This window comes from Helianthus annuus, chromosome 1 (assembly GCF_002127325.2).
Source record: "Helianthus annuus cultivar XRQ/B chromosome 1, HanXRQr2.0-SUNRISE, whole genome shotgun sequence".
NCBI classification, from domain to species: domain Eukaryota; kingdom Viridiplantae; phylum Streptophyta; class Magnoliopsida; order Asterales; family Asteraceae; genus Helianthus; species Helianthus annuus.
Genome location: NC_035433.2, coordinates 137053627 through 137124763, shown reverse-complemented (window position 1 = coordinate 137124763; position 71137 = coordinate 137053627). Strand labels below are relative to the sequence as shown.

The 71137-nt window shown below is 34.8% G+C and overlaps 6 protein-coding genes and 3 long non-coding RNA genes across 10 annotated transcripts; 5 read left to right on the top strand and 4 right to left on the bottom strand.

Moving 5' to 3' along the window:
- The first annotated feature begins 420 nt into the window (after window positions 1–420).
- Window positions 421–14394, top strand: LOC110880029 (ALBINO3-like protein 2, chloroplastic). 2 transcript variants are annotated; one of them, XM_022128590.2, is made up of 15 exons: window positions 421–558; window positions 3053–3689; window positions 5174–5280; window positions 6359–6486; window positions 6580–6651; window positions 6741–6842; window positions 7664–7723; window positions 8581–8646; window positions 10495–10542; window positions 10683–10850; window positions 10951–11006; window positions 12747–12864; window positions 12971–13060; window positions 13739–13848; window positions 14007–14394. In XM_022128590.2, the coding sequence occupies exons 2-15, from the start codon at window positions 3253–3255 to the stop codon at window positions 14158–14160; spliced, it is 1716 nt and encodes a 571-aa protein (XP_021984282.1). In that variant the 5' UTR covers window positions 421–558; window positions 3053–3252; the 3' UTR covers window positions 14161–14394. The 2 variants fall into 2 exon arrangements, with proteins under 2 accessions (XP_021984282.1, XP_021984274.1); XM_022128582.2 differs by lacking the exon at window positions 421–558 and adding an exon at window positions 1216–1390.
- Window positions 14395–20360: 5966 nt separating this feature from the next.
- LOC110880021 (protein CHROMOSOME TRANSMISSION FIDELITY 7) lies at window positions 20361–24859 on the top strand. Its single transcript, XM_022128575.2, has 6 exons — window positions 20361–20618; window positions 20713–20935; window positions 22976–23071; window positions 23161–23229; window positions 23330–23679; window positions 24595–24859. Exons 1-6 carry the CDS (start codon window positions 20455–20457, stop codon window positions 24728–24730), a joined length of 1038 nt encoding a protein of 345 aa, XP_021984267.1. The 5' UTR covers window positions 20361–20454; the 3' UTR covers window positions 24731–24859.
- Window positions 24860–27382: 2523 nt separating this feature from the next.
- On the bottom strand, window positions 27383–29353 carry LOC110879940 (probable protein phosphatase 2C 47). The gene is made up of 2 exons (XM_022128491.2): window positions 29128–29353; window positions 27383–28838 (listed from the first exon to the last, which is right to left on the bottom strand). Exons 1-2 carry the CDS (start codon window positions 29242–29244, stop codon window positions 27843–27845), a joined length of 1113 nt encoding a protein of 370 aa, XP_021984183.1. The 5' UTR covers window positions 29245–29353; the 3' UTR covers window positions 27383–27842.
- A 6139-nt stretch (window positions 29354–35492) lies between these two features.
- LOC110879945 (probable protein phosphatase 2C 47) lies at window positions 35493–37172 on the bottom strand. The gene is made up of 2 exons (XM_022128499.2): window positions 36970–37172; window positions 35493–36619 (listed from the first exon to the last, which is right to left on the bottom strand). The coding sequence occupies exons 1-2, from the start codon at window positions 37087–37089 to the stop codon at window positions 35633–35635; spliced, it is 1107 nt and encodes a 368-aa protein (XP_021984191.1). The 5' UTR covers window positions 37090–37172; the 3' UTR covers window positions 35493–35632.
- A 6231-nt stretch (window positions 37173–43403) lies between these two features.
- On the top strand, window positions 43404–48084 carry LOC110879962 (ATP-dependent Clp protease ATP-binding subunit ClpA homolog CD4B, chloroplastic-like). The gene is made up of 7 exons (XM_035975201.1): window positions 43404–43557; window positions 44453–44509; window positions 45842–46269; window positions 46370–46485; window positions 46853–46960; window positions 47174–47294; window positions 47542–48084. Exons 1-4 carry the CDS (start codon window positions 43474–43476, stop codon window positions 46446–46448), a joined length of 648 nt encoding a protein of 215 aa, XP_035831094.1. The 5' UTR covers window positions 43404–43473; the 3' UTR covers window positions 46449–46485; window positions 46853–46960; window positions 47174–47294; window positions 47542–48084.
- LOC110880016 lies at window positions 44572–45747 on the top strand. The gene is made up of 3 exons (XR_002559158.2): window positions 44572–45063; window positions 45166–45549; window positions 45631–45747. It is a non-coding gene; the product is annotated as an uncharacterized LOC110880016 (long non-coding RNA).
- Window positions 48085–51533: 3449 nt separating the features above from the next.
- On the top strand, window positions 51534–53298 carry LOC118480396. The gene is made up of 3 exons (XR_004862426.1): window positions 51534–51612; window positions 52043–52427; window positions 52511–53298. It is a non-coding gene; the product is annotated as an uncharacterized LOC118480396 (long non-coding RNA).
- A 5994-nt stretch (window positions 53299–59292) lies between these two features.
- LOC110879956 (probable protein phosphatase 2C 47) lies at window positions 59293–61479 on the bottom strand. Its single transcript, XM_022128507.2, has 2 exons — window positions 61216–61479; window positions 59293–60421 (listed from the first exon to the last, which is right to left on the bottom strand). The coding sequence occupies exons 1-2, from the start codon at window positions 61327–61329 to the stop codon at window positions 59435–59437; spliced, it is 1101 nt and encodes a 366-aa protein (XP_021984199.1). The 5' UTR covers window positions 61330–61479; the 3' UTR covers window positions 59293–59434.
- Window positions 61480–65993: 4514 nt separating this feature from the next.
- On the bottom strand, window positions 65994–67869 carry LOC110880010. Its single transcript, XR_002559154.2, has 3 exons — window positions 67612–67869; window positions 66373–66540; window positions 65994–66188 (listed from the first exon to the last, which is right to left on the bottom strand). It is a non-coding gene; the product is annotated as an uncharacterized LOC110880010 (long non-coding RNA).
- Between the last annotated feature and the right edge of the window lie 3268 nt (window positions 67870–71137).

Genomic DNA, 71137 nt, shown 5'->3' with positions numbered 1-71137 from the left:
ACCTGGTTGTGAGCGAAGGTTTGCTTGGAATCTGCAATTGACGTGCTTGTATGGTGGTCGCCAGAGAAGAGAAGTATAGATGGAAGGAACTGTGTTACGTACATGGGGGTATTTGTGGGTATTTAGGTTTTGCTTCTCATTCAGCGATGTTTCAAAAACTGAATCGGTCAGAGCCCATGGAACCATTAAGAGGTGTCCGCTTAACAAACCAAACACACTTAACTCTATCCCATTCAGATGTAGCCTTTAATGGAATCATTCTACCAAACAGCCCCTAACTCTGTACCGTTCCTCTAAAAGAACACGCTGGTCTCCCTCAACCTCTCATATCACGCCGTCACTCCCTCCCTCCTTTTGCGCTGCCACCACAACCACCGTCCTCCTCCTATTGCGTCGCTCACTCACTTCCTCTTTATCCCTCCTTTTGCGCTACCACCAATCGATGACCTTCAGCCATCCTAGCCACCAGCCTCCTCCAATTGACGACCTTCAGCCACACCAGTCACCGCTCTCCTCCTCCATTCGACGACCATTAGCCACCGGCCTCCTCCTCCACAGGTAACAATCAATTGTTTTTACCTTTATACAATTCGTGAATCTTTATGTGTTCAATCCGTGATTTTTTAAACACTGTGAAATATGATAGGAAGTTTGATATTGATTTTTCTGTGTGCAATCAACAGTCAATTTTTTATTAGCAAGTATGATATTGGTTTTTCTGTGCAAGTTTGATGTACTACTGATGGATATATGAACTGTGATATAGAAGTTATGATTAGGAAGTATGATATTGATTTTTAATCCATTACACTGGTTTTTGTTAAACCTGGTTTTGAATTTAAGTAGTTTTTTGGGTGTGTGTTTTGAATTGTTTAAAGAAATGGCATAAAATGGGTAAGATTAACCGGAAGCAAGAGGGGTAAAAAAGTCATTATACACACTCATTCAGAGGTCTAACCAAACAGTACATTACTGGTTTAGCATTTACTGGTTCAGAGTCTCTTACCCATTCAGACCTTTTAATGGTTCAGCACTTAACCAGCCAGAGGTTGCCAAACAGCCCCTTAACATTTTTTCTACCTGGTACAAAAAACATACAATTGTGTTATAGTAGTTAAACAAGTTGTATTCATGTTTAATACTTATGTTATTCGCGTCGTCAGAGACATATTAAATAATTAAACCCAACCCGATAAAACACGTTTGTTGGCCTTAGGTTTACCCTTGCTCTAATTATCAGAACCCATTTATCCAAAACCCTTCTACATCTTCCGTGAAACACCGTCTCCGGTGACACACCTGAAATCGATTCGGAACACTGCCACAAATATACAACTTTTTCGGTGAATTCATAATAACTTCAAACCACGTTTATTCTTTCTCCGATCAGGTTTCTTTTATATTTAATTTACAGTTGCTATTAATATATTTAATTTGATACATGAATGTTTGCATCATCTTTATTTCCTTTGGCCCATTTGCCGTTATTGTTATTATGAATTTAGGTTTTAGGGCAAAAAATTACAGAATTAGTAGCTAATTTTTTTATTCTATTACTAATCTGTGTATCCATTTGATTATTACTGCAAGGATGTATATATATATATGTATGTATGTATCTATGAAACGGTGAAAAACTGATTTAGGAATTGATGTATATGCTTTTGTTTTGTGACACTATCAAATGGTAATCTAGACACCTTAGGGGACATACCGAATGTTCGGTCGATATACATTTGCACGGATTCATTAGAGTCATCAGATAAGCAGATAAGCGATACATTTCATTAAGCACAAAATTGTTCAGAGGGTAAAATAGTCATTCGGCACAGTCATTCAGAGGTCCAACCAAACAACACTTATTGACTAAGCACTTATCGGTTTAGAGTCTCTTACCCATTTAGACCTTAGACCTCTCACTGGTTTCAGCACTTAATGGTGCTAAGGTTTGTTTTAAATAAGCGCGCCTTAAGTGCAAAGCGACCCTAGGCGCAAAGAGCTGCGCCACTGTGACATAAGGCAAGCTCTGTACAAAAAGCGCACAAAAGCGAGCTTTTTTGGAAAAAATATCCCACAGAGGCACGTGCTTTTTGTACAAAAGGTGTTTTTGTGCTTTAAAGTGTTATACACGTTGCTAAAATGGTTGTACATTTAATTGATCTAAATATTAAATCATATATAAACCTTATTTATAACTATATTTTGGGTAAGGGATGCTAAAAGCCTATAGGATATAGATAAGTACCTTGCGCCTCGCGTACGAAAAGCCCTCCACTTTTGCGATTTGCGCTTTGATTTTAGATCTTATCGCTTTTGTGTGCTTCGCGCTTTTTTTAACCAAGTGCTGGTAGTCTCTTAATGAAACCATTAAAAGGCTACCTCTACGACTGTAGTTCTCTCCGGCGGTCGTTCAGACCAATCACGCCGGCTACTTGTGAGGAGGTATATCCATATGTCTCTTCTTCTACTCTTCGCCTTTCACTTGAAGTTATCAATATATTGTTCTTCATATGTATTTTCTTCTAGGTTAAACAACAACTAGTTTGATTTAAGCAAGTTATTAGAGTATGGTTTCCTGGAATGGAAGGGTGGCAAGTATTGTTTAGTTGAAAACTTTGATGACTGCTTTATGGTGATAGAACACGAACACAAACACGAACACGGTGAATCTTGTTATTATAAAAAAATGGCAAATTGCATAAAGAATTATTAACCGTATGTATTTTTTCATTAAGATTATTGTTAAATAATGTAAGATGAGATTTTTTTGTTCTTAAGGGCCTTTTGGTAAAAGTGTGTGCGTTTGTTCCCTTTGCCGGTGGTTAGTACTATTCAAATTCATAATGTTTTTGACTTTATTCACCTTGCATGTGTTCCATTGAGATTGATTTTGTTGTTTCTACACAATATAGGTCTCCGTTATTGATTTCTAGTTGTAATTTGTCGAATGTGATGTGTATTAAGTTGCATATTGAATCCGGTTGATAAATCGAGAAATGAGATCTGAAGTAGGTTGATTGTTAACTGGTGGTGAAATTGATCGGTTTTGCAGGAAACGATCGGGATTTACGTATAGTTATTAGCAGTAGTTCAGAGGGGTAAAAAAGTCATTCTTCACAGTCTTTCAGAGGTGCAACCAAACAACACCTTACTGGCTACCCAGAGCCTCTTACCATTCAGACCTTTTATTAGTTCAACACTTACCCAGTCAGAGGTTGCCAAACAGCCTAGTCAGTTGAATAATAGACCGCTATGGCTATGAGGAAGCTTTCGCTGTCGAAGCTTCTCCGCTTCCGCCACCACACACCTCGTATAATCGCTTCTTCAATTTCTTCGTCATCTGATCCCTTTTCCCCTTCCTCTTCAATCGAATCTCAACATTTCGCTAATACATCCAGTCCGTATATATCTACACTCGGCTTTTATAGGCACGTTGACAGTGCTAGATTTGTAAACAACTTCTCATTACCATCATCTTGTCGTTCCTTTTCCACTCATGGAAGAAAAACCACCGAGGGTGAACAACTGTCGGAGCCAGGGTTCTTTGATTACGATTATGCTATCAGCGACGATGTGGGGTTTTCCGGTGAGGTTAGTGGTGCAGTTGGCAGTGGCGAAGAAGCGATTCTTCCGATTCGTTGCCTAATCCGGTTTCTGGATACAGTGCATGATCTTACTGGCATGCCTTGGTAAGCTTATATCGATTTGCATATACTTAATGAAAGTTATTATTGACTTTTGAGTTTACTTGACTGCATATTTACTGAGCATTTTAAATCGGAGTTAAAAATGGCGTACATTTGTTGGTTATGGTACTAACTTTGTTATAGATTCGCGTTATCATGATGAAACCGATGTGCATTGGTAAGGTAAAACGGAAGTTGTAGCGAAGTATTCTAATGAAATGCACAAATTGCTAGCTGCATTCAAGTTTTTGGTAATCGGAAATATTGAATTTGCAAATTGCTAACTGCTTTAAATTTTGGTGTTAAGTTGGTAACACTCTTGGTTTAAAAAAGCGCGAGGCGCTCCGAAGCGTTTTGGTTCCAAAAGCTTTAAGCGAAACTTCAAGCGCGAAGCGAGAGCTTCACGTATACGAAGCGCTCAATATAAAAAAAACTAAAAAAATATTTGTACACATCAATATGACATTCTACTTGTTAATCAATAATAAACACAAAAACATGAACAAAAACACACTTAACACATAAAAAACATAAATTAAAGTCGATTATTGGAGAAGGTATGAAGAATCGATGGAGAAGAGGGAGGGAGCGGCTGAAGATGTTTACTAACGTTTTTTTAGGGTAAAGAAGTAGCGGGCCTCAGTTAAACCCTATTAGAGACTATTGGGCCTAAATTAGAAACCTAAATCTGACCTGATTGGGCTGAAGCGTCGCTTCAAACCAATGGCGCTTCGGGCTTAAAGCGCGCTTCAAAACGCTTCACGTGATTTGTCGCCTCAGAGCAAAAAAAGCGACAACCCTAGCGCTTCATCGCTTCATGCTTTAAGCTCGCTTTTTTAAACCAAGGTAACACTATCAGTATGAATCTGTGGTTCAGCTTATGGAGGGGAACGTGCAATTGAAATTGTTGATTATCATTTTTAATCGTAGTGGTTCCAAAGTGATATATTGAACTTTGAGGACAAAATAGTTAATTAGAAGTATAATATTGATGTAAATCAATTCTAGTATATGTTGTTGGTGTTAAGTTAGTGACATAAAATGTTATATGAATCTTTTATTCAACTAGATGTTGATTTATAAAATTAATCACAAGCAGTATTTTCTGTTGTCTTTTCGCTTTCCCAAAATTTTAATCTAGAATATGTAAACGATGTTTGTTAATCTAGAATATGTAAACGATGTTCGTCGCTAAAGGTTTCAAACTTTGTATTTAGTAGAATTGGTTTTTCTATTCAAAAGGGGGTGGCGGCGCAACTTGTTGCCCGACTACCTGCCATTGCTTTGTAATTGCCCTTTTTCGTGTGGAATGATATTGATTAAACTCTTATTCAAAAAAAAAATGTTTGTTAATTGTGTGTGAACGTGTGAAGACCCTAGTTTCTCAGACTACCTATAATTGCTACAGTTTCATCTTTCTTTTGCTAATTATTATCAGTAATATAGATTGACCTTAACCTTGTTTAATTTGAGGCTTAACTTTGAAGGTGGATGGTTATCATAATCTCGACACTAGCTCTTAGAGTTGCCATACTTCCTGTGCTTCTTGTACAGCTTCGCATATTGAAGAGGAATGCTGAGTTGGCACCGCAATGTCAGTCACATCTTGCTCTGATCTTTTACTTAACTTACCATTGTATGGGGGAAGTAGGCGTCTCGTAAGATCTAAGAACACCGAAACAGTAGAGAATAAAGCAAGTAATTATACATAATTATCTACTCAGGAATCAGGATACGTCAATAGTCTTTTTCTTTATTTTCAGTCAACTAATAAAAGTGAGAATATCTTATCTGGTGAACGATTCTGCTTACAATCTTCTATACTATATAATAAAAGAAACCAATAAATGGACACTTGTCATTATTCTAGACCATCATTAATTGTAGATAATTATTATTTAATTTAAATAATTTAATATATGTTTCAAATATTTAAGAAATTACGAATAAAGTTCTATAAAATATTTATTTATTTATTCTTATTTATCTCTGCTTAATTTTTAAAATTTAAATAAATATGATAAGTATCTCTCATTCTGTACTTAATTTTTAAAAATTAAATAAATATGATAAGTATCCATTTTAAAATTTTGATTATTTTAAAATAAAATGTATTTTTTCCTATCTTAGTTTACCAAAATTTATTTTCAAACCTGATATGAAGGTAAATATGGTATCTTTGATTCAAAAGTTTGTTGCCACGCGTATTAATTTTCGGATAAAATGTGTTTTTTTTTTCAAATATTGTTTTTTTTTAAACATATCTTAACGATACACGGGTTTATTTAACCCATGCAATGCATTATTAATTTTGTGATTAAAATAGGATTCTAATACGTCTTAATCCTCTCATATTTTAGTAAATAAACAGTACATCAAAGTTTATTTTTTTTAAACATATCTTAACGATACACGGGTTTATTTAACCCATGCAATGCATTATTAATTTTGTGATTAAAAAAGGATTCCAATAGGTCTTAATCCTCTCATATTTTAGTAAATAAATAGTACATCAAAGTTTATTTTTTTAAAACATATCTTAATGATACACGGGTTTATTTAACCCATGCAATGCAATACACGAGGTTTTTAAATATAAGTGATTCAAGAAGATATTGACTTGTTAAACCTAAAAATGTTTTTTTTTTTTGACTTGTATATGTTTCTTATAGTGCCTCCACCATTTCCACCACCTTTCTCAGGAAAGAGTTGGATAGAACAGTACAAACGCTTTCGGGACAAAAGGAAAAAAATTGGTTGCCCATCGTTTCTATGGATATTAGCATATCCGTCTGTTCAGGTTAATCATCCGCAAATGTTTATCGATGTTAAATTTAGAGATTTACCGTATATTAACACCCCATCTGCCTCTTTCGTTGATTTTCATTTGCAGATTCCCTGTTTTATCTTAGGGACTGCAAGTGTCCGACAAATGGCGCTGGACCATCATCCTGGTTTCGAATCTGTAATTGTTCATTTTTGGTTTTAGCTTTAATTTTATGTACTTTGATATGTGGAAATCATCGATGATTTCTGACGTCGGTATTCTATCAGGGGGGCATTCTTTGGTTCCAGAATCTGATTGAATTGCCGCATGGTGCGACAGGCTACATTTTTCCCCTGTTGTTAGCTTCACTGCATCTTCTCAATGTTCAGGTAATTTGCTTCACTTTGACTAATTGACTTGATGATTAATATGATGGCAAAAGATCAAATACAAATAATCTTAACATACTAAACATACAAATTGAAGGAAAACCCAAAAAAGACAAGGTGGCATTTTTGTAATTACCACCAACTATCAAAGTTACAACCAAAAATACCTAAAAAAACACAAATTTTTTTTTTTAACATTTTTTATTAAAAAATTGCTACATTTCGTTAGCAAAAAAAAAAAAAAAATTTTTTTTTTTTGGCTGCTACTAAAAGTAGCGATTTTTTAATAAAAAATGTTAATAAAATAAAATAATTTGTGTGTTTTTTTTTTATTTTTTTAGATTTTTTTTAGGTTTTTTGGGGGGTTTAGTTTTTAGCATTTTAGCTGGGGGTGGGGGGGGGTTAGGTTTTTGGGGGTGGGGGGTGGGGGGTTAGGTTTTTTTAGGGTTTTGGGGGGTGTGTGGGGGGGGGGGGTAGGTTTTTTTTAGGTTTTTGGGGGGTGGGGGGGGGGTTTAGGTTTTTTTTGGGGGTGGGGGAGTGGTTAGGTTTTTTTAGGTATATTTGTAGAGTAACTTTGATAGTTATTGATAATTACAAAAATGCCACCTTTTCTTTTTGAGTTTTCCTTCAATTTGTATGTTTAGTATGTTAAGATTATTTGTACAAGAACTTTACCCTTAATGTGATAATTAAGCATATGAATACATTATAGCAATCATATCAAGCATATGTGATATGACTACTATCTTATAGACTCTCAGTCTGGTTTACTTAGTTTATATTCTATGATTCTGAATTTATGGATCATGTTTTTCAATCAGGTTTCATTTGACAAGTCTTCTTTGACAAAGCTGCCAAATTTAATTGGTGTTTTAGCAAAGGTGAGTAAAATTATTCATGTACCAAAGCCTGTTATGTAAACTTGGCTGATTTTATTATAGATCTCTTGTAATCAAAATTCATGGTAGCGTTACAATGGTGGTTAAGCCGTAAGTGTGGGAGCTTTTATCATGTTCCTATGTGACAGTTAAGTTTTTAGGTTATTCTGGAGGGTATTTTATAAATGATTTGTATCACTTAAGCATAAAAGGGAATATGCATTATGTTAGCTTATTTATGTTAAACTAGTCGGATATGCAGTTAATGTGGTAAAATATCGGATATCGGTTAAGGACCGATATTTGAGATATAGGTTATCTCGGTGAGATATCGGTAATTTTAATATGATGCAGAATTTATATATATAGCAATTTAACACCAATAATTCAGTGATATATCTGTGATATATCGGTCAAATATCGTCAATAATATCGGTACCGATATTTGACATCGATATTTTACTAGGGGACTGATATAACCGATATATCACTGATATTAACTGCATAGCTAGTGGGTTACCGCAGCGGGTTCGATACGTAGATAAAAATAAGCAAAGCACGAGAGTTAAAGTTGTTTGATGTTTTAGTTAAGGGGCTAAACATGTCATAATTAAAGTTGAGGGGCTAAAGTTGTTTGCTATTAAAATTGAGGGGCTAAAGTTGTTTTAGTTAAGGGGCTAAACATGTCATTGTTAAAGTTGAGGGGCTAAAGATGTCAATATTAAAGTTGAGGGGCTGAAGTTGTTTATTATTGAAGTTGAGGGGCTAAAGTTGTTTGATGTGACAAAATAGCATATTTATAGTATATATAATAACCCAAGACATGTATTCTAACATCTGTGTGCGCGCGCGCTTTGCAGTATTATAGGTACTACTTGCAGTTTCTCACTTTTCCTATGCTTTTTGCTGGATTTTATCTTCCACAGGTAAACTAAATTTCTCATATTTGGCAGCTAATGCGATTGCAGTTTAGATCAGTCAAATTTAAACTATATACCAGCAAAACCAATAGTTTCATTCTTGTTTTTTACTGTAAAAGTGGTATATGTACTAAGAGCCACTATTGATCAATGAAATTGTAATTTTTGAAGAAACTTATTATTATAAATAACTAGTTGATGCCGATGGCCGAATAATTGTCAGTCAATTAAAAAAAGACTACTATAATTTTGCTAGGAAAAAAAAAACAAAAACGATGATAAGACCGTAATTTTGGGCTCAGGGCAAAACTGTAATTTTTCAGGACTAATGAGCGAGTGTTAGGCATCTCCTTGACACGAAAAAAAATTAAATCGAGTAAACCAATTAAAAAAAACCTTTATAGTTTTGCTAAAAAAACTAAAACGATCGGAAAAACGTAATTTTTAATTGAGGGCGAAATCATAATTTTAATTCGGGGATAAATCGTAAATTAAATGGACCAACGGGGGAGTGGCAGGAAGCTGCCGGCACGACTGTAATTTTACACTGGGGGCAAAATTGTAATTTAACCAAGAAAACAAGCAAAAACGATGGGCAAAATGTAAATTTAAGTTGAGGGTAAAATCGTAACTTGGGTGTGAGAAAAAAAAAACTAATGGCAAAATTATAAATTATATGGGGCAAAATCGTAATTTTGAACCGAGGGCAAAATTGGAATTTTTAGCTGGGAGGAAAAGTGTAAATTTATTTTTAAGTGGGGGTAAAAATATCATTTTGAACTGATGGGGAAATCGTAATTTCAAGGGAAAAAAACTAATGGCAAAACTGTAAATTGAAACGGGGCAACATCGTAATTTTGAACCGGGGGCAAAATTGAAATATTTAGCTGGGAGTAAAAGCGTAAATTTATTTTTAAGTGGGGGCAAGAACATAATTTTGAACTGATGGCAAAGTCGTAATTTTAAAGTGGATAAAATCGTAAATTTGTTGGGCCAATAGGGGAGTGTCAGGCAGCTGCCTGCCTGACACTATTACTTTGCCGCCCATTTTGCCCAATGAAGGGCGACACCTATTCCCCTGTCGGTGCCGCCACTTCTTTTTGTAGTAGTTGAAAATGGCTTCTCTTGCTTTTAACAAATATACCCTTGAATACCTGTAAATAAGATATTGAGGGTTACAAAATGATAGAGGTGGCTATAAGGGGTCAAATGCGTAAAGTTAAATAAAATATCTAAACATTAAAAGATCAAACGGACAAACGAGTTGCAAGCCACCCAAAGTGTATTTTTAGTTCTTAAACCTCGTACATTATTTTTTTTAAAATAGATTAATACTGAAATAATGTAACTTTTGTAATCAAATTTGACACCCTAATTGTTTCCTTAAATATAAAAAGGGAGTGAATTTCAAGGATTGTCCTTTATCTTTATATCCATTTTCAGACGCTGTCCTTTATGTTTAAAATTGACGAGTTTTGTCCTTTATGTTTTCATATCATGCACGTTTTGTCCTTTAGGCCTAACCCAGTTAGTTTTTTCAGTTAAATTTGGTGCACATGAGGGCATTTTTGTCAATTCAAAGGTTGCAGAAGCTTTGAGCTGTAAATCTGCCGTTGAACTTACCTTTGAATTGACAAAAATGCCCTCATGTGCAAAGCACATGACCAGATTTAACTGAAAAAACTAACTGGGTTAGGCCTAAAGGACAAAACGTGTATGATATGAAAACATAAAGGACAAAACTCGTCAATTTTAAACATAAAGGACAGTGCCTGAAAATGGGTATAAAGATAAAGGACAATCCTTGAAATTCACTCTATAAAAAGGTTTGTAACTTTTGTAATCTTTTTGCAGGGCAGTTTGATATACTGGACAGCTAATAGTTCCATAACCCTTGTTCAGGTTGGTTTAAGCTTCCTAAGACCCCATTGTAAAAAAAAAAAAAAAATCATTTGACCCACCCTACCCGTTTAATCCATTGTATATAATTCTCGTTGTATAAAACCAAACTGCATACTATATTTAACTAATGAATCTGGCAGCAACTCGCTATGAAGCATCCACATGTTCGTGAAAAGCTGGGATTACCCGATAAGTTGGCTCCTGTGAATTCTGGAACGTCCCGTAAACTCGATGGACTAGAGTCCACGTTCACTGTTCCTATGGTTAAAAAACCTATTCAAGAGTTATCAATTCTAGAACTTTTTAATGTAAGTGGTCTTTCCCCTTTCTTTTCGGGTACTTTTGTTGATTTCATTGTTACTAATGTTGTTCTCATTGTGTCATCTGGCTTGTCGGAATTGTTTATAGCTCTCTATCAAACACCTATCGAAAGGGGAACAAGATAGAGCGGTTCGACTTCTAAGGTAGTATGTTGGAGTTTTCATATTGGTTAAATACTTTAATAACTTCCTTTTATCAATAACTAGTAAAATTACCCGCGCGTTGCGGCGGGAGTTTGATCAACATCAGTTCGGTTCATTACGACATCGATACGATACTGGCTCCCGGTATAACAACCGAAAGAGAAAAACATAAAAATAAAGTTGAAAGAAAAGTTTATTGAAGTTTAGGGGTTGTTTGATAACTTTATTAAAGTTTAGGGTGTAAGAAATAAGAGTAAACTACAGGGGGTGAAAGTGAAAAATCACTAAATGACAAAAAAGGACCCTGTATAACAACTGAAAGAGAAATCTCAAAAACCAAAGTCGGAAGAAAAGTTTACTCAAGTTTCGGGGCTGTTTAATAACTTTATTATAGTTTATGGTGTAAAAAGTAAACTGAGTAAACTACAGGGGTGAAAGTGAAAGATCACTAAATGACAAAAAAACACTATTCATCAACCTACACCTTTTAATTTTAACTAGTAAATAGTAAATTTACCTGCGGCAATGCCGCAGAGTTTTAGATCAACCGAAAACCATTTTAAATGAACAGCGGTACCGGTTCAAATAATACTGAAGTACCTATTTTGTAAAGGATATCGACACGTGTTTTACATCGATCGTATACCATAAAAACGAATATCGATGCCAGTCTCCATATATCAACAACGGAACCTATGTTGTTTGGTTGGTATCGATTCGATTCTTCATGGTAACGACACTCGATATAGTTTCTAGTACTAAAGTTTTCATTTCGAATATAACACCTTTTTAATAAGTTTATATTAAAACATTAAGAAAAAACTAATCAAAACGAACGCAATGTAAAACATATTTTATATTAGAATTATATTTAACTATTTAAGCATTCTTGCAAAATCTTATTTTTTAAGTGCCTGGGTAAAATATAAAACAAACTAAGAAGGCTCTTTCAAAATTGTAATGAAACACACAAATTATGATTTTTAAATTTTAGATGAAAATCATAAAGCAAAATACAAGACAAAATGAGTTTTATATAAGGATCAAAATGTAAAATCAAAGAAAAGTCATGTAACAATCTAGGGAAAATTAGGTGAAAGCTTGTAAACCAAAAAGTCCATGTGATGTCGTCACCCAACACTGTTATCGTCAATTTACTGTTCCTCGGTTAAGTTAGAAATTAATACATACTAGTGTTTAAACCCCCGCGTTGCGGGCGCGGGGTTGTTAAACCATGAAAAATTGTAAAATAAAAACACGAATTTACACTAGTAAGCAAACGACGGCCAAAATCATGAAAAGTCGGAAAAATACGAATTTATACTGTCACGTGACGTAAAACGTATATAACGACAAACGTGAACGTATACCGCAGTCACGTGATGTAAAAGGTATATAACGACAAACGTGAACTTATACCGTAAAGTATATACATTATAAATAATGCTTTAATTTAAAGACTCAAAAGAAAAAAAGAATTTCAGATCCAAAAATAAAACATATAAACCTGAGGGGTCAGAAATGTAAATTACATCACAAGACAAAAAAAAAGGAAAGAAAAAGAAAGAAACCATCAGATTCTGTCGTGGTAAAAATTGAATGACAATTTGAGTGGTAATTATGTGAATATGTTGAATTTGAGGGTTTCTTTGGCTACTGTAGCCAAGAAACTACTCAAATTGTTATTATAGATAATAATTAATATACATAATATATACATATAATGTATATAAACTGCAGACTGGCACTCGAAAAGGACCCTGAGTATGTCAGAGCATTGATCGTTATGGGGCAAATTTTGATGAAAGAAGAAAAATTAGTCGAGGCTACTGAATATTTGGAGCGTGCTATAGCCAAAGTATAAAGCTCCGGGTTTATTTTATTCAAATTAAAATTTTCTAAATTTATTAATCAAGTGTGACTGCCATTTTCAGTGATTATATTTTTTTTACTTTTTTTTGCAGCTTCTTCTTGTTGAGAATCCAACAGAGGTTGAGGAGATTGATCATTTGATTCTAGCATCTCTGTGGTCAGGTGTGGCCCTTGCAAAGCAGGTGAATCTTTTTTTTTTTTTTTTTTTTTTTTTTTTTGTATATGTTGTTTTTTTAACGGCAAATTTCTTTTATTCTTGTCGTCTGTGGGACTTGAACCCAAGACCTCCCTCACCCAAGGTGTTAAATTGTTTAAAGGCTTTGCCTTTGCCAGTGGACCACCACCCCATTGGTTTGTATATGTTGTTTATTACATAACGCTTTTACGACAAGTTTCTATTTCTAGAACTGAGAGATCAGAAGTGGTTTAATATGATCACTAGCATTCTACTGCATCCTTTCCAGAAGTTCTTGACTTCTATGAATGGTTATTTTTGACGGGTCAAACGGGTTGAAAGTCTTTTAAAGCGTATTTTTGTTGAATAAAACCTTCTCACTCTTTTTTATACGGAAAATAGATTTTTATCAATAGTAAAGTACACGGATGGTCCCCATGGTTAACCAAAATTTTGGATTTGGTTCCTTGCTTTTCAAAATTACATGGATGGTCCCTGTGGTTTGCACTTTGTAAGGGACTAAATGCGCTACAAAGTGCAAACCAAAGGGACCATCCGTGTACTTTTGTAAAGCCAGGGACCAAACCCAAAATTTTGGTCACCTGACCTATCTGACTCGTCCATTTTGAAACGTAATTCTTGAATTTTTTTAACCTTCTTTGTTAAAAACTCTTGTTTTGGACAGGGTAAAGTTGAAGACGGGATTGTACACCTAGAAAGAATAGCAAATATGAAAGAGCCAGAGGATGCAAAGACCAAAACCCATTATTGTGATGGTTTGTTTATGCTTTCTAGGTAAGAATTTTAGCAAGAGACGGCGTTCAACTTATTCCCTCTAAACCGAATTATAATTAATCCATATATAAGTTTTATAAACAATAGAATTTTTTTTAATATAATTATTTTGGAGGTTACCGATATACAACCGACTGACATTAAAACTGAATTTGCAGTTCTTTAGCAAGCGTAGGACGCAATGGCGAGGCAGCAAAGTATCTGCGCATCTTAACAGCGTATGATCCTGCTTACAGTCAGTACTTGAAAGATGTTGAAAGTGAAGACAATTTTGCAAATGATCTTGAAAATACAAGGAGAAAAGATTACTGATCACATTCACATTCACATTCCATCTATTTTTTGTTCCTCTTTAATGCTCTTTTTGTTCCAACAATTTTGATATTTTATACGGATTATAAACTCTTTAGGGGATATGACGTAGTAGTAATAACGGGACAAATAAGTAAAACAGAACATACCCGAAAAGAAAACTATTGTATTTTTTGCAACAACCCGACACATGGATAATGTTTATCGTTGTTAGTTTTATTTGTTTGATTCAAATAGCATGGAAAGACATATAGTTGTGTCTATTGAATTTGACTAGCGTAGAAATGTGTTTATATTTGATGATGTTATCGATTATGATTCTATTATATATGTAAAATTAGAGGGATGTTTGTTAGTTGAAATTTAGATATGTATTTATGTCATGTCATATACGTATTCATGTCATTTTTGTTAACTTTTTTTAAATAACAAGTTGACGCCAACCCTCGCGTTGCGGCGGGACGTCGATTGTGAACGTTTTTATAATAGATGCGAAAATTCTTAATATGTATGTATTTACAAAACGTTTTATAGATGCGAAAATTCTTAATATGTATATATTTACAAAACGTTTTAGTTTTGAATGATCCAAAACATTCAATCATTTATAAGTTGTGTATATATTTTATCAACTACTATTCAGTGCTTATTTTACTTTTCTATTATTCAATTATGCATCTAGTCGCACATACATACATATGCTTAGTCATATATTTATGTAGAATCTAAAATCAATTTGATGGGTATTAAAGTGGTATAACAGCCTCGCAAGAATCCATAGATCAAAGTGTAAAAACATAAATGTTTAAAAATCTAAAGCAATATCATTATGTGTGTGGAGATTCAAAAAGAAAATAAGAATAAGAGTGGTAAAGGTATATAATTATAACTACTAACCTGTTTGTGATTCAACAAGCGAGAAATTGATAAACATGGATATCAAAAGAGACATATCTTTCTACTATGTTCTTTTTAAATCGTTTATATCAAAAGCCAAACAATTTTAATTGCAATCAGGCTTTCTTATTCACAAAGGAATTAATTTTTGTTTGACTTTTTCATTCTCTATTCGAGAGTATACCAATATCCACACGTAACCTCTTTTTTCCACAGTCACCTTACCCATCGGCGTAGTAAGCGTCGCGGCAAACCACCGTCACCATTTGTGTTCCCCGTGACCCCATCTCAACCCTTCACCAACATCACAACCACTGCCAACGGACATTCTGGCAATTGCAGTTACAACAGAAGACGGAGTCGACGAAGCAGAAAAAGAAACTGACCATACACCATTTGCCCGTGTCCTACGTTGACACGCCTGTTGCAAAACGCATGTGGAAGTCCTTTACATGCAGCATGAGATAAAAAGGTTCAGATGATGGTAATTGTTATATAAAGTGGTGATGAAAAGGTGGCAAACAATGGGAAACAGTGGCGGTGGGAGGAGACATCACGGTTTGGTTGCTATCTGTGATTAAGTCACGCCGGTAGTAATGTTTATGTCTATTTCCTTATGGTGTATCCACACCGGTAGAGTTTTGGAATAAACAAAAGTATTATTGTTGTTGGATTGTGATACGGTTATCGGCAAGGATATTAGGGGTACATGCTTTTGACTTAAGGGGATACGGTGTGGCACATATTTGTGTCGGTAAACTTGGTTTACCGAAATGGCAAACCATTGCCAACCAAAGTTTACCGATCAATGAGGATCCCATGCGGTGAAGCTTTACCGAAGCGGGAAAGGAGAAAGGAAAGAGAGAGAGGGGTATGGGGTGGGGTCCATTCCAATCTCAACCAATCAAACTTTTTTCCTTTTTTTTTTAAAAATAGTTTACCACTTCACCAAGTGTTTAAACCATTGCCAACATTTTTCACCAAAGTTTAAACACTTTTGCCTAATTGACATGGCGCGCTCTCATTGGTCGGTTTTTTGGTTTGCCACTTTAAGGGCATGAGTGTGGGTAAAAAGAGGAATAACTGCTATTTGAAACATCACGTCGTGTTTAGGAAGTGGTGGTAATGGTTAGAATGTGGTATTTCAATTATTAAGTTTAAAAGAAAGTAAAAAAAGTAAATAAAACAACATCTGCAAGATTCGAACTTGTGCCGTGTGATAAAAGAACACGCACATCAACCACCGCTACTGGTTATTCTACCGTGTTTTTTCAATTATTATAAATAAAGGGCAATAACAGGGTAATATTATAATATAATTTTCTAATAGACACGACTTTTAAACAAACAAACATGACTCAAGTTGCTTTTTGTAGTTATATATAATATAATATAATATATAAAATAATAAATATTTAAAAAATAATCTACAAATGTCATTCTAAAAGGGTTTAATATGTCGTAAGTTTTAACAAGGGAAAACTTCATAAAATAGTTTTAGTATCATATTCATATACATATTTGAATCATATATCAAAATAATTAATTAATTATGGTACTACTACTTTGAAACACATAATTTATGTTTAAGTATTTTGCATTTAATCAAACACTAGATATGAAAAATAGTAGCATTAATCAGTACCCAAGTAATCTCCCTATCAACTTGAAATGTATTTAGAAAATTCCAAAACTAACACACATTTTTAATCCGTATAGAAACAACATAACTAAACATAAAATCTTGTATTTTAATGTTAAAGTCTTGAAAACAAACAACAGAGCAAACTATATGAATAGGTGTATGTACTAAAGTGTATATAAATGGAAAACTAAAATCTTGGTCGGGGGAGCTGTCTCTGTTTTTGATGAAGGCCTCCGGGGAGCATTAGAGGATATTGTTGTTTGTGGGGGGTGCCTTTTTTGGAGATCTCCAGTGGAGGTTGGCTTCTCTCCCGACCCGGTTCGGAGGCTTAGGGATTTGTACGGCCGAGGATGCTTCTTCATATGCTTTCGTGGCTTCAAGGGCCCAATCTTGGGGTTTACAAGACCACATACTCCGAGAATGTGGTGGGGATGTTTTAGACTCCGATTACAGGAGTGCGTTGGACCTTTTGCATAGTTCTCTTCCCGACCTTGATATTGGCGGTTTCTACATTAAAGACACCGCCCCTCCTAAATCCCAGAAAATTCTGGCGAATGCCTTATATGGCGAAATTGTCAAGAGGTTTGAAGAGAAGTTTGTCTTATCCCCTCGGCAAAGAGCTGTGTTTGAATGTCTACGTGCCCCACATGCTCAGGATTTTCTGTCTGTCGCACCTATTGAAGGCTTAGGGCAACACATGTCGGCTGTGGAATACCGTGCTATCCTTAGATACCGATTGATGATTCCTTTGTTCCTAGTTGACGAGCCATGTCCGGTATGCCGCAAAGCGTGTTTGGATTCTTTCGGCGAGCACGCGATCCACTGTAAAGAGCTACCAGGGTTTAAATATCGGCATGATTGGGTGAGAGATGTGTTATGTGATGTTCTTAAGCAGGCCGGGATCTCTGCCAAAAAGGAGGCTCCAGTAAATTTCCTGACTGACCCCTTAGAGGGGAGGTCTACTTTACGCCCGACGGACATCCTTGTGTTTGGATGGGAAGGGGGGAAACACGCTTGTGTAGATTTAACTGGAGTCTCCTCTCTTGTCGGGCTCAAGGACAAGGGCTTTGTCGTAGGGCAAGCAGTGCTCAAGGCAGAGGCGAGCAAAGTGGCAAAACATGAGAAAGCCTGCTTGGAGAATCAACATGTGTTCGTCCCGTTTGCGTTTGATACCTTTAGTGGTCTCGCTCCTGACGCTGTGCGACTTTTGAATCGGGTTCAAAAAGTCGTTAATAGTAATTCTTCGTCGCTAAAGGTTTCAAACTTTGTATTTAGTAGAATTGTTTTTTCTATTCAAAAGGGGGTGGCGGCGCAACTTGTTGCCCGACTACCTGCCATTGCTTTGTAATTGCCCTTTTTCGTGTGGAATGTCATAGTCCATCTTTATTTAAAAAAAAAATTAAATCTATCTATTTTTCGGGGGACCAAGTATCACTAAATCCCATATTCGTATCCGGTTTTTTTTATATTTTTAATCCCATGGCCATACCCGTCGGGCTTTGGTACACCCGGCCCATATGTTTCGTGTATACCCGTCAGACTGGGTTTTTTTGCCATGAGGTCGTCTCTGGTATTTTCATTGTTTTGATTGTTGTACCATGAAAACACACGTGAATAAAAGTGAAATATGTTACACATGATTTTATCCAATTATAGTTCTTCTTGTTGATCATGATTATGGTTTTTGTTTATTTTTCTAGAATATAACTTTTAATCCCTGTCTACTAGAAATATTTTTTGTTTACAAATGATGATCCCAATTGTAATAAAAAATTAAGTTTTAACCATTTTTATATATAAAAAAAAGATAACTCAAGTTTGAGCGTAGCTTTTAGGACCCAAAATAGATTGAGCTGCTCGTAGTCTAACTCGATAATCCATGTGTTAGAACGCAATAGACCACGATACTTGAAGGGAACAAAGTCATATGAGTTGCTTGCTGATCTATCATTGTTGATACACTTGGTTTTTACGTCATACGTTGTATTATTTTATTATGATTAAGTCTTTCTAATCGTATTTGATGATCTTCTTTGTGGTTGTGAGTTCTATTACAAGTTGGTTAAGTGTTTAAAACAATTTATATCATTTTTTTAGATCATTGCTACGCTTCTAAGTAAGGTTTGAGGTAAAAACTAACACCATCAATTCTTGGTCGATGTGGCCTCAAGAGATCATTAAACCTGTATTAGATATAAAATTGAGTTTTGACCTCTAGAGCATGTTAACACCCACACTTTTGTCAATGTGACCTATGATGCTAATTGGCATTACGTCAACCATTTTCTTACATTGTAACATTATATGTGACATCAGATGTCATATTAGTTTCGTACTAATCAAGCACCAAAATGCATGAGTTTTCCTGAAAAGGAGATTGTTTGATTGTAAAGTCGAGTTGTGATTCCTTTTCGGTAACCTTCAACATAACTGGATGAAGACGATTTTATCATCACAACCATAACATAGAAGTTAACGACATTCAATTTTTCTATAAATAACTACTAGTAGGCGTTTTACTTAGGTTGTGGCCTAGTGGCAGAGGAAAAGAACCCTCTTAGAGTAGACTGGAGTTCGAAACCAACAAAGGTGAAATAAGGGTTAAAAAAAGGCATTTTTACGAAAAGTAAATATTTAAGTTATGAACAAGTAAATATACTAGCACTCTAGCATGTAATAACTCCATCACATGCAACACTCGACCACATTACACAACAACTTCAATTATTACAAACATCATTTTAGTTTCCCTCATGAACTTGACCCAAAACCCCATTGGCCCATTATTCCTTGATGAACGGTTTAAGATCCAAAACTTTATCGATGAACAATAACATTATCGTCAACTTCAAGTATGATGGTGGATATGAACCAGTTACTAACTTAACCGATCTATAACGTAATACTTGAACCAAACCATGTTATTATTTTAATATTCCCTTTTAATCTTCCAATTTAAGTAAAAATAGAATAAACATATGAATATACTCGTTAACAAGTCGAGGTTAAAGTTTTTTCAAAGTATTAAGTAGGGATGTACAGATACCGTGTCGGTGCCGATACCAAAAATACCAATCCAAAATTTCTAGAAAACGCCCAAAACCCCCCACTACGGGTGGTCTAAGGGTAGTATGGTCTTTTAACCATAATCCAAACTGTTGACTTAATGGAGGGACTTGATTGAGATCAATTGACAATGACTGGACTGTTGAACTTTTTCAAATAAAGACTGAACCTGCGATTGAGTGTAAACCCTACTTTACTTTAAAATAGAGCTAAATGTCATTTTAGTCCCTGTGGTTTGGCCCATTTGCCAGTTTAGTCTAAAAGTTTCATTTCCCCTTTGGGTCCAAAAAGGTTTCATCGTCGCCATTTTAGTCCACTGGGTTAACTTCATCAATTTTTTCTGTTAACGAGAAGGGCAGCGGTCATTTTATATGTAACTCGGTGAACTAAAAGGGCAATTCGGCCATATAAAATGATCAAATTGTCTTTCTCGTTACATAAATAATGGATGAAGTTAACCCAGTAGACTAAAATGGCAATGATGAAATCTTTTTAGACCCATAAGGAAAAAATGAAACATTTAGACTAAACAAGCAAAATGACTCAAACCAGAGATAAAATCGGTTTAAAATATTTCAATACTTTTTGGGGGCAAAATTTCGCGGGAAACCGAAATACATAAAATGGAACCCTAATTTGAGCATTTTTTTTTTGCAAATTCAGAATTCTTCAATCAAATCAAAGCAATGCAATCGAAAATAAACTCATTCTTCAAGCCCAATTCTTCTCCGGCGTTGCAAAATCAAGCCACAGATCTCTTCGACAATCCATCCGATGAAGAAGAAGAAGACTTCACCAGAGAACCTGAAGTTCCGATTATATACACTCGAAGACCCCCAAAAACAGAGAGGCATATTTCTTACTATTTCCTAGATTTAAGTTCTTAATAATGTCATTGAAACTGTTATTTATTGGAAATTGATGAAGGTTAGTTTAATGTGCAGCGGGGAGAATGATGATGGAATTGAAGAGAAAAAGATGATGAATTGCAAAAGGGTTTTGAATAAGAAAAGAAAGTATGCACAGTTTCATCTGGATTTGGGTCAGTCTGATTTTATGTTTCGGAATTGTAAGATTTGTGGGATGAAGTTTGTGCCTGGGGATGAAGATGATGAGAGGCTGCATAAAGAGTTTCATAAGAGTTATACTCATGGTATTGGCTTCAAGGTATTTGATTTGTAACTGCAGTATAGTACTACTATGATTAGGTTATTTGACATGTACATTGTTGTGGATCCTCTTTTCTTGATGGATAGTAGTTGAAATTTTTTAGAGTTAAATGTCATTTTAATCCCTGCGGTTTTGGCCATTTTTTCAGTTTAGTCCAAATGTTTCATTTTTCACATGTGGGTCCAAAAATGTTTCACCGTTGCCATTTTAGTCTACTGGGTTAACTTCATCCATTTTTTTGTTACGAGAAGGGCAATTCGGTCATTTTATATGTAATTCTGTTAACTAGAAGGACAATTCGGCCATATAAAATGACCGAATTGTTCTTCTTGTTAACATAAATAATAGGTGAAGTTAACCCAGTGGACTAAAATGGCAACGGTGAAACCTTTTTGGACCCATTTACAAAAAAATGAAACCTTTGGACTAAACTGACAAAATGACCCAAACCACAGGGACTAAAATGGCATTTAACTCAATTTTTTATTTTGTGACCATTGTCCAGACACACTAAAAAACAGTAACCTGTTGAGTTAAAATGGCGAAATCGGTTGACAGGTCAAAACAAGGTTGTAATTAATACGTAAACGGGTGGTAATAAAATTGTAAGGGCGACGGGGTGAACACGGGATCACAGCAAAGGGTTGGGCGGTGAACACCACCGCAACTGTTTTCATCCAGCTAGATGGGATTGTTTCCGGGTTCGTGAACCAGTGCTAGATGGGAGGGAAATTGGGTTTGGGTGTTGCTTTTATGGGTAATGAGGAATTGGGGGGGGGGGGGGGGGTAAAGTGATTGCGGCTACACCGCCGCAAGTGGTATGGGTTCTTTTGCGTTCACACATGCCGGGATGAGATAATTGGTTTGTGGTGAGGTTTCACAAGTAGGGCCGTTCAAATTGCTCGTCGCTCGCTCGACGCTCGTTCGGAAATTGCTCGGAAAATGCTCGTTCGATTTGACGCTCGGTTGTAAACGAGCCGCTCAGCTTGGTTCGGTTTGTAAACGAGCCAAGCATGAGCAAAGGTCCGCTCGGCTCGGTTCGGCTCGAATTATTATTTTTAATTAGTATATATATATATACACTTACATATATAATAAACATGTATATACACATATATATATTACACACAAATATAAATTATACATATATATACACACATTACACATACATATATACTTGACGTAAATTAAATTTAGAGTTTTATATGTACCACTCTATTAGATTTTGGTCCACTATATACAAATTTACAACTATATCTATACGTACTAGCCCAACCACGCCGATAAAAAAATTAATATCAAATCTAAAAGTTAAACCATAAACCGTTAAACGATAGTCTGCTCATCGCCTCAATGTTTCATGCCGTTACCCTAAGTCGTTTGTCTCATGCTCTCAACGTAATTGTTCGTGCAATATAATTATGGGCCACAACATTGTTATTCATAAGAAAAATATTATGCCATGAAATGTGCATGTTTTTAAAGACATTAAAACTTGCTACCCAACATTGTCACTATCACTCTCAGAAAATTTAAATTGGGCGACGCGGTTGTCCAAATCGCTCGAACTTCGCTCGACGCTCGCTCGGAATTTTTACCGCTCGAAAAATGCTCGCTTGATTTGAGGCTCGGTTCTAAATGAGCCGCTCCGCTCGGTTCGGTTTGTAAATGAGCCAAGCACGAGCAAAGGTCCGTTCGGTTCGGCTCGACTCATGAACAGCCCTATTCACAAGGACTTTGAACACCGCTTTACCCTAAATGGGTCAACGAATTGATCTTATAAGTTAATATTTTTTATTCATATTATAAACGGGTGGCATGTTTTATTTTAGTACAATCTCAACATGACTTGTTTATTTGACGGGTTGAAAAGGGTTAGACTAGCCAACCCAAATTACTAGCATGGATTCGTGTCGTGTTTTGGTTGTGTTATGAATCGACACACCCCTTTGAAACTAAATACAGGAATAAATTGACTATTTACTTTTTTGAATTTTGAATGCTGTCATCACCCTACTAATTATTCTTTTGCTCAAGGGCTGGCGTAATGAAAGAGTGATTGATACACACTCGTCACAAAACGGGCGTGTTATTTTAGTACAGAATGATGATCCTCCTGCTCATATTAAAAAGGTACACCCGACTTTTTACACGATGAAATGCTTGCCTAATATCACGAATAATGTTATCGACGACCCTTTTAAACGAACTTGCGATAACAGGTTGAGGAGGTTATTAAGATGATGGAGATGGAGCTTGGTGACGGATGGATCTTTCATAAAGACTGTAAGGTGCTTATTTCAACAATTTTCTTGATTTGACTTCTTGACTTTTTCCTTCATGATAGATGTTTAATTATTAAAAACTAATATTTGGTCTTCATACTTGTAGGTTTATCTTTATATTTCCTCGCATAGAGTTGCTGGCTGTCTAGTTGCAGAGCCAATAAAAAAGGCATATCGGTTAATTTCAAACTTAGACGAAAAAGATGACATAAGCATGACAAAGAAGGAGGGTAAGTTGACTTCAACGACCCTCCGATTCGGTAGCATTAGTTTCCAAAGAGAAATCGCTAGGAAAAACCCGTCAACTAAGAACGAAAGAGAATCAGAAAACGCTCTTCTTGGTGCCATCATATGCGAAAAAGACGCTGTGCCAGCTGTATGTGGCATCCGTGCAATTTGGGTCACACCGTCCAATAGAAGAAAGCATGTTGCCACTCATTTACTAGAGGCCACAAGGTAGCTTTGATATGCAAAATTATCGTGTAGAGATGTTAAAATGGGTGGGTCGGGTAACAAGTTAGGTAGTTTTTCATGCAGGTTGAAACTTGAAACAACTCGGATTGGGTCGATTAACTCTTTTTGTTAGAAAAATTTTAACTTTTTATATCAATAATACTTTTTTAATAAGAATGTTTTAACTTTTAAGAGGTTTTATGCATATTTTTAGCCGTTAAGCTGTTAACATAACCTGAATCATAGTTGTTAATAGTGAATAGTGGACGATAGCGATGAGCGACGTATACGCTACGTAGTGATAGCGATGAAATAGCAGGCACTATTTTATGTTTAGCGACACACAAGAAGAAAATTTAAGAAATATTTTATATCTATATTACTATGTTGCCAAAGACGCAAGGCGCAGGGGGGGGGGGTGCAAACCCGGGCCCGCGTGAGGCAGTTTTGTTTTTTTTCTGTGCCTAGGCGCGCACCTTTTTGCACCTCGCACCGTTTTTACAAAAAAAAAAACCATTTTTGCGCCTGACCTACCACTAGGCGCGCGCCTTTTGCGCTTTTGACAACTATGCTATATTATATCCAATTTTGCTGTTTTATATGTATATTTAACAAAAAAAAAAAACCTAAAATACCACTATTCTATACCTATAAATACCGCTATTTATATAAAAACAGAAGAAAAAACATAAAAAAGCCTAAAAGTCCCGCTATTTACCCGCTATGGAAGCGCCAACATCAGATAGCGACGCGAGACGTGCTTCGTTACGCTATTCGCTATAGCGCCTGCTATGAGTGCTATTAACAACTATGACCCGAATCAACTCTTTTATTAAGTAAATGAGTTGAAAATGCCATCTCTTAAGTATCTTGCAACGTTTGTATGCATAAAGTTCTAAACTTTTAACATGAACGCAGGAAAAGTTTCTGCTCGGGTTTGATTCTTGAAAACGGTCAATTAGCATTCTCTCAGCCAACTAATGCAGGGAAGTTGTTAGCAACCAGTTACACTAACACTAAATCTTTCTTGATCTACACTACAAATTCGGTGTAAGCCATTGAACTACAAGAATTATGAATTTATTGCTTGCACATTGTATCGAGAAACATTGTTTTTTGGTCAAACTTCATTGATAATGTGATGTTTATTTAAAAATGTAAAAGAAAAGTTACTGTGTGCGAATCGGCTGTCTTTTTTATGTTTTCTTCATTGTGGGTGTCTGGTTGAAGGAGTTATTTTCGGTTTTGTACTTTGGATGCATTATGATGTAGGCTAGAAAACGGGATATGAAATCGGACCTGTTGATTCTCACAGAATGCCAGGAACGATTCTTCCAAAATTCGTTGATTCACGAAGAATACCGAAAATTGGGGGTTTCACACACAAAACACTCAACGGTGAATTGGGAGAGAAAAATGACTTTTTCATTAATTCAAAACTGATTAGCTTCCTCCCATTACAATCATATAAATAACAACCGAAATTGAAAACGGGCATTAACACTTGGGCCAAAAGCTAGAACGAAAAAAAAGTCCACCAAAAGCAATAAAAAACATAAAAAGATAGATAACTCATAGAAATAAGCGTTTTTAGGCCCGAACGATGACCCACACCACCTACGGTGTTTGTAGAAAGATGGGCCTTGTTCTCACGATCAATTCGCCTGGTCGCACGCCCAAAACGGACACCTGTAGCCCAAGTTAGAGCCATTTTAGTGAAGCACCTTTTTGTTACGCGATCATAGGCCTCCAAATACAAGATGGCCCGCTCCTCTACACTTGGGCCCGCATCACATTACTTCCTGCAACAATAAATTACTAACATGCTAAAATAAGCCATTTGTAATTCTGCTCTGGAAACAAGGTTAAGTTCGGTGCCAATTTTCCTGCCAAATGCAAGAGATTATTGTTATGAGAGTCTTGTGAAAAGACTTAAGGTTGTCGTTTGATATGCTCAATTTTTACTTTGAAAATATTAAAAGCGGTTCATTTGAGTTGAGTCGAAGAAACATCTATAAAATGGAATTGAACATGTTAGGTTTATTCGTTTTGACCATGTTTTATCGTTGATTTGTGAGCTCTATACAAGTTGCGAGAGGAAATGAAGATTATTCAAATCTCATATAGCTCGTCTATAAGAGAGATAACTGCCTACCATGCTCGGTTGACTTTTCAAATCTGCCGCCCAAGAAATGTGAGGCCAACCTCACAAAATTACATCGATTTGAATATAAATATCTCGCTTGTGTGTAAAGATGCCTGAACTGGTGTAACGATGAATAGTATCTTCAGTATGGGTTGCACAATGAAACACCCATTAGCCTGCCACAAGGAAGTTCCTCGTATGACTCGACTTTGGTGAGAGAATGAGTACTTTGGTTAAGGTAGATAGAGGGGACATATTCAATGCTAGTTCTAAAAGATAGAACCTAAGTGGAAGATTTTACCAGCATAACAACAAAAATTATTGTTGATGTGTTTAATTACCATATTTTGTTTTTTCGCTTTCCTCATTTGTTTCTTAAAAGTAAACTAGGATTGCGACCCGCCGCAATGCGGCGGGGATTCTTTAATTATAACTAAGTCGATCTAGGACCCGCACGTTATGTTAAACCTGTCAAACGGGGAAAAACAGACGATGTAAAAACGTTCACCCACACACGCACGTTGCGTCATGTCAACTCGCAAAATCCAGAACGAAACGTAAAAACGTTAAACCAAGGACGCATGTTGCGATGTGTTAAGTCACAAAATTTAGAACCAAGCATAAAGTGAAAAATATGTGGAAAATGAAAACTATAAATGACCAAAGTTGAAAGCAAAAAAAGTTATGAGGATAGATTGCAAAAGATAAAAAGTTTTGGGTTAAAGGTAAAAAAAAACAAATAGTTTTGGGTTAAAAGTAATTTATGAAATACTTTTGGGTGAAAAGTAAAAAAATCAATTTTTTTTTGGAAAACCCACAAAGTTAACGTTACGACAACCATATGTATAACTATTTTTTCATTGAAAAACCCCCAAATCACACCCCGCGTTGCGGCAGGGCGTAAAACGGTGTCAAATAGTACTAATGTCACACAACCGTCATCGACCACCAACACTGACTCGACCTAGGATATGCGTGTTGCGACGAACCTGTCAAATATGGAAAAATAGAGGTAAAAACGTTGAACCACACATGCACGTTGCGTCGTATTAACTCGAATTTAGAACTATACGTAAAACTAAAATTTGCGAAAGATGAAAAGTATAACTGACAAAAGTTGTGAAGTTAAATTGCAAATAATGAAAAATTTTGGGTTAAAGTTAAAAAACAAAATATGCATGGTTAAAACTGCAAAATGTAAAACCTTTGGGTTAAAAGATATAACTTGCTAATTTATATATGGAATAATTTGTTTTTCTTGAAAAATACCCAAAGCACAATGTACAACTCATGATGCAGATATAACTTGCTAATTTATATATGGAATAATGTTAGAGACCTAGAGCTGTAAAAGAGTCCAGCCAGGGTGGGTTCAGGCTCACTCATTTAAAAACCGAGTCGAGCCAAGCTTGGCTGTTCGACAAAGAAATTCTGCTAGTTTGATTATGTCTTGTTCGACATATCCGATCCTCATCAGTTCTCCCAAACCTTAGTATAGCGATTTTCGTACAGTGGATTTCAAATTTTGCTTCAATAGCAAATAAAAATAAAATAAAAAACTGTAGGAACAAAATTTTTAACTTTCTTTATAATCATATAATGTGTGTTACAAAAATTCCGTTGTATAAAAAATACTCTCATTTTTTCAATAAATGAATAAAATCCAATTACATCTCTCCTAAGCAACCACTTGATCGAGTTTTACATTTTGCCTTGTAAGACATTTACGCTCTGTTCCCGAGTTAACTTAACGAGGGATAAGAAAAGAAAGCAAAAATGAGAAAGGAAAGGACGAGAAAGGAAAAAAAAAAGATGACTTTCCCACCGTTTCCTCCCAAATCGGAAGGAAAGAAAAATTAAAGAATTTAGCCTAGTTTTCCTGTCATTTCCTTTCTTTTCCTTTCTTAAATGAAACTCGGGAACACGACATGTTTTATTTTCCTTTCTTTTCCTTCCTTAAATGAAACTCTGGAACACAAAATATTTTTACTTTCTTTCTGTTTCCTTTCCTTTCCTTCCGTTAGTAAACTCTGGAACATAGTGTTAGGGGTTTCTTCTTAAAGAGCCTAGAATTTGGAAACCGAGCCTGAGTAGCAGGGGTAAGAGTGGGAGAAGAGAAGCAAACAACAATAGCAGTGAGATTATCAGCCGAGTGAAGGCGTGAGGCTTGAGCAATGAGCTCTTTAGCACAGCGTTGAGGGTCGTTATGCTGCCTTAATTGACACCGAACAAGAGCCACTGCTTCTTGGTTTGACATGACATCCCATATCCCATCACATGCAATTATCATAAACTCATCATTATCGGTCAACACCGTTTGTCTTACATCTGGTTCAGCAATCACCAACTTCTCCTTCTTCATGTGCCAGTCTCCAAGCGCACGCGTCACACTTAGTTGACCGTTGAGATACCCGTCTTCGTCAAAATAGCCACCCAACCGCTCACATCTTTCCTTTTCTTGTAAACAAGTCGACCCCCTGTGGTCTTGAGTCATCTGTGTTGCAGACCCGTTCCTACATAGGACTGCACGAGAGTCACCAGCATTCGCTATTATAACATGTCTTCCCACGATCAAAACAGTTAAAGCTGTCGTCCCACAATAGTCGCTCACACTGCATTCATCAGCTAAGGCTAAGTCAGCCTGTAAAAACGCTTTGTTATGAGACTCTTCCACTTGTCTTAAGAACAAATCATCTGCATCTGAAGCGCCAGTTGGTGCTGCTTGTGGTAGATCGGAACCCTCAAAGAATAACCTCATGGCGTGTTCTTTAACATAAGATGCAGCCTCCGACCCGTTATGGCCATCAAATAAAGCATAGAATGAACTCGCGAGACCCCATTTGTAAGCATCACCCAGATGCTTTGACAGATCATCGATCATGATATGTTCGTCTTCATTTAATCTGCGTGGTCCAATGTCCGTATGACTTCCTGACCTGATGCTTGTTGGACAGAAACTCCTTGCAGTAGACTCCACAACGGTATTACTCTTGATATTCACAGAGCAGCTTACAGCCTAAACAACAGATAACATTATGTCAGCACAATCAATAAACAACCATAAAAAAACAACTAAAAAAAAAACATTCCACTCTCGTATATCAGGTTGATCAAACTATCAAATCAAGCAAAATAAAATAATCCAGCCCTCCAATATATATAGTTTTTGCAAAGAATTCCTAAATATACAATCATAAATTCACATAAACACACAAAACAAACAAAAAAAACACCGTAAAAACCTAACAGACACACAAACAATGATAAATAACGAAACCTTAAATCAAAAGTAACGAAGAATATACCAAATTCTCAGAGATTGAGATCGAAACCGATGCGGATTCCGGCGAAACAGCGGCGTGTTTCAACAAACCTAAATTGAATTGATCGCACATCATCTCTGCTGGTCCAGCAATCATCATTATGAAAATCGAACGTAATTAGGGTTTTTTGTATGCGTAAAGTGAACAAAAGGTTGAAGAAATTGGGGGTAATTTTGAATTTGAAGAAATTAGGGTTTGCTGCTGTTTATATAGTACGCGGTGCGTGTAAGTCAATCAACTGAAATATACGCGCTAATTAATAATCCAAAATATTATTAACTTTTTTAAAATAGTGATAAACTTAATTAAAATTTTAAAATCTTTGATATCTTAACTACTTCCATTAATGTTATAATTATTTTATTGGGTGAAGATACAATAGAAAGTTTATTTGGCTAGGAAGGATAGGAAGTGATCTTGACCATCCATTAAGTTAATCAAGGGCTAAGATTAAATCAGGGAAACTAAAAGAAAGAAAATAGGCGCGTGAGTTTGTTCAAGGGCATTCTAGTCAATCCAAGCCAATAGTTTCTCTCTCCTCCAATAATTTTTTAAACGTTAATAACTCTTTCATACGACATTATTTTTTTTATAAAAATTGCACCAAAAAAACGAGCGTTTTTTATCTTTAAAACGAGTATAGTATTGCTATATTTAAAAAAAAAAAAATTAAACCCAGTTGCGTAAAACGCAATAGAAAGACCACGTAAAACGCAATGAAAAAAAAACTAAAAAATGACATTTTTCTAAAACGCAATGCACCAAAACACAAAAGAAATGACTTATTTGTAAAACGCAATGGCCAGAAAACACATAGAAATGTCTTATTTGTAAAACGCAATGGCCAGAAAACACATAAAAAAGTGTTTTACCTAAAACGCAATGCACCAAAAACACAAAGAAATGACTTATTTGTAAAACGCAATGGCCAGAATACACTTAAAATGTTTGTTTTCTAAAACGCAATGGACTGAAAACACATAAAAAAGTGTTTTACCTAAAACGCAATGCACCAAAATCACAAAGAAATGTCTTATATGTAAAACGCAATGGCCAGAAAACACTTAAAAATGACTCATTCTAAAACGCAATGGACTGAAAACACCTAAAAAATGTGTTTTACCTAAATCGCAATGACTAAAAACACTTAAAAATGTGTTTTTTTCTAAAACGCAATAGCCAGAAACCACATAAAACTCTCTTATTTCTAAAACGTAATGGACACATAAAACTGTCTGTCAGTGTGAACTGTCTGAATTGTCTACGAATTACTGTCTTCGAAATGAGCCAATTTCTGGAAAATTAATTTTTCTGATGCGTTTTTAGTACAGCAATTTAATCGAAAAAAAACCCCAGCGGGCTCTGCCCCTTGGACCCCGCCAGGGGCTGCCGCCCTGGGACCCCGTTACCGGGGGCTGCCGCCCCCGGACCCCGCAAAGATCGTAAAACGCAATGAATAAATCAAAAACTCAGATCATGAAAATGAAATTAAAGAATTTCTTACATGGATTGAAGCCGATTTCTTCATCAATTGACGAAATTTGAATGATAGAAACACTTATCAACGCTCGAATTCACCAACACATTGCAGGTGTAACCCAAATATTCCAGGTACAAATTACAAATTTCAACAACAGATTTACTCTACACAAAGCTACATTACCTCAACTTTCAACTTTAACCCAGTCGCAACTATACAAGAAAAAAGTGAACCTCAGGATCGAGTGATTATCTCCAAAATCACCGGAAAAACGAGATTTTTTTTTATGAAATTAAACTGGGTTTTCTTCAAAAAAAAAAGCTGAAGAACACGTTGATCGGGTTCTGAATCATTGATTGGTGATGAAAATCGCACTATAATGTAGTGATTATTGAGATAGAAAGTGAAGAAATAGTTGAAGATGGTGGGTTTTGAAAATGGTGGGTTTTTAAATTTACTGGGTTTTGAAAAAGGAAGAAGAAGGAGTTGGATTGACTAAAATACCCTTTCTCTTTATTTTAAAATTTGCCACATGTCATAATCTTATGGCTTCCTATCTTTCCTAGCAAAAATTAACTTCCTATTTGATCTTTTCCCTTATTATCATTGGTTGATAGTTAATGGATAACACATTAAAAACGTTATTTCAGTTTTTAAAAACAGGTATACTTTTTTTTTCCTCTAAAAACTCAAACCAATAACTAAACTACAAAATATACAAAAAAATAAAAAACTAAGTAGATTATAATTAAAATTTATATTTAAATAATATAAATTAGCAACAAGTTGAAGCTTTGAGATGTTGTATCCCATGTTTTTGGGGGTTTTAAAAAAAAATTGAAATTTCACTTTAAATCCAAAACTACTTGATTTTGTAGTTTTAACCCAAAAGTTTTTAGTTTTTTAAATATAACCTAACAACTTTTTTATTTTCAACTTTGACCTCTTATATTTATTCATATTTCGCAAAAAATTTCGTTTTACGTTTAATTCTAAATTTTGCGAGTTAACACGGCACAATGTGTGTGTGGTTCAACGATTTTGCGTTTTGTTATACACTTCGTTCTAAATTTTGCGAGATAACATGGCGCAACGTACGTGTGCGGTTCAATGTATTAACGTCATCTATTTTTCCTGTTTAACAAGTTCGTCACAACGCGTGAGTCCTAAATCGAGTTAGTTATCATTTTCTATGTGTTATATGTCGCTCTAATTTCTCCACATTAAGACGCCGCAACTTCAATGTTGGTGGTCATTGGCTGTTTGGTGCTATTTGTCGCGGTTTTACGTCCCGCCGCAACATGGAGGGCTTGATACTAGTTTACATGAATTTGAGTTAATTTAATAGTTTTATTTTATTTCTGTTGAATTATTAATTATTATTATACTAATTTTAGATTTGACTTGTATATGTTCATAAGGGCCACCGAGGTGGTTGCGGCAAAGGTGAACGGCAAACCTCTTGCCGATCGGCAACTCCACCACCATCAAAATCATCCGCGTGGGAAAGGTGAATTCGGGAGATTGCAAGGGTGATTCCGGCGACTTGTTGCCGATGAGGGAAAGAAGAGAGAGAGGGAGAATGGTGGGGCCCATACCCAAATCAACCAATCACAAGTTTTTGCTTTTTTTAATGGTTCGCCTAATCTCAAATTAGACATGCACCCCTTAACTTTTTTGTATATGGAACAATTCAATTGGGTAAGGAGAAACTTTGGGATTAAGTGTACGTCACCGGCCACCCTGACCATAAGATTAGAGATTAGATATCAAAAATATCTTCCTAAAAAGTAGGTTCTTTTTTAGATACTAGGGGGGGGGGGTTATTATATTGATATTTTTATTTTGTTTAAAAGCAAAGCTAATATTAGGTAAACACAATGACATGTATGATCCCTTTTTTTTCTTCTAATAAAGTGGGTTATAAAAGCCACCATTAACTCTTGATAAGAGTGTAATCTAAATGAAAATATGAGATATTTTATAACTAATATCAAATGCGTGTTCTCTGTTCGATAAAAATACCTTTTTTATGCCTTTAGATGAATTTATTTTAATCAAAGGAGGCTCGTCAAATAGATCTTATATTTGAGGGTTGTAATGTTTTGTTGGTTAAAGATTATATTTCTAGAAAAAAAACGTTAATGAGGCTAATGTATATTTTAAACAAGGGATGTTCTTTGGGTTTTGGATCGGATTTTTGGCTTACAAAAGTGACTCAATAATTGACCCATTTAAAATTTTGGTTGGTTGGTTGGGTTGAGGTCGGGGCGATTTGTTCGATTTTCAGGTTTAGATGTAATATGTAAAAAAAAAGCTTTTTTTCTTTCAAAATATCATTATGACTCACATTGCTATTAATAAAATATCATCAAAATTCAAACATCATATGACATTTTAATATGATAATTTTTAAAAATCCTAAAACTTAATGTTTTAGATACCAGAGATTTCAAACCAAATCTACGAAAAAAAAATCAATGTTCGGGTTTTTCTCGAGTTTCGTGTTTCGGTATTTTGGGGGTTGTTCAAGTTTTGGCTGGGAAAATATAAGCCGATAACTAACTTATATAAGGTTCGGGAAGGTCGAGTTTGGGTTTTCCAATTATACTCTAATTCGGTGTTACGAATCAAGTCGTTAACCAATTGATCCAAAAAAAAATATATATATATAGTAAAAAGCTAGAAGAATGTTTAGAGAGAATTTGCATTCATAATTTTTCATTCCTACCATAAGACTCGAACTCACAAGACCATATATAAGTTTACTAACATGAAGGAAATAATAATAAAAGAAAGGCCACTGCCAGGGCAGAACCAAAGGGAGGTCAAGAGGGTCAGCTGACCCTTCGATCATCATAATTTATTGAATTTTTATATAGAAAATCAAAGTTTTAAAGAAACAAACACAAAATGGACCCCAAATTTTTAACATGTAAAGAAAATAAACTTATGATGATCTCCCGACTAAAATGTTCTGGTTCCGCCACTGACCACTAGTATATAAATAACTAACAAAGAAAGTAAATAACTCCAAGGTTGTAAGTTGTAACCCACATGGTGTTCATGCATGCTCTTCATGGGAACGTTGATGTGGATGTGGACGCGTATCATTCGGGTTTAGATGACTTTAAATTCGGGTCGAGTTGAGGGTTTCGGAAAAAAATTGAACAACCGTAATTACAAACGATACGAATTTATATCCCAAAGTCAACATGACAATTTTTGTAACCTTTTTTCATTCAATATTAAATATTTGTTTTGACATTAAAGTGTATTAATTAGGTTACATTACAAGTTATATTGATTAAGATATGGTTTTGAAAAGGGATGGATGATGACACGAAACCCATTAACCCTACAAAGTTTTTTTTGATGGACATGAATAAGTCTTAACTTCAGAGTACCCTGATAAGATATTTTTCAGATTAATTAAATAACTAATACAATAATTTTTCATCATCACCATACTCAGTAAATCTCACCAATAGCAACGCTAAGGTAGGGTACTAGGGTCCGAGGAGGTAAGATGTAGACAACCTTACCTCTACCTCGTAGGAATAGAGAATCTGCTTCCAGTGAGACCCTCGGCTCGATAGTAGTTTTGCATCAAGCCTTGAACATAATGCACATAACACTCAACAATTGGGACAAAGTCCGATTAGTGCATGTACCCCTTTGTCTTTCGGCTGTCAACGCCACCACATGATGCATGATTAACCGTCCGTCGCTTTTAACGTTATTTTCACGAAATTAGTAAAATAACGATAAAATTAGTGCAATTTCACTTTTACCCCCCGAGGATCCACACATATATACATCATATGTGCGCACCGCAAGCGGGACGTAAACTAATACAGTAATTAAATTTATAATGTCTTTGCATTTAAACAACACCTAGTTCTTGTAATAATAATCAACCCACTCATTATTTTAGCTATAAATATATTGCAAAGACACGTGAGTGAAATTTACCCGATCAAAGGTTGTGTAACATGTGTGCTCACATTTACTCACAGTATATTTTTTTTTGAAAGGTACATGGTATATTTTTAAGAAACGGTTTATTGAGTCAAACTTTATTGATGATATGATTTTCATTTTTTTTTCTTTTTCTTTTTTTTTTTTTTTTGAGTAAACAGCGAGAAACTTAAAAACGTAACTTTGGCAACAACACAAGTTACAATAAGTCATTAAATACAAGCGTCGGGGGTTTTTATAAGGTAGGTTTTCACGGCTTTGTAAAGGCCGTCTACTTTTAGTTATTCTTCCTTGACCTCAAAATCACCATGTGTATGAATAGTTGTGATCATCTTGGAGATGGTCCCTCCATCGGGAAAGCCCTCAAACTTGATATCGTAACACACCTTCTCAATTTTGTTTGATATTCCGTTTCCTTCAATCAAAGTATACTTGTATGTGAACGTGTTCTCATCAAGTTTGTCTATTTGGTGCTTAACAAACCCTGCATAAAAAAATTAAAATAAACAAGTGAGGAAACACATATTGAAAATTAAGTTTTAGAATTAGTGTTCTGTTCAATGAAAACATCAATAGTATGATTCAAAACTAATAACTATTACTATTTAAAAACTATGGTTTGAAAATATGCTCTACTATGGACTTTTATCGAATATATATAATAAAAGTTCCTAGACTTGGTTTTACAAGATCAAGTTTTTGAATTTATAAAAAAAGAAAAGAAAAACCAACATGAAAAGTTTTCTAATATACAAAGAAATTCTGCTACTTGATTATGTCTCGTTCGAAGAATCTGATTCTCATCAGCTCTCCCAAACCTTAGAATAGCGATTTTCGTACAGTGGATTTCGGATTTTGCTTCAATAGCAGAAAAAAATTAAAAAACTGTAAGAACAAAATTTTTAACTTCCTTCATAATTTATATAGCGTCTTACAAAAATTCTGTTGCATAAAAAATGCTCTCATTCTTTCAATAAATGAACCGAATCCTGTTACATCCCTTCTAAGTGATCACTTCATCAAGTTTTACAGTAAGACATTTAGGGGTTTCTTCTTAAAGAGTCTAGAATTTGGAAACCGAGCGTGAGTAGCAGGGGTAAGAGCGGGAGAAGAGAAGCAAACGACAATAGCAGTTAGATTATCAGCTGAGTGAAGGCGTGACGCTTGCGCAATGAGCTCTTTAGCACCACGTTGAGGGTCGTTATGCTGCCTTAACTGACACCGAACAAGAGTCACTGCTTCTTGGTTTGACATGACATCCCAGATCCCATCACATGCAATGATCATAAACTCATCATTATCGGTCAACACCGTTTGTCTCACATCTGGTTCAGCAATCACCAACTTCTCCTTCTTCATATGCCAGTCTCCAAGTGCACGCGTCACACTAAGTTGACCGTTGAGGTACCCGTCTTCATCAAAGTAACCACCTAACCGCTCACATCTTTCCTTTTCTTGTAAACAAGTCGACCCCCTGTGGTCGTCAGTCATCTGTGTTGCAGACCCGTTCCTACATAGAACCGCACGGGAGTCACCGACATTCGCTATCATTATATGTCTTCCCATTATCAAAACAGTTAAAGCCGTCGTTCCACAATAATCGCTCACACTGCGTTCATCAGCTAAGGCTAAGTCAGCCTGTAAAAACGCTTTGTTATGAGACTCTTCCACTTGTTTTAAGAACAAATCATCTGCATCTGAAGCGCCAGTTGGTGCTGCTTCTGGTAGATCGGAATCCTCAAAGAATAACCTCATGGCGTGTTCTTTAACATAAGATGCAGCCTCCGACCCGTTATGGCCATCAAATAAAGCATAGAATGAACTCGCGAGACCCCATTTGTAAGCATCACCCAGATGCTTTGACAGATCATCAATCATGATATGTTGGTCTTCGTTTGATCTGCGTGGTCCAATGTCCGTATGACTTCCTGACCTGATGTTCGTTGGGCTCAAACTCCTTGCGGTAGACTCCACAACAGTATTACTCTTGATATTCACAGAGCAGCTTACAGCCTAATAAAACAGATAACAATATGTCAGCACCATCCATAAATAACCACCAAAAAAATATTCCTCTCTCATATTTTAAAACATGAATATTAAGCTTTTATTTATTTTTTTCAATGTAAACTAGATACTGCCTAAACACAAAATCACAGAAAGTTTCATAATCTCAAACTGTATTGCAACATATTAATCAATCTTCAAATAAATCCTTCTTAAACTATACATATTAAGTCAAACAAAAATCAAATACACATATAAACCCTAAGCAATCAACAATTTACATAAACACACAAATCAAAACTAAAAAACCGTGATCAAATCATGAAGCCGTAAATCAAAAGTAATAAAAGAATTACCAGATTCTCAGAGATGGAGATCGAAACCGATGTGGAATCCGGTGAAACAGCGGCGAGTTTCAAGAGACCTAAATTGAATTGATCGCGCATCATCTCTGCTACGGCTGGTCCAGCAATCATCTTCTGATCTAGTATTACGAAAGTCGAAGGTATTTATTTAGGGTTTATTGTGTGCGTAAAGTGAGAAAAGGTTGAAGAAATTGGGGGTAAAAGTTTGAAGCAATTTGAATTTGAAGAAATGGTGTTTATATAGTGAGCGGTACATGTACTGAAATATACGCGGTATTTTGATTATGTGGGCCTATAATAATCCAAAATATCAGCATATATTTCAAAAAAAATATTAAAATACCGATAAACATGTAAATATTGATTTTAAAATTTAAGTTTTCCGGATTTATAATTTGGTAACTACTTCCATTATTATTAGGGTGGAGGATATAAGGGTGTTTGAGTTGGGTGTTTGAGTGGGTTCACCGATCGGTGACCACCCCCTTTGATTGACTTGGGTGTTTAAGTTAGAGAGAAGGTGTGAAATTCGGTGACTTATTACCGAAAATGGATAGAGTGATGAGAGGAGAGGAGAGAGATAGGATGGACCAATGAGGTTTTTTTTTTTTTTAATTAAGGGGTGTTTGACTATACCATCTGATTTCACTCAAACACACTAAGGTGTTTGAGTGTTGACATGACATAATATTATTGGCTAGAATTTCACTCAAACACCCTAAAGTGTTTGACTATACCCTCCACCCTTATTATTATTGTTGTTGTTAGTTTGAGAGTTGATTTGATCGATAAGACATTGAAGACGTTATCTAAAATACTGAAAAAAATTGTTTAAAGTTAAACTTTAATATATTTATTAGTAAGGTTTTAAGCCGGAGTGAAAGAAAAAATGTTTTTATCGAAAAGATCAAACCAATAAGTAGATTAAAAAAATAATAACAATAAGTAGATTAAAATTTAAATTTACATGAATTTAAGTTTAGTTTTAATAAAGAGTAAATTAATATTTTGGCTCATGTGGTTATATCATTTTATCCTTTTAGCCTTAAAAAGAATTTTTTAATATCTGAGCCCCCAACGTTTTTTATTTCTACCTCTTTTGGCCCCTAACATCTTTTTTTCTAACCCTTTTAGCCCTTAACATTTAATGGATGGGGTTAGTGTTGGAGCCAAAAAAGGCTAGAAAAAAAAAACATTGGGGACTCAGATGTTAAAAAACATTTGAGCTAAAAGGGTAAAAATGATATAACCACAGAGACCAAAATCGTAATTTACTCTTTAATAAATTTATTTATGGCTGTTGAACTATTAATATATTATTTTTTAGATATAACCTAAAATTACAGAGTATGTATAAATTAGAAATTATATAGATAAGACGATCATGTAAAAGTCTATCTCTTTCTAACTTTCATTATGTAAACATGTTATACAATTTTTTTTAGGATCGTTTTGCTAGACGTTATAGCCATAACAAAAGAAAAAGTAAGAAGTGGAGTGGATTTACGTTTTAAGGATGCTTTCAATATATAACCACTTTTATTAGATAATTCTAAAAAATTGTATAATACATGTTTACATAATGAGAGTTAGAAAGAAAGAGGTAGACTGTTACATGATCGTCTTATCTATCTAATTTCTAATTTAAAATAAAATGTATAAGTATGTGTGTGTGTATATTTGATTATTTACAATTATATTCATATTATATAATTATATATTATCTATACAACCTAATAAAAGCCATACCTATGGGACACATGTCCCCCCATCTAGGGCCTCTAAACCTCATTTTCCTGTCAAAACTCTTTCCATTCCCTATGGTGCAATGCTATGGACGATCCATATTACGAAAACGGGTCAAAGATTGCGAACATATATAATCACATAACCCATTTGTTTCCTCTCATAACTATCACAAAGTTTCAAATCAATAGCCGCTATTAGGGTTTTCTCCCTTCGAATCCAATCAAACAATCAAATATCAAAGGTATATCTTCATCAAATAATTCTCTGATTTCCTGTTAAGTTCTTCGATTGGATTGTAAACAACATCTTCGTCTTATTAGTCTTTTCGTTGATCATCAATAGTTTCGTTTATACATACGGATTTTGTTACGGATTTTGTCATTCCAATATGTCAATCTTTGATTTCATGGTTCATTGATCTTCATTCTTTTATACCTAGTTTTTTTTGCTATTCGATCTGTATACTTCTCTTACACATAAATGTTGTCTCCAACAAGGTATGATTCTGATATTCATATATTATTCTGATTTTTACCTCCGTGTATTAGATTTTGTTTTTATATCGTGAAATATTTGGTCGATTGTATCGCATTTAGGGTTTTGAACATTGATGTTGTTTGAGATGATTTTGTCTTTAGAATTTTTCCAGATCTGATATTATTAATAGTTTAATTTTTTACAGGATTTTTATGGTGTTTGAATAATATATTATTCTGATTTTTACCTCCGTGTATTAGATTTTGTTTTTATATCGCGAAAATATTTGGTCGATTGTATCACAATTAGGGTTTTGAACATTCATGTTTGTTTCAGTAATGTTATCTTATTGCTATTTTGATGGTTTGGTATCCATATTGTTTTTGATTTGATGTTGTGATAGCCTCTTTTCCAATCAAACAATACAAGATCCAAGGTATATGTTCATCAAATAAAATTGTTTGTTTATTGTTGAATCTTGATCTTGATTTATTTGTTTCTGTTTGGTTTTCATCGTTCCTTCGATTTCTAATTCGTATCACTCGAAATCTTCAATAACAAGGTACGGTTCGGATTTATCTATATCTATACTATTATAAAAAGGAGAAGTGATGTACAAGATGGTAATTTTGACACACGTACCAATTTTAAAGCAATATGTACAACAAAGATAAAGCAGGCAAATTGAGACAATCTCCATATTTTAAGACGCTAGATGGGGTAATTTAGACAATTCCTTCTTCTCTTTCATGAACACTCAATTCCTTAAACCTCCTATTGAATGTTGCGGCCGATCGTTTTCATCCGACCCCTGATAAGAAAAGTGTTACAATGAAAAGAGATGCTTTATATGCAGTTCCACAGAAGGGAAGGGAGGCGGAGCCGATGTGTCCAGCAACTGCGGTGAAGCGAGCTAGGGCTTCTAACGACAAAAAGGGTATGATTTTTTTTTTCAGTTCATGTATAATCTTGTATTAATATGAGTATATAGTTAATTACCAAGGTTCTTTTTGCAGTTGACTAAACGTTCTTATCGCCGTTGTTGTTACAGATCGAAGAATTCGAGTTCTCAAACAAGGCGGTTCAGCAAATGGAGCTTCTTGTTTTAACCACATTGGATGGGAGAATGTGTTCAATTACTCCATTTCGTTTTATCGGTTGGTTTTGTTCATTTTGATCATCTTTTTGTTTTTAATGTTGATCGTGTTTGTGTAATTGTATGTGGGGTTGAATCTTTTTTACTGGGGTTGTTTAAATTTTTGAAATTTATTGATTTTGTTTGTGTAGGGTTTGTAATGATCAGGTTAAAGATTTGGGTATTGGGGGTGAAAAGTTGTAGTTTTGTTGATTTTGATCATGTGTTGGGTTTAGTTTTTGCTTTTGTTGACTTTTTGACTTGTTAACCACCCCTAAAGATGAGGGTTTTGATGATGATTTTGTTTTTGGGATTTGCAGGGCTGCTGCAACTTCACTGGCAGGCATGCTGATGGTTCATTGCCAGTTGAAGATTTTAATCTTGAATTGGAGAATCAAAGCGGAGAGAAGGTGAAGCTGGGAACCAAAGACGATCAACGGTATAATTAATCGTTAAATCTTTAATTAACTTACCGAATTAAGGAGGTACGTGTTTTTATCGAGTCTAAAATGAACCTAAAATGAACGATAAATTGCAGTGCACTAATGATGGGACTTATGTTTCATGGAAAAGCAAAACGAACTTTTATTTTATTGTGTTAATTGTGCTTTATTGTTTTTTTTATCGTGTTAAACTTGTTATGTCATTCATGATTATTGAATTGCTTATATTTAATTGCCTTAAACGTGTCATGTCGTGTCATTGAACATGTTACCTTCAGGTTAAACGTGTCGTGTTGTGCCCGCACTGTTTAACATAACACTACAAGTTTTTTAGCTCTATGGTTGATAATGATAATTGATCATTACAGTTTACCTCATGGTTGTTTGTTACTTATTAGGTTGATCTTTACTTTGGATGGATTGATGGTGTTCATCCAGTGGATTTTGTAGTCAAACAAATGTACTAGAGTCTCTTTACTCAATTTTCTCACTTGTTGACAAGTCAATTCAAATGAGCAACAAATTCAGCCTGAATTCTTCCAAGATCTTAGGAATGCAACTCTCTATTTGATTTATAAATTTGGTCATAATATTAAGGAAGATGTTAAAATTCTTGCTAGCCAGAACTTGGACAAGGTGAAACGTTTATTACAATGGGGCGAAAGCAACGATGTTAATTCTAGACTTGCTATAGCCTATAAGTTCAGTATATTGCTACGGAAAAAAATGTTACAAAATGATTTTTTATAATTATTGTAACTTTATTTGAATTCATGTCAATGCAAATGTTGGGAAGGGAGCTATAGCAAGTAAGATCTTGCTTTAGAAATCTCTGTGTCTGTCATCATTTTAGAGGACATTGTACATAAAACAAGTATGGTTCGTTAAAGTTATTTAGGTATTCAAGATTTTTTATTTAAGTAAAATTGTTGTTACACTAATTAGTATATTAAGCATATACATTTTTTTTGCATTTTTCGGTATTGGAAAAAGTAGAGGGCATTTTCTCTGAGACTATGGGGTGTGGAGGAGGGTAGTCCTCAAAGGATGCTCCGCCATGTAGGCGTCCACGTAAGCGGGTGTGAGGATGGGGGGGGGGGATGGACCTAGGGTGTGGGGGATGAGCCTCATATATATATGTATGTATGTTGTATGTATATGTGTGCGTGTATAAAGAAGAAGGGAGAGAGAAGAGGCACGACAAGAACGAGGATCAGGCGACATTGAGGACGGGGACGGCCCTAGGGGGCGGTGTGCCGGGGCGTCGCCGGCCCTAGGCCGCTCCCCACACCGAACAGTCTAAGACAATGGTATTGGTGTGGAGTATGAAGGAAAAACATGATATCAACTTGAGATTTAAGGCATACTTTGATTCTTTGCCATAAATATTTGATACAGGTAGTTATCTAAATAAATACAGTATTTTTCTTTACATCTTACATTTATTTATTTTGTCCTTTTATTAATATTTCATTGTATTTTTATCACATGATTAAGCTTTGGAATTGAAGCAATCATGGCTTTAGATCCAAGGAACACTCTTGCTATAAGAGATGGTTTAAGCAAAGGAGGTAATGGTTTTTGATCCTTTCAAAGAAACGATATTTGGATTTCTAATGGTTTTAAAAAATATTGTCATTTTTACTTAATGGACAACAAAATGGGCCCATCATCTTGATTCTGTTTAGTCCTATTTTATATTTTTAGCACCTGCAATCAAAAGATTTTTTTGGACATCTTATTGCAGCTGGCGCCAGACTTACGCTACAGAAATTCCTTTCGGGCCTATAGATTATTTGCTGGGGTGTGAATGAGGTGTTCAACCATATTTTCAAGGGGTGAGGTCGGTTTTTTTTTTCAGTCTCCTTACATAATTTTAAGAACGGGTCAGATGTGTGCAGGTGGCGGGGAGATAACAACGGTGTCTCTACGGTAGCGTCAGTTAAAAAATGATTACATAACCCTGACCCGGTTCAGAGTAATAAAATTCTGGAATTGAGCTGGTGGGTTCCGCTGAAGATAAAATACATTTGGATGGAGAACTATTCTTTGTCGCCTCCCCACCTCAGACGCCTTGATCTGTATACATGATATATAAAGATATGCATTTGTTTTTGGTTTTACAGTTACGTTGATATTAATTTACAACTAGGTAGACTAACTATATTTCAGTTGACTATATTTCAGTGGGGACTGGAGAGGAGAGGAGCCACAGGATGGGGCGGGGTCGAACATGGACAACTTGAAGTCTGCAATCTCCTTATATAATTTTAAGAACGGGTCAGATGTGTGCAGGTGACGGGGAGATAACAACGGTGTCTTTACGGTAGCGTCAGTTAAAAAATGCTTACATAACCCTGACCCGGTTCAGAGTAATAAAATTCTGGAATGGAGCTCGTGGGTTCCGCAACCCGCTGAAGATAAATACATTTGGATGGAGAACTATTCTTTGTTGCCTCCCCACCTCAGACGCCTTGATAAAAAGAAATATTATTCATGGGCCTTTAGCTTGTTATTTGTGTTGGTCGGAAGAGGAAACCGTGGATCACCTATTCACGGGTTGTTTGCTTGCGACTTTAGTGTGGCAGAAGGTCTCCAGATGGTGTAACATACCCCAAATATACGCCTTCTCGACAAGCGATCTGCTGCAAGTTCAAAAGTACATTCCGGGGAGCGAGACGAAAAAAAAAGATGGTGCATGCGGTGATTTTAATTAGCTGCTGGAGTCATTGGAGACCTCGGAACAAGTATGTTTTCGCTAACGAACCTGTAGCGGTAAGTAACTTTATTGGCGAAGTAAAATCGTTGGGTTTCTTGTGGGTGAAAAGTAGAGCTAAGGGGTGACATTGTATTGGGATAGATGGAAAAAATTCAATATGTAATCTGGTTCTTTTTCTGTTCTATGGTTCCTGCTCCCTAGCTCCTTGCTAGGGGGTTTTCGGTGTTGTGGTTATTGAAAGTTGCCGTTCGAAAAAGAAAAAAAGTAGACCAACTATATCGCTACTACCTTTTTTCCAATTGTTTTAACTGTAACATGCATGTGAAACTCCCTTTAATATTGGTGTTTATGTAGCTTTAATTCACTTCTCAAAGTCCAACGTGGGCTAAAAAACATAAGGAACCCGCGGCAACGCGCGGGCATTCCACTAGTTATTATAAAAAGGAGAAGTGATGTACAAGATGGTAATTTTACCATGTGTATCAATTTTAAAGCAACATGTACAAGTTGCTTAAAGCCATAGAAATTGGAATTTCTACCAAGTTTAAGACGCCTAAGGGGCACTCTCGGGATTTCATCCATCGAAATCCTGCTCATCATTTATCACCAATTAAATAAGATGCCACCGATAAGTCGGAGAAAGCCAACCGCCTTCATCTTCATTCTTCCATCTTCTTCTTCTTCACTAATAAAACCAGTTAGGGTTCTTCACTTCCATTGCTTCGCTTAAATTTGTAACCAGATGATTGCTATTGCTATAAATAAATAAATAATTATCAAGAAAATCGCCAGCCAAAGTGGAATACTTTCTTCCTCAAGTCTTCGATCCACCAATCAAGGTCTTTCTCATCTATCTATCTTAGGGCTTTTATAATTCCATCTTTTATGTGTATAATTTCTGTTTCAATTTCGTTGAATTGTCACCTCTGTTTCGTGATTTGAAATTTGCAGTCCGTCGATGGCCGTCGCCTCTTATCGTCCCGACACCACCAAAATTTGCACTCACTGGTATATTATCTGTAGCTGATAGACATCATTTCATATGTTGTGTGAGTTTTTAATTTTCAAGGTTGTGTTTGCATATAATGCATCGTGCATATGACTTCAAAATTTTTTAGTGTAATTATATGTGTCACACTGTGATATCATCTATAGCTCTGCAGTTAGCAATGTAATATTTGTTATAACCCTAGAAAATAACAGATCTAAAACAAAACCCTAAAATTAAAAAAAAAATCAGGATCTAACAGATCAAAATCAAAACAATACCTGCACTGCAAGAGGTAGGAGGATCCTTCTGGAGATCCTTGAGTTCTTTCAAGATCCGTATCGAGGCCATCAGGAATTCCTATAGTTTACAAAAGTAAAAACCCTAATTTTGAATCTGAACGTATAATAGAAGATCGAAAGGGGAAGTTTTTTGTTTCAACACATTTATTAGTTTTTTGGTTTTAAGTTTTAACATTGTAGAGGTTTATTGTCATTATTTGTTATACGCACTTCTTAGAGGGATTTCTGACGGGTTAGCTAGAGGAAAGAAACCTGATGAAATGGAGAAATTGGTTAGTGATAGCTTTTTTATTACATATCTATTTTTTATTTTTAGGGTTTTTACTTTTTTTTGGCTCTTTAATATATGGTGTTTATTTTTTTGGACCAAGTAGGTAATTGATCTATTGAAGGCTCATTTGAGACATCCATAGGCATCAGAGGTTAACAACAAAGATATCATATCTCATTTTGTTTTGCGTCTCGTGTATTGTCGATCGTAATCTTTTGAACTTTTTGCCGTTTATTTATTTATTTTTTATTTTCTGCTTTGATGTCTTATGTAGATTTGAACTGATTGTGTTGATGACTTCAAATTCATTATTGTTTATGTGGCTTTTGGTATTGGATGCTCTTTGTGTATTCTAGCAAGTTCGTTTTTACTTATGCAAGCTGGGTACGAAACGGCCAACCAGCTTTTCGACAAAATGCATTTTTCTATTTTCTGTGCCCCCATGTCTTTCTTTGATGCCAACCCATCTGGTCGAATCCTAAGCCGAGTAAATGAATACATCATTTTTCTTGCATTTTGCTTAACGATTAGGGCATTAGGCAACTTGATTTTTAAAAACCTTTTGCAGGTATCTTCAGTCCAAACTGCAGTGGACTTGTCAATACCATATAGTATTGGTCCATTTGCCTATGCTATCATACAGCTTTTAGGCATTGTTTTAGTTATGTCACTAAACCGAGTATAACTCAAAACCTGTTTTGGCCCATTTGCCAATCCACACATGGTGTCACATATATTTTTTCTGTACACATGAGATGCTAATATTATGCTCTTGACAGGCTGGGGAGTTGCGTGATCGGGAAATGGATCTTAAAACTCAAATATTCGCTCTTGTGGACAACAACAAAGAGATGAGCAAAGCCGAGACCGAGGCGGGAGAAGAGGGCCCCACCGTAACTGAAGCGGACATTCAGCACATTGTCTCATCATGGACTGGCATACCGGTCGAAAAAGTCTCAACAGACAAATCGGACCGTCTTCTCAAAATGGAAGAAACACTCCACATACGTATCATCAGTCAAGACGAAGCAGTTAAAGCCATTAGCCGTGCCATCCGCCGTGCTCGTGTAGGACTCAAAAACCCAGACCGCCCCATCGCCAATTTCATGTTTTCGGCACCCACTGGTGTTTGTTGCTGTCGAGATTCCATTTACTCCCCGTGCCAAACGTGTACTGGAACTCTCGCTAGAGGAGGCCCGACAACTTGGTAATCTCTGCATCCAAACAATACATATGCTGATATGTTGTTCAATCATCATAAATTTAAAAATGTGATAACGTATTTCCACCGTTGTTTAATGTTTCAGGTCACAATTATATTGGATCCGAGCATTTGCTTCTTGGTTTGCTTACAGAGGGTTAAGGTGTAGCGGCCCGTGTTCTTGAAAATTTGGGTGCAGACCCAAATAACATTCGCACACAGGCAAGCTATATTCATTATATATTCATCTCCACTTTAATAAAAAAATCGGATATCGGTAATCGCGGTGGGATATCGGTAATTTTACAGAGGGTGAAGGTGTAGCGGCCCGGTTTATGAATGCACAGATGTGCAGGTTTAATTCATATTAATAGATAGTATTAATATTACTAAAAAGATGTGTTTATGTGAGTTTTTTCATGATATATATTAACATTTTGTATGGTTGATGTGGTATTCTGAATTTAATCACAGTGCACTTCATATGAAGTTTTACCTTTTTTTTTTGTTTTGAAGCGTTTGAAAATCTCAAGTCAAATATTATAATGCAAGGAGATAGTTTGACATGATTTTTGTTGAATACATACAGGTAGAAGCTGCAAAGGGATTCTTGAGAGTATTAAGATCTTATTTGGATTCACTTTGCTCTAACCTACGTTCTCACACAATTACAAATGTTCAGTCAAATGATGATAAGGTTTGTCTCTCTCTTCCCATTTTGCGCTGAATTCTAAATTCAAATTTGAGCTATGTATAATCCATTTTTGTTTTCCCGCAAGGACACAGTGAACAGGTTTGATTTCCATTATTTGTTTGTATAATCTGTTGTTAAGTTTACTTTTTGAATACATCTTAGAATATAAAAAATAGCATTTGCATTGAATTTGGTGTGTAAATTTGGGTTTCGTAGTAAAAAAACCAAGAAGGCGTACCCGTTCTTCTCATACAGGTCATTCACGTGGTACCGCAAAATGGGTGGATCCAGACAAGGCAAGCTCATCGAGATAGTCCTACACCAATACTTCTATCAGGTTAAGTTATGCTTTCTTGTTTGAACTTGTGTTTTTTCTTCTAGCTCAATTAAACAAGTTTGGACCCAAGTATGTTGTTTTAAAAGTATGCATAGCAACTGCTCGATAAAATATCCGTGTGAGAATTGCATAAATACAAAAAAGTAGAAAGGTTGCAGTTCTAGAAGACTCAAAATTCTAATCCATATACTCTTTTTTTAGCTGAAATGATTAATATGGTTTTCTTATTTGATTCGATTTATTTTAGTATTTCTCGACATAATTCAACCAAGATACGATCAAAATCGGCTGCAATGGATAGGGCCAGAGTATTTCCCGACATAAGTCAACCAAGATACGATCAAAATCGGCTGCAATGGATAGGGCCAGAGGTAGTTAGTGAAGATTACGAGTCCTTATTCGCTTCTTAACGGAAGAGCTGGAAGTCCGGCTAAGCAAGTCCGGCTGGAAGAGCTGACATGTATGATATGCTCTACTTCTTATGATATAGTTATTGTAACATTGGCTTACTAAAGATTTAGCACACTAAGAATGATTTAATGTGCTTAAAAAGGCTTCCAAATTCATATGCCATGGGCTCGTACATATAAGAAACTCTCTCTTTTTTAGCAATTCCTCATGAAAAACAACCGCCGCCTCTGGTTGAAGTTTAACATTGGTGTTCATAATGATTTTTTTGCTATTCAAGGGTTTATTGATCAATAGCTTTTTGGATGTATTTTTGCTAAGATGTTATGGACATAGTAGGCTATTACCAATGTTGTATATGGTATTGCACTTATGATTTAAACAGGGTTTGTTAAAGTTAAATTGCAATATGGATTTTTTAAGGCACTTTCTTTGTTATGTAAGTTCTTAATGAGCAGTTTTTAATAGGTATTCGCAAATAGTGTTTAATTACACAAACACTCATTGTGGTGAGTGCCGCGAAGCGCGAGTGCTTTTTATTTATATACACACTTGTATATGATTTTTTTAAATCGCTTTAAGGTTTAAATTATGTTCTATCCCCGTATTGACGACCCCGCTGCAATGCGCGGGTTCCCCACTAGTTACTATTAACATGTAGATGTTCTTTTTCTTAAACATTATGTTGATTTTGTGATGTATATTGTCTGATTTGTATCCTTTCGTATCTAGGGTTTCATCATCTTCGAGCATATATCTTTCTAGCTAATCTAATGGCATCATTACCAAGGTACGAAATTAGTGTTTATCTAAATTGTTTTTACTTGATATCCATCTATCATTCTAACATGTTTTATTGTATTTGTGTTTTTTGATTTTGATATGTTTCGTGTCTAGGTTTTTACGTCTTGGAGCACAAATCTTTGATTCTGTTCTAATGGCTTCATCACCAAGGTATAAGATCTATTAGTGAATGATTTTTCGTGTTAATGTTGTTTTTTGCTTAAGGATTTGATATTGTGATTGATCATCGGATTATGATTGTTGTGTTTGTAATTTGTTGTTAGGCTAGATAAATTTGTGAAAATTTAGAAGTGTTTGGTTGTTTTTTATTTGAGTTAGTTGCCCGGATAGTCCCTGTGGTTTACCATTTTTTCACCTTTAGTCCTTACCTTTTTCAAAATTACATTTATGCTCCTTGTGGTTTGATCGTTTGTTACTCGGATAGTCCCTAGACTGGATGACTGCTAGTTTTTCCAGTTAAGTCAATGTAAAATGACAAAATTACCCTTCCTATAAAAAAACAATAATTAAAACATCAAAATAAAGTTAATTAATACTTTAAAATTTTAGTGGGCCCACCTTTTAACTCCCACAGACCATCCCTTCCCTCTCTTTCTTCTCCGGCTACACCCAAATTCTGGTCATCTCCATCACAATTTTCCGGTGACCACCGCACCACCGCCATTAGTCCATCTCTCTCTCTCTCTCTCTCTCTCTCTCTATCAGACACATCTCTCACTACTTTAAAAAGCCACCTACCAGCAACCCTCTCCCTTTCTTTCTGTCTTTCTTCCCCTTTTTACGATCATCTTCCCCAACTCGCTGGTGATAAGATTCCAGCCACTACATAAAATAAAATACTACAAATCCAAAAAAACAAACCCCTTTCCCATCTTCTATGCTTCGCATGTCTTGTCCAAAATGAAATTAGATTAAATTGGATGGTTCAAAGGAACTTCATATTTATTGGAACTAGATAATTTGATATCTTTCAATTTTAAAGATGCTGAAAATCGGAAAAAAATAGATACAGAGCTATACTCAGATCTAGTTATTTATGTTTTATATCCAAATTTTCTAGGATCAAACTGCAATAACCCTTCAACAAATCTTCTTATGATGTAACGATTCATTACAGTAGTAAATCATGAATCTGTGCACAATAAACCTTCAAAAATCTCGTTCTCCCGAACAGAACCAGAGTCGACGGCGAGGCAGCGCACGACATCAACAACCAAAACCCAACTCGGTCAAAACAAAACATAGAGAACGAAATTGCAAGAAAAAGTTTTGTAACATTTTCCTAGAATTCTATAAGTATCAGCAAGCTTATTTCATCAACACAAGAATTACGTATCTTTATGGTTCGAGAGAGAGAACGAAAGAGATAGAGAGTTTGGTGCGACCATAATGATTTCACATGTGTGACCGACTATGAGGTGAGACAAATTTGTCGGTTGAGGAATCGGTGGTGGTAGGTTTTATTTCTTTGTCGGAGTTCATATATAAATGATCAGAGCTTAATAATGGTTCTTATTCCATAGTGGATTAGTGGCACTTGGTGTTGAAGATGGACTGAATAAGAGGTGGTGTGGGTTAGGGAGGAAGATGAAGTTAAAGTGGGTCTATAAACTTATGTGTTTACTTTTCACTTATAGTCCCCACCTTAGAGTATGGGTATTTAGGTCATTTCACACTCACTTAACTGAGAAAACTAACCCTCATCCACGCTAGGGACTATCCGAGTAACAAACGATCAAACCACAAGGAGCATACATGTAATTTTGAAAAGGTGGGGACTAAAAAAAATGGTAAACCACAGGGACTATCCGGGCAATTAACTCTTTTTTATTTCATTATATTGTCGAATCTTTACTCCACCTTTCTATTGTTTTGTTTGAAGATTGATTGAATATCATATGTGTTCTTGGAGTTTAATGGTTTGATCCTTGATGTTTGACAATTGAATTTTGGATCATGATAACGGTTCGGTGCTATCCATCCGTTTGTTACAAAATTATTATTGTTAATTTCTATTTCCTTATTTAGAGGATAGATAATAACCTGATTTTAAATTCAAAAATTTGATTTGCAGGATAATATGGAAGTAACGATTTGGAGTTAATAACATTAAATAGATTTTCTTCTTAGATGGGTTCAATGTACCTAGACATGTTAGTGGTTTAAAATTAAAAATTTTATATATAATTATGATTAAATTCTTCCAACATATTGTAGTAATTTTAAATTTAAATTATATTTAACTTATTTTTAAATAAAGTTACATGAAATAGAAGTTGTCTACATTCATTTTTTATAATTGCTAATTATCCTAATTTTTAATAACCTTTAATCAACAATTATTGGCTTCTATATAACTAATTAGATTCAAATTATTCAACAATCATATTAAAAACATTTATTGATTGTTACCATATATGCTTTAAATCATTAAAATAATAGATATGGAATTGACTTTTGAACTTTCAGTGTATTTTAGATGATTATGTCCCTCAAGATGCTAGCATTGGTATGTTTTCTAATATCGTTTTAATTATTGGAAGTCTGTTTTAAGAATATATTAATATTCTTAAAAAAACATCAAAAAATGTGTTTTTAATATTTTTGGCTGATAATTTACTTATTTAGAGGATAAATAATAACTTGATTTAAAATTCAAAATTTTGATTTGGAGGATATTGTGGAAGTAAACGATTTGGGGTTAATAACATTAATTGGATTTTTTTAGGTGGGTTCAATGTACCTAGACATGTTATTGGTTTAAAATTTAAAAATTTATATATAATTTTGATTAAATTCTTCCAACATATTATAGTAATTTTAAATTTAAATTATATCTAACTTATTTTTAAATAAAGTTACCTAAAATAGAAGTTGACTACATTCATTTTTTATAATTGTTAATTATCCTAATTTTTAATAACCTCTAATCAACAATTATTGGTTTCTATATAACTAACTAGATTCAAATCTTCAACAATCATATTAAAAACATTTATTGGTTGTTACCATATATGCTTTAAAACATTAAAATAATAGATACAGAATTGACTTTTGAACTTTCAGTGTATTTTAGATGATTATGTCCCTCAAGATGCTAGCACTGGTATGTTTTCTAATATCATTTTAATTATTAGAAGTCTATTTTAACAATATATTAATATTATTAAAAAAACGACAAAAAATGTGTTTTCAGTATTTTTGGCTGATAATTTCCTTATTTAGAGGATAGATAATAACTTGATTTTAAATTCAAAAATTTGATTTGGAGGATAATATAGAAGTAAACGATTTGGAGTTAATAACATTAATTGGATTTTCTTTTTAGTTTGGTTAAATGTACCTAGACATGTTATTGGTTTAAAATTTAAAAATTTATATATAATTTTGATTTAATTCTTCCAACGTATTATAGTAATTTTAAATTTAAATTATATTTGACTTATTTTTAAATAAAGTTACCTAAAATAGAAGTTGACTATATTCATTTTTTATAATTGCTAATTATCCTAATTTTTATAATTGCGTCTCCCAAGGTACTCCTTTTGGTGTTCCGTCAAGACATGGGAACTCGAACACCACCCAACCGCAACAAAACTTTAAGCTTCAAGACATGGACCCGAACATGTTATCGTACGCTGCTTACTTGAGTGGCTTTACTCCTTACATGCCACCCACTTTCGGCTTTGCCCAACCCGACGGCTCGCAACCATCCCAACAACAACCCAAACCCGAGGTTGATATCGTGCCGGAGACGTAACCCGAACCGGAGCGAGAGACATCGTAACGCGGTAAAAGGTCGCATAAAAAGATGGAACCGAACCAACCTCGTCGTATGCATACTTACGTTTTTTTGGACGAAGGACGAGGAATACACGTTGGTTCGGTCGTGGGTCAATGTTTTGGAGGACCCCGATGTTGGTAAGTTTTATTTTTTTTTACTTTTTTTCCCTACATTTATTTTATTTTATTTTAACGTACAACCAATTTTTTTGTATTTTTAGCAAACTTTCAAACCGGTCCCGAATTTTGGAATAGGATTTGTGAACTTTTTTATAGCACGTGAGGAAAGGGTGAACATCGTGACAAGGATTCCATCTCTAGCAAATGAACCGACATCAACAACAAGTGTCACGCCTTCCAAAAAGTTTATCAATGTAACTACGATAATCGGCCGAGCGGAGAAGGTGATGTCGGGGTTTTAACGAAGGCTATGGAAGAGTACGAGAAGACGAAAGGCGTGTTCACGTACTATAAATGTTGGGAGCTACTAAGAAAAAGTCCAAAGTGGGCTGGCGTACCAACCATGACGTCAAGTAGTAGACGTAAAGCGAAACGGTCGAAAACGTCATCTTATGTTGACCCTGAAACACCAATTTCCGATGTCCACAACGTCGATCTAAATGTTGTTGTGGACGATGACGAGGAAGTTGAAGAGTTGGCCCGACCGCTCGGTAGAAAAAAAGATAAGCGAACCGGGAAAAAACCGATGGAGTCGTCTTCCGATCTCGAGTTGAAGGAAGATTTCGAGGAGATGAACCGTCGTCTCCAAGACATTCGCGACCTCGGCCACAAACGTTGGGAGACTATGAAAGAACGAGTCGCCGAAAAAAATAGTTTAACGAGATGCAAGCGGCGAGGCAAACGGAAAAGGACATAGAGTTTTTGTCCAAACCGATCGACCACCTCCAAGGCGACGCGTTGATCGTTGCGCAAATGCACCGCCAAAAACTCTGGGAAAAATACGGGCTTTAGATCATCATCTTTTTTTAACGTTATCGTTTTTTTTAAGTTTAATCGGTTTTTATTTATTTTTTATTTATAGTATTGTAATTTTTTTTAATTTAATAACGTATTTTAAGTTTTTAATTTAAAAAATAAATAATTGTGTAATGATTGGATGAGGCGTTATTGAGCATTATTCCTACTACGCCAGTTTTGCAAAAACACCCAATAATGCCCCCATGCTAACTGGACTGTCACATGACAGAAAACACCCCAGGATAAGGGCATTATTCAACAAACGACTACGCATGGTCTAAGTATAAAAGCAAAGCTAATATTAGGTAAACACAATGACATGTATGATCACTTTTTTTTATATATAAAGTGGATATAAAAGCTATTGTTAACTCTAGATGAGTAACAAGTGTAATTTAAGTGAAATTAAGAGATATTTATAACTAACATATCATGAGATATTTTATAACTAATATCAAGTGTTGTGTTTTACGCTTGAGAAAAATACCTTTTTATGCTTTTTATGAGATATTTTATTACTAATGAAATTATGAGATGTTATGTAACTAATATCAAGTGTTGTGTTTCCCGTTCGAGAAACACCTTTTTTATATTTTTACTAAAAATATCATAAAATTCAAACATCATTTGAGAATATGATAGATATAATAATGTTCAAAAGTCTCAAAACTTAATTTCCAAAACCAAAAAAACCTATAAAAAAGACAATAAATGTTCAGATTTTTTCGGGTTTCAGGGTTTTTTAGGCCAGGTTGTTTGGGTTTTGGCTAGGAAAAGGTGACTCGATAACCCACCCATATGAGTTTCAGGTTGGTCAAGTTCAGGGTTTTCAGTTGAATTTTCGTTTCGCTTTCGAGTAAAAATGGATGGCCCTAATTATAAGCCATGTGAATTTATATCCCAAAGTCAACATATCAATTTTTGTAAACATTCTTCATTCAAAATTAGATATTTATTTGACATCAAAGTAAATTAATTAGGTGAAATCAAAAGTCTTGTTGATTTAGATATGGTTTTGAAAAGGGTTGGGTGATGACATGAAACCTATCACTCCTACAAAGTTTTTTCGGTGGATAAGAATAAGTCCTAACTTCATTGTAAACTAATAAGATTTTTTTTCAGATTAAATAACTAATAAAGTAACTCTTAATAGCTCCAGTCGTCACCACCAGGGGAGGAGCTTAGTGGAAACCGGGGTGCAAATCAAGATCCTAGCTAAATTTTTGTACCTGAAAACATGTAGAAAAATGGGTCAACTACGAGAGTTGGTAAGATACATAAGTTTTTAAACATGATAAGATAAAAACAAGTTTAAGAGCTCACGTATACGATTCATAACAACATAGCTATATAATACATAATGTAAATGTCACACCTGATCGATATAATAATGATGTGGCTCAACCCCCATGGTTTCCCAAAGATATGATGTGTCAGTTTCTGATCTATAGGCCCGTAATCGTACTACGGATCGATATTGATATTGATATATAATGAATGATGAAATGTGCTATGTCTTCATAGTTTAAAGTAATATGCATATACGAAAAGTATTTGTTTTGTTTGAATTGTAAGAAAAGATAATTTGTACGATTACATGTTTGCATGCCAAAGATAAAAGTAGAAAAAAGGGGCTATGAACCCATCTTGAGTTGTTGATTTCTTAGAGAATGTGCAACACTTAAATGAAAAATTGGCATCCAACATCTTGCACTCAAATGCATGATTATTAGCAAAGCATGAGATGGAAATAATATTATTTGTACGATTACATGTTTCCATGCCAATGAAACCCCCCCTACCCCCACCCACCCACTCGATAGTAGTTTCATATCAAGCCTTGGACATAAGGCACATAACACACAGCAATTGAGACAAATGCTGATTAGTGCATGTACCCCTCTTGTCTTTCGGCTATCAACACCACCACATGATGCGTGATTAACCACCCCCCTCTTTTAATGTTTTCACGAAATCAGTAATATATCATTAAAATTAGTGCACTTTCACTTTTGCCGCTCAAACGCCCACACATATATACATATTTTATGCGCATACCGCAAGCGGTGCATATATAAAGTGTTTTAATTAAATAAATTAAAATGGATAAACACGATGTTTTAATGACTAAATAAGGATACATATAATATTTCGAATTTGGTTTGGATATATATATGATAACTGGAAGTTTTTAGAGGTATATATGAACTTCTCCGGTTCTCCTAATATATATACTTTGAGGACTAAGTGCCGGATCTATTTGTCAAGTTTTTATAGATTCAGAGGCTTAGTAATTGCAAAAAACTTTCATGACTTTTTATTTATCGAAATCTTCTAATATATAAGGTTTTTTCTAGCATTTGTTTAATCAAAATGAATGTTTTTAAGAACATTTTTTTATAATAGCAGAAAATTTATTAATTAAAATAACCTGCTACTATAAATATCAAAAACTTTTGAGTGTAGGTAGGTGTAAAGTGAAATTTCTGGAGATTTGAACAAAATCCTAAACCAGTGAATGTGTGATCTAGGCTGGAAAGAGTGGTGTTTTGTATATCTGTGATTTGTAAATAACTAGTAAGAGTCCCCGCGTGTTGCGTCGGGAATTCAGTCGACATCGGTTTGATTCCTTACGATACTGATACGGTACCAAACACTCGGTATAGCAATAGAAAGAGTCATTGTATACCCAAAAGGATGCCGATACGTGTTTTACATCGATCAAAATTGTAAAAACGAGTATCACTAACACTTCACATTGTATTGATACCGATACTAATGTTGTTCGGACGAAATCGCCATGATACCGATATTGTTGAGACGGTATTAGTTTGGTTGGTCACGGTTTATGTACCATACTCACACTCGCTATAACTTACCATCCCAAAAACACTTTGTTGTGAATAAAACTTCATTTTCAATGAGATATATATATAACTAAAAATAAGCACGTCGCAACCTGTGTATCAGTAATGGTTCTAATAGTACCGACACGAACATCGATATTGTTTAGTCGAAATCCACGTGGTATCGATACTCTTGGTAAGGTATCAGTTTCGTTCGTCACGGTACCGGTACCGGTACAATACTAACACTTGCAATAGCTTACCATATAAAAGAGATACTCTATTGCGTATACTACTTCGTTTTCAATGAAAGTTGTGCAAAAAACCATAAAAACGAATACATTGTCAAAAAATAACATTTCTAATTACAACTTAATTCAGAATTTTAAATATAAGTATAAATAGGTTAAATGGAGTATGAGAAATAATAAAAGAACTTTAAGAAGGGTTAATATATGTATATAATATAACCTTATAGAACGAATTATTTATTTAAGTTGACACAAAAACACACAAAAAATGGGAAAAATTGTCTAACTAGCAGGAATCGAACACAAAAGCTTAGTTTTATACAGGAATGGAACACAAAAAGCATTTTTATCAAAATATTATTATAGCTAATGTATAAATATTATTATAGCTAGTGTAAATTTCAAAATTCAATTGGAAAAAATAAAAAGCATTTTTATCAAAATATTATTACAGCTAATGCACAAAATGTTTAACTTTAAAAGCATTTTGAGGATTTGAAATTTGAATATATCAATAATATAAGTAAAAAATTAAAAGCATTTTTATCAAAATATTATTATAGCTAATTTACAAATTTATGGCTTTAAAAACATTTTGAGAATATAAAATTTGAATATATTAGTAATATAATTACTGTACATCTCCTTTGTAATTGTAATATATAAGGATATATAGGGTGGAGATACAATATGAAGTTTATTTGGCTAGGAAGGCTAGGAAGTGATCTTGACCATCCATTAAGTTAATCAAGGGCTAAGATTAAATCAGGGAAATTGAAAGGAAGAAAAGAGGCGCGTGAGTTTGTTCAAGGGCATTCTAGTCAATCCAAGCCAATAGTTTCTCTCTCCTCCAATTCCCCCCATTTTTTTAAACGTTAATAACTCTTTCATACGACATTATTTTTTTATAAAAATTGCACAAAAAAACGAACGTTTTTAATCTTTAAAACGAGTATACTATTGCTATATTTAAAAAAAATTAAACCCAGTTGTGTAAAACGCAATAGAAAAACCATCAGTTACGTAAAACGCAATGAAAAAAAAAACCTAAAAATGACATTTTTCTAAAACGCAATGCACCAAAAACACAAAGAAATGACTTATTTGTAAAACGAATGGCCAGAAAACACAAAGAAATGTCTTATTTCTAAAACGCAATGGACTGAAAACACATAAAGAAGTGTTTTAACTAAAACGCAATGCACAAAAAACACAAAGAAATGTCTTATTTGTAAAACGCAATGGCCAGAAAACACAAAGAAATGTTTTATTTGTAAAACGCAATGGCCAGAAAACACTTAAAAATGTCTCATTTCTAAAACGCAATGACCTAAAAAAACAAAAGAAAGTGTTCTCTGTAAAACGCAATGGACTGAAAACACCTAAAAATGTGTTTTACCTAAAACGCAATGACTAAAAACACTTCAAAAATGTGTTTTACCTAAAACGCAATGACTAAAGATACTTAAAAATGTGTTTTTTCTAAAACGAATAGCCAGAAAACACATAAAACTCTCTTATTTCTAAAACGCAATGGACACATAAAACTGTTTGTGAACTGGTTTTGAATTGTCTGTAAACTGTCTGAATTGTCTACGAATTACTATCTTCGAATTGGCTCTGCCCCTTGGACCCCGCTACCAGGGGCTGCCGCCCCCGGACCCCCGTCAAGATCGTAAAACGCAATGACTAAATAAAAACCCAGATCGTGAAAATGAAATTAAAGAATTTCTTACATGGATCGAAGCCGGTTTCTTCATCAATTGACGAAATTTGAATGATAGAAACACTTATCAGCGATTGAATCGAACAAATCGAGTGATTATCTTCAAAATTACCAGAAAAAACGAGATTTTGAATGAAATTAAACTGGGTTTTCTTCGAAAAAAGCTGAAGAACACGTTGATCGGGTGGTTGAATCATTGATTGATGACGAAAATCACACTATAATGTAGTGATTATTGAGATAGTAAGTGAAGAAAAGGTTGGAGATGGTGGGTTTTGAAAATGGTGCGTTTTGAAGTAACTGGGGAGAAGAAGGAAGAAGAAATGATGAGATTGACTAAAATATCTTTTCTCTTTATTTTAAAATTTGCCACATGTCATAATCCTATGGCTTTCTATCCTTCCTAGACAAAATTAACTTTCTATTTGATCTTTTCCCAGGATATATAATGTAAGGATATATAATATAATTGTGGGTGTTTTTTGGTGGGGGGGATTTTTTTTAATAAAAAGTTATTGTTTTGACTTTTTAATTATAGATTAAGTTATGGTTTGTTGAAATGTCTTAAATATTTAATGCTTTTACTTAATCTACTATATATATTTTTATCCCTTCTGGATTGTTTTGACTTTTAAATTATAGTTAAGTTGAAGTTATTAGAAAAGTCTTAAAATTCTTAATGCTTTAATTTAATCTAGTCAATATCCAGATTGAATTATCGGATTTAATTTTTTATTTAATGTTATAAACTTTTGTTACTTCACTTTTTTTTTTTTTTTTTTTTTTTTGAAAGGTGAACTCCATTAGAAAGGCGGGCCTGACCAAAAACGCAGAGCCACACCAAAAACAGTTGCATTTTGGTATTTAGTTACATTTTAATCTTGACCAGTTTAGATTTTTTTTTTGAAAGTTACCTTTATTCACAGAAAACCAAACAGCAGCAGTGCTGCAACCCAATACACAGAACATAAACAGCAGCAGCCAAATACATGATACTGAATTTGGTACTAATTAAAAGAAATTTAATGTTATATTATATTATAGCTTTTGTTTACTTTCTTTGAAGAATAGGATTATCTTTCATTCTTTCAATGCATAACATATCTATGAACATATAATTTGTCTTACAAATCCGATGCTGAAAACAATCCGAGGGTCATCAGTCTACTCGAGTTGGTAAAGGAGACATGTTGGGTAACAGATTGAAACAAACAAAATTAATTCCTTCCTTTATAATCATATAATGTGTCTTACAAAAATTCCGTTGAATAAAATATACTCTAATTTTTTCAATAAATGAATCGAATCTATTACATCTCTTCTAAGTGACCACTTGATCAAGTTTTACACCAAGACATTTAAGGGTTTCTTCTTAAAGAGTCTAGAATTTGGAAACCGAGCCTGAGTAGCAGGAGTAACAGTGGGAGAAGAGAAGCAAACGACAATAGCAGTGAGATTATCAGCGGAATGAAGGCGTGCAGCTTGAGCAATGAGCTCTTTAGCACAGCGTTGAGGATCATTATGCTGCCTTAACTGACACCGAACAAGAGCCACTGCTTCTTGGTTTGACATGACATCCCATATCCCATCACATGCAATGATCATGAACTCATCATTATCGGTCAACACCATTTGTCTCACATCTGGTTCAGCAATCACCAACTTCTCCTTCTTCATGTGCCAGTCTCCAAGCGCACGCGTCACACTCAGTTGACCATTCAGGTACCCGTCTTCATCGAAGTAACCACCTAACCGCTCACATCTTTCCTTTTCTTGTAAACAAGTCGACCCCCTGTGGTCGTCAGTCATCTGTGTTGCAGACCCGTTCCTACATAGGACCGCACGAGAATCGCCAGCATTGGCTATTATTATATGTCTTCCCATGATCAAAACAGTTAAAGCTGTCGTTCCACAATAATCGCTCACACTGCATTCGTCCGCTAAGGCTAAGTCAGCCTGTAAAAACGCTTTGTTATGAGACTCTTCCACTTGTTTTAAGAACAAAACATCTGCATCTGAAGCACCAGTTGGTGCTGCTTGTGGTAGATCCGAATCCTCAAAGAATAACCTCATGGCATGTTCTTTAACATAAGATGCTGCCTCCGACCCATTATGACCATCAAATAAAGCATAGAAGGAACTCGCGAGACCCCACTTGTAAGCATCGCCCAGATGCTTTGACAGATCATCGATCATGATATGCTGGTCTTCGTTTGATCTGCGTGGTCCAATGTCCGTATGACTTCCTGACCTGATGTTCGTTGGACTCAAACTCCTTGCGGTAGACTCCACAACAGTATTACTCTTGATATTCACAGAGCAGCTTACAGCCTGAACAACAGAGAACAATATGTCAGTAAATAAATATGTCAGTAAATAAATAAAACCTTAAAAAACAATTACAAAATATACCACTCTCATCTTTTATGTTGATCCAACTATTAAATCAAGCAGCACAGATCATATAAAAACATATATAGTTTTTGCAAAAAATCACTAAATCAACAGACTTAACCATCATAAACAGACATCAGATTTTTAAAAAACGTCACATGCAGGGTTTATAATTTTTCAAGATTAAGGTCGGAGGAAGCTGAAACGTGGAAACAACCAAAAGGATAAAAATATTATAAGCGGTTTAGTTAGTTAACGAAGAAGGCGGTGAAACTTTTGGTTGTATATACTTAATACTAAATAAAGCCTATTTATCCATACATAGATCAACGCCTGCGAAGGTTTCGCCTCACACCTCGCACCTCGACTCCAGACCAAAACGACTCTAGGGAGGAACAGAGCGAACATACAAACTAAGATTCTATTTCTTTTTTTTTCATTGTAAACTAAATCTTTTTAATTCTCGTGGTTATCTGGTCTAATACAGATGATAAATATTGACAACTAATCACAGAATCACAGAAAATTTCAAGATCTCAATTTGTTTTGCAACACAGGCATCATCAATCAATCAATCAATCTTCAATTATAAAAAACAAGCATATAAACCCTAAACAACCAGCAATTCACACAAACACACAAATCAAAACTAATAAAAACCATAAAACCCTAACAAGCACAGAACAATAACAAATTACGAAACAGTAAACTAAAATTAACGAAAGAATTACCAAATTCTCAGAGATCGAGATCGAAACCGATGCGGATTCCGGTGAAACGGCGGCGAGTTTTAAAAGACCTAAATTGAATTGATCGCACATCATATCTGCTGCTCCAGCAATCATCTTGAGATCTTGTATTATGAAAATCGAACGAATTTAGGGTTTTGTGTATGCGTAAAGTAACAAAAAGGTTGAAGAAATTGGGGGTAATTTTGAAGCGAATTTTGATTTTGAAGAAATTAGGGTTTGCTGTGTGGGTGTGCTGTATATATAGTGGGCGGTGGGTCTAAAGTCAATCAACTGAAATACACGCGGATTTTTTCATTGTGTGGCCCATAATAATCCAAAATATCAGCATATATTTTAAAAATATTGATAAAGGTATTAATTTTATTATTAATAAATAAAATAATAAGATTAGTTGATAGATAACAAACACATTGAAAACGTTCTTTAAAATATTGAAAAACTTTTAATTTTTTCAAGAATAAGGTCAGGGACAAAATTATTTAAATGATCAAACCAATAAGTCGAATAAGATTTAATTTTACTTGAATTTGAGTTATTTTAATACTTTTTATTTTCTGTTGAGTTATTAATATGTTATCTTTTAGATTAGATTTGGCCAAAAGTGTCTAAAAATATGTTCATAAGATGAGATATTTAGACAACAAAAATATCTATGTAAAAAAAGTAGGATGTTTTTTAGACGCTATAACCATAACAAAAGAAAAAGAAAAAAGTGGGACGGATTAACGATTTAAATCCTGCTTTAAGGGCATGTTTAATATATAGCTAATTTTGTTAAATAGTTGTAAGAATCGTGTAATTATACTTGTATATAACGAGAGCTCAGAGCTAGAATGAGAGTGTAGATCATTATATAATCGTGGTATTTTATTTAAAAAAATGTATAAGTATGTGAGTGGTATATTTAATTATTTATAATTGTAAGTTGATATTTAGATATAAAAGCAAACAAAACTAATATTAGGTAAACACAATGACAATATGACATGTATGATCACTTTTTTTAAAGTGGATTATAAAAGCTACCATTAACTCTTGATAAGTAACAAGTGTAATCTAAGTGAAATTATGAGATATTTCATAACTAATGAAACTATGAGATATTTTACAACTAATTAATATCAAGTTTTGTGTTTTCTTTTAGAATATACCTTTTATGCTTTTTGTTGAATTTCTTTCAAGAAGCTAAAAAGGCTCTTCAAATGAGATTTTATATTCGATAAAGTTTACCTGCTTAAATAATTTTATTTAAAAAATAAAAAAAAAACTAAAGAAGCTAATATATATAGAAACCATATGAATTTATATCCCAAAGTCAACATTATCAATTTTTATAAACTTTCTTCATTCAAAATTAAATGTTTATTAGACATTAAAGTAATTTAATTAGGTGAAATTAAAAGTTACGTTGATTAAGATATGGTTTTGAAAAGGGATGGATGATGACATGAAGCCCATTACACCTACAAAGTTTTTTCGGTGGATATGAATAAGTCCTAACTTCTTGATTATAAAAATATACTTTTACTCCTACACAGTAATAATAAGATTTTTTTTTAGATTAAACATATAATATAATTACTAAAGTTTATTATAGCTTCTATATACAATATCTATTATTAAGTTTCCGAAATGAATCTTGGAAAATCGGCCTAAGAAAAGAAGACGAGGTGAAAGAAAGCAGAATGATTTGAATTGTCTAGGGAGATCAAATATTAACTAGCTAACTCGATGGAACGTCGAGGCTAGCCAGCTTTGAAGTAAGAGGAATTAGGTAAGAAGCAAGGACTGATTGTACAGTGAAAGCTAAGCGACAAAGAGCAGGAAGAGGTTGAGGAATAAGTAAGAAAGCAGCAAATCCTTACTCGAGGAGAGGGAGAGATAGTTTTCGATCGAAGACCACAAACTTTAGGAATGGGGTCGGTGAATGTCAAGGTTAACTCGTGAAAGCAGCTCGTTCTAGGGAAAATCTGTTGCCCAAAGGTCTACTGCGATAAAACTCGGTTGAGATCGAATTCAAACTAGAGCCATATGGTCTCAAACCCAAATCTTCCCCTATAATGTTAATTAAGTTATACATAAAATGTTTGTAAATATTTAATTCATACACTAATAAGGTTTTTGTTTTATTTTCCTAACCCAATCTCCTTCATAACGAAAGTTGTTAAATGCTTCAATTTATAAGTTGTATACAAATCACATGTTAGAAAATTAAATTTAATACAAGATGTTGACCTTCAAACGAATTATAACAAAAACTTATTTAGAATAATAACTTTTCTTTTATTAGGAGAAATACTTTTTGGAAAAGCATAATAATATTTTTTTTATAGGTGAAAATAAATTTTTGGAAAAGCATAATAACATTAAAAATATTTATTTTTATAGGTGAAAATAAATTATAAGATTGTTATATTGCCACGTAGTTACAACAAACTAAATTGATTACACATGTGCATCATGTACAACTAAAGCTACATCCTATAACACATAACTTAAAAGTTGAAACTCTAAAATAACCGTACGTGTAATAATGTAATCCACATATTATATTGAGACAATAATACAAGTAGTATATGCTATTGTATAATCTTACCTGTTTTATTTGTATAGAATGATTTTTGTAAAGCTATATGCTTTTGAAAACTTCTTCCCATGTCTTATCATTCAGTGGATTCATATTTTCCCTTTTAAGATTCTAAAGAGTCCTTAATATTTGAGTTTATATATTTCTAATATGGCTTAGGCTATGTAATATGTTTGCTTACACATTATATATTCTTCATTATATATCAAGAAACAATTTAGTGAGAAAGTTATTAGGCCTGAGGGTGTGGAGGCGCCATCACGGCTACCTCACCTCCCATAGCGCCTGGAGGGCGCCACCACCCACACCGCCGTCTTCAAGGAGGGGCGCCATTGAAGGGGGCTTCACCATGGTAATGAGGAAGAAGCATGTGTTCAGGTGGGGCCCACCTGATTTCATCTAATCAAATCTTTTTTTTTAATTTTGTTTAATATGGGGCTTTATCCCACATCCCACACCCTGCAAGTTAAGGGACGGCGTGATAAAGCCCCCTGGCTTATGTGGATCCTACGTGGTGCTGACGTGTCCTGATAAAGCCCCTAGGGGCTCCATCTCACACCCCATAGCCTTAATGATGGTAGATTAACATTGGGAATTTTAATAAAAAAAAAAATTCAATTATAACTACAACACAATTCACAACCTTAACCTTGTAAAGAGTATATTAGTTCAATTAATGGGTTGTGTTTCTAATCATTCTCCCAAACGATCAATTAACAAAACTCAAGTATATTAGACACTATGCAATGCGTAACCAAAAATCACCTAATGATGACTGATGTTTTGCAAACGCTCAAAAGTAATTCTAAGAATACATAATCCTTGTATCACAAGAGTTTTAGACATTGCATTTGAAAGCCAAAGAAATCAAGAGCTTTTGTGCTTATCATTTCTCTTTTTAAAAAACACATAGAGTTTGAGAAATAGAATGTCTCAATATGAAGTCTAGTGTTTCACAGTATTTTCGTAACCAGACCGTTTATTAAACCGGTCGCCTTATCAATTCACTATTCAAATCGGATGCAAGAATCAGATAACGTCATAGTTAATTTAAAAATATTTATATATTATATAAAATTTAAACACTATATGAAGTTGAACAACTATGTTGTTATGTTAGTTATATTTAAAAAAGAAAAGAAAAGAATTGTTTTCCTAAAAGAAAAATTCAAAAGATAAACTAATATAGACATTAAAAAAAGTGATTAAAGAGCCACAAAACCATCTTCTAAGATATATTAGACATTTTTAGCTTGAATCTTACGAAAAAAAAAAGAAGATTAAACCCGGTTTGGCCTACGTTCAGCTCGTTTCAAAGCAGTCGAAATGAGTTGGACCATGCCTGTTCACGGTCCTGCCATTCTAACACTGTTATGTAAAACTGGATTTTTTTTTTTTAAATATGAAATGTGTGGACACAATTGGTCACAAAATTTATTTTCTATATAATACAATTCTGCAAAACTTTCTTACCTTGAGAGGAATGTGTGGACAATATTGGTGTCACATAAATTGTATTATTCGAACTTCGTTTTCTTGTATCTCATCACATCTTTGTTCTTTGACACGTGTTTCCCATTTACACAACTATGAATTTCTTTCTAATAATTACAATCATCACACTCATTTTTTTTTTTTTTTTAAATATAAGGGTGTAAAAGCATCACATCCACTCCATTATCTTTAACCCTATAATTTAACAAAAAATCACTACTTTTTAAAATTTACTTCCCATTTTAAAAAACCCTCCACATCCTATCCTTTATATTTATCTCTATATTCTTTTTTTATTATTTTTTTCTCTTTCTTTCATTTACAATCTTAACTACCCACTATTTTGACTCATCTGAAATCTCCGTCGAAATTGCATATTAACGTAACACAGCTATACCCGCACCTAAAAACGAGCCAAGCCAGTACACCCAGTGGCTATTCCATGTCAAGTGAACCACAGCTGGGCCAAAGGACACTGTAGGGTTCTTGGATGCACCATCAAATGCATGTTTCTTTCGTTTTTTTTTTTTTTGAACTCTGTAATACGTGATTAACATTTTCCACTAAAAGCTCTAACCTAATTTTCTGTACTCACCACCAACATTGACATTTTTTATTACTCCGTTGTAAACTAAACAAGAAAAAAAAGAAAGTTATGACTATTTTTAAAATCGTCAACTGAGCAATCCAATACAAGACACTCCTCAAAAGCGAAATGTGGCCACCAACAAACAAGCCGAATGTCACAGTTGGGTTCACATGACCCCATGATATGTTAGCACCAACCGAAACCGCAACAAATAGTGCAAAAGCATGTGCTATGCTGAAATAAGTCCCGCCGGGGTCGCTGCTCGACCATCAGTCATCTTGGCTGCAAAAAAAAAAACACAAACTAAACTTTAGTTTGACCCATTTACCTTTTTCCTTTTTTGTTAAAATCTTTAACCCCAACTCATTCTGCCTATTAGAGAACAAACATGACGATGAAATTGTGTACAATTGAGTAAAAAATGACATCTGTAATGTAAAACAAAAATGTAGTGTAGTCAACTAACCTGAGGAACCCAGGCTCTAAGCGTCTTGTCCCACTTGTACACAGTCCCATCATCATCAATGAACTCCTCCTCACCATCTGGCGGAGATGAAGGTCTCCCGTCATCGGCAGCAACCTCGTTGTTTATAACCTCCGCCTCTGCGCTTTTCACCCCGGTTTGGCCAAAAAACTGCAGTTTTCAGCAAAAAACGCAGGTTTTTTTCTATGAAAAACATCAAAAAAAGATTGAGAGATGAACGAGAACGAAAGAAACCAATTGACCAATTCAAAAGCCAGTTCATGGGTCACATGCAAACAGTAGCCGCACCCATATCAGTATCACCTTCATAGTGACATTTAAAATGTAGTAATTGAAATTCAAAAATGTCATTACAGAATCTGGTGAATGCAAATGAAAAATTGAATGTCAGTGGAAGTTTGCATATGAAAGGCTTAATACACTACAAAGAAATGTAAAATATGAGATTATATCAAATATACTTTTGGATTTCACATATTTGATTTAGTTAACTGCAAGGAAATGAATGAATTTGACATAACAATAGAAATGCATTCATTGATAATATCCTAAATAGAGCTACACTAATCCACCTAATCTAGCTAGAAATTCAACCAAGGTAGAAATTCAGTTGATGATATCTCAACCAGAGAAACACTAAATCAATAAGTGATTTAACTAACACACATATATAAAACTTAACAACAGACTTAACAATTTGCAACTTAATTCAAAAGGAGCTTAAGTAATTCAGGTGAGTTCTATTTCAAAGTTTTGATGTAGGGCATGTTTGGCTTAACTTATTTCTGACTTATTAAAAGTCCTTTTCCCTCAAAATAAGTAAGAATTTCTTACTTCTTGACTTCTTGTCTCACAACAACAGAAAATCCAAACACTAAAATAAGTCCTTTTACCCACCAATAAGTCAAAAGTCAGAAAAATAAGGAACCCCAAACACCCCCGTAATAAACTGCAAGCAAATGACTAATCACAAACAGTTATATTTAACCTAACTATAAATTCAAGCGATAATATCCTAAATAGAGCTATACTTAATCTAGCTAGAAATTCAACCTGATTATAAATTCAGTTGATAATATCTCTCTCAAACTGAGAAACACTAAATCAACAAGAGATGGACCAAATCGTTATGAGCTAAACTGGTTTCAACCCATCCCAAACCACTTCATGAATAAAGACTTAAAACTTAAAATCCAAAAAAAATGAACAAAAAAAGCTTACATATAGCAGAGGGATGGAGATGTGAAGGATGAATCGGTTGATACTTGCTGATAGCAAAATCCTTTTCAAATCGGAACCCTAGTTTCCAATAGAAGCCTATGTTTACAAATCGGAACCCTCAACGTTTACAAATCCAAACATGTGAAGTGGGAATTTGTTAATTTTGTTGCTGGTAGTTGATGTGTGGAAGGAGAGGGGCGGGAGAAGATAGGAAGAGGTGGTGGTTGGAAATGAAGAGTGTACAGTAGCTTTTTATGTATAAAAAATTACTGTAGCCTTTTTTTAATATTTAAGGTTAGAGTATAGATATAGTGGATGGAGTAGTTTTTTAGAAGGTTTTTTTATATTTTAAAGATAGGGGTTAATTTAATGGAGTGGATGGGAATGCTCTAAGGGGCACCTTCGGTGAGTGGATTCGGTGACCTCATTCACATAAGGGGAACACCGCCGCCATCACTTAGGTGAGTGGTTTGGGGGAGTGAAATCGTGGGGGATTCACCGAAGAGAGGGGGGAGAGAGAGAGGAGTGGACCAATGAGAAGTTTTCTTTCTTTTTCTTTTTTTTTTTTAATAAAAAACCAAGTCACCTAAGAGGGGAGTGCCGCCATCAATTTAGGGTGTTAGGGGAGTTTAAGAGGGGAGTTGACGTGGCACACGAGGATTGGTTATGCGTAAGAGAGGGGACTCCCCTCTTAGGGGAGTGCCCCTTACACCCTAAAGACACACATGGAAAATGTACCCGATCAACATTGTGCAACATGTTTGCTTACTTCGGGAGGCCAGGCTGTTTCGGGTACCCTTACTGGATCGTGTACACCTCCGCCGGCGGTTCAGATAGGTTAAATCGGGTAGTGTTCTCGGGTGGAAGTTACCGATTGATGTCTTGATGATGATGATTTGTTACCGTTGGCAACACCTCTCTAGCCGTTGGGGAATTTTAGAAAAAATATAACTTTTTAAAAATTTTCTATTTACATATACGATATACTACTCATCACCAACCATTTTATACCACACACCACACCAAAATTTAAACACTACGTCACCATAAATCAACACTATTCTACACACAAAAAATACGTGGATTCACAAAAATCAAAGGTTGGTGGAAACAAGAAATATGCTAAATCGCGAGGAGCCGGTTCAAGCATGAGAGGAGCCGGTTAAAGTGCGAGTCGTCAAGGGTGTAAACCGCAACTAAATTTTACACAACAACCACAACCATAATTGTTTCCATACCCACAATATGCCCTATCCCCTACAATTTTTCACACAACCACAAGGTCCTACTCTAGTTGCACTTGGTCGATACGAATACACTTTAGAAGATCAACAATCATTCAAACCGTCTATAATAGGGAACCGAAATTTTCGGTCCCCACGTGACTATGAGGATCGAACACTTTCGATTTGAAGAGTTAAAATTTGACGAACGACCAAGAAATAGCTATGGCTAAAGCATGGTGTTACTTCTCCGAAAACAAGAAAGTGGGAAATCAACAAAAAAGAAATAGTATTGGAATGCGGTGCTTAAAATTGCTGCTCACTAGTGGGTGGAAGCGATTGAACGAGCCATCAAATAGTTTCAAAATGGACCCCTTTGAATACATAAACGATGAGTTCACATGCTTTGGAATGACTAATGAGTCAATATCGGTCGGGTTTTACACCGACAGCAAAGCTTGCACACCACCGAGTCTATAGTGATGTTCCTTCTAGCTAGGCCAACGAGGGTCGGTAATCTGTCTTGCATCGCTTTCCAAACAAACGTGTTGAGTTTCTTAGGAACCATGAGTTCCACTTTCATTTACTTTTTGTTAATATGTATACATAATCCCGCATAAATGTTTATGATTTGGTCAATCGAAATCTTAAATTGTCCTTTTACTAAAGAATGTTATATGTATACGTAATGTAAGATGTCACCCTGACTCAATAAACCTAATGGGCTTAACCCTACTACTCAAGATTAGAGATTTAACATTTCAGTTTTTTTTTTTCAGGAACCAAAACCGGTTTTTAGATTGGCCAGTTCTTGCTCAAGCCGGTTTTGGGTTGAAACCGGTTAGGTTCCTCTCCAGTTTGATCTGTTTTTTAGACTTGTTTGAATCCACAAACCGGTTCTTGTGTGCACTTTTTTAGTACTTCGATGACAAAAAAGTAACAAAACATAAAATTTTTATAGTTTTTCAACTATTTTAGGGTAAAAAAATAACCCCTTTTTTACGGATATTGAAAAAAAAAATCAATAAAACTACATAACTGGACCAGTTTTTCTTACCGGTTTGGAACCGCTTTTTTCGGGTTGGTTTCCGCACCGGTTTTTTGTCTAGAGAACCTAACTGGTTCGTGTGATTTCGGTTCTAAACTAGTTCAGGCCGGTTCTTAAAAATCGGTTCGGGTAATGGGTTTTATGTTCATCTTTACTCGAGATATTTATTACAAGTAATGATGTTACAAGTTAGTGACTTGAGTGTTAATCTACCGATATTCAAGATGTTACAATCTAAGGTCATCCGTAGTCATAAGGCCCTTTTGGGAGCATTATGCGACATGTGGCATGCCATGTCACCACGGGGCTTTATGGGGCGTTATGCAAGTTGAGGCCGTAGTCATAAAGCCCCTTTGTCATCATTACTCAATTATTTTAATTTTCATCTTTTTAATTAATTTCTAAGTTTTTTAAAATTAAAAATCATTACATTAAATAAAAAACAATACATTAAAATTAAAAAAAAACGGTAAAGAAAAAAAAACGTTACACCTAAAAAGATACATTTATTTTTCGTCTTCATTGTCGTTCTCTCCTTCTTCCTCTTCGTTTTCTACAGCATCCAAACCTACGTCTTCAAAGTTCCCGTCTTCGAATCCCTCACCTTGTTCTTCCTCGGAATCTTCTTCGTCGTCACCGTTGTATCGCATTGGGCGAATCGCCCAAGCATGCTCAACCAAATCCGCCTTCAACGTGTTATGTATTTCCTTAGATCGCAATAGTTGAGCATTTGCGAGTCTCTCTTCCATTGTTGCTTGAGTTCCTTCGACTATATCTTCCGGAATATAGTTTTGACATATCGCTCTTCCATCATCCTCAATGATCATATTATGCAAAATGATGCAAGCATACATGGTCATTCGTATTCTATCCTTATGCCACATGCGACAAGGATTTCTGATAAAATGTCATCGTTGCTGTAGAACCCCAAAACACCTCTCGATATCCTTTCTCGAAGACTCTTGTAATTTTTTAAAATACTTTCTTTTCTCATCGAACGTTTCAGAAAACGTTTTAACAATAATCGAGTACTCCGGGTATATTCCATCGCCCAAATAGTAGCCATGCTCGTAGTCGTTCCCGTTCGCATGAAAACCGGCTGTCACACCCCAACCGATGGCGGAATCATCGGGGCGCGGCACTAGGCGAATCAGATTGCTCAAGAGAATCCATAACAACTAAATTGCGACAATATTTAATGCGTTCATTATCCCATACTAATAAACAATTATAATCACATAAGCTGTCACGAATT

Excerpts from the sequence above, each read along its gene's own strand:
- LOC110880029 (XM_022128590.2), top strand. The coding sequence starts at position 3,253 with ATGGCTATGAGGAAGCTTTCGCTGTCGAAGCTTCTCCGCTTCCGCCAC. Across the intron at positions 11,007-12,746 it reads AGAGCGGTTCGACTTCTAAG|ACTGGCACTCGAAAAGGACC; the intron begins GTAGTATGTTGG and ends TATAAACTGCAG. Across the intron at positions 13,849-14,006 it reads GGTTTGTTTATGCTTTCTAG|TTCTTTAGCAAGCGTAGGAC; the intron begins GTAAGAATTTTA and ends CTGAATTTGCAG.
- LOC110880021 (XM_022128575.2), top strand. The coding sequence starts at position 20,455 with ATGCAATCGAAAATAAACTCATTCTTCAAGCCCAATTCTTCTCCGGCG. Across the intron at positions 20,936-22,975 it reads CTCATGGTATTGGCTTCAAG|GGCTGGCGTAATGAAAGAGT; the intron begins GTATTTGATTTG and ends CTTTTGCTCAAG. Across the intron at positions 23,680-24,594 it reads CATTTACTAGAGGCCACAAG|GAAAAGTTTCTGCTCGGGTT; the intron begins GTAGCTTTGATA and ends ACATGAACGCAG.
- LOC110879940 (XM_022128491.2), bottom strand. The coding sequence starts at position 29,244 with ATGATGATTGCTGGACCAGCAGAGATGATGTGCGATCAATTCAATTTA. Across the intron at positions 28,839-29,127 it reads TCTCAATCTCTGAGAATTTG|GCTGTAAGCTGCTCTGTGAA; the intron begins GTATATTCTTCG and ends TCTGTTGTTTAG.
- LOC110879945 (XM_022128499.2), bottom strand. The coding sequence starts at position 37,089 with ATGATTGCTGGACCAGCCGTAGCAGAGATGATGCGCGATCAATTCAAT. Across the intron at positions 36,620-36,969 it reads TCTCCATCTCTGAGAATCTG|GCTGTAAGCTGCTCTGTGAA; the intron begins GTAATTCTTTTA and ends CTGTTTTATTAG.
- LOC110879962 (XM_035975201.1), top strand. The coding sequence starts at position 43,474 with ATGGTGCATGCGGTGATTTTAATTAGCTGCTGGAGTCATTGGAGACCT. Across the intron at positions 44,510-45,841 it reads ACCAAAATTTGCACTCACTG|GCTGGGGAGTTGCGTGATCG; the intron begins GTATATTATCTG and ends TGCTCTTGACAG. Across the intron at positions 46,270-46,369 it reads AGAGGAGGCCCGACAACTTG|GTCACAATTATATTGGATCC; the intron begins GTAATCTCTGCA and ends TTAATGTTTCAG.
- LOC110879956 (XM_022128507.2), bottom strand. The coding sequence starts at position 61,329 with ATGATTGCTGGAGCAGCAGATATGATGTGCGATCAATTCAATTTAGGT. Across the intron at positions 60,422-61,215 it reads TCTCGATCTCTGAGAATTTG|GCTGTAAGCTGCTCTGTGAA; the intron begins GTAATTCTTTCG and ends TCTGTTGTTCAG.